The sequence below is a fragment of the Pseudopodoces humilis genome, chromosome 7 (assembly GCF_049639895.1).
Source record: "Pseudopodoces humilis isolate 2021_Gansu_Grassland_sample_001 chromosome 7, ASM4963989v1, whole genome shotgun sequence".
In the NCBI taxonomy this organism is placed as follows: domain Eukaryota; kingdom Metazoa; phylum Chordata; class Aves; order Passeriformes; family Paridae; genus Pseudopodoces; species Pseudopodoces humilis.
In genome coordinates this window covers 19,014,807-19,086,895 of record NC_142206.1, presented here as the reverse complement: position 1 = coordinate 19,086,895, position 72,089 = coordinate 19,014,807, and the positions used below count along the sequence as shown (strand labels likewise).

At 39.0% G+C, this 72,089-nt stretch overlaps 1 protein-coding gene across 3 annotated transcripts; it reads left to right on the top strand.

Moving 5' to 3' along the window:
- The first annotated feature begins 23,962 nt into the window (after window positions 1–23,962).
- On the top strand, window positions 23,963–63,106 carry CPT1A (carnitine palmitoyltransferase 1A). Of its 3 annotated transcripts, none has more exons than XM_005522385.3 (20): window positions 23,963–24,067; window positions 37,172–37,251; window positions 37,393–37,547; window positions 38,549–38,688; window positions 39,092–39,263; window positions 42,352–42,453; window positions 43,162–43,299; window positions 44,214–44,291; window positions 44,958–45,065; window positions 45,906–45,993; window positions 48,299–48,494; window positions 49,023–49,211; window positions 50,214–50,319; window positions 52,060–52,176; window positions 53,044–53,208; window positions 53,944–54,078; window positions 55,134–55,286; window positions 56,357–56,461; window positions 58,367–58,459; window positions 59,956–63,106. In XM_005522385.3, the coding sequence occupies exons 3-20, from the start codon at window positions 37,407–37,409 to the stop codon at window positions 60,040–60,042; spliced, it is 2,313 nt and encodes a 770-aa protein (XP_005522442.1). In that variant the 5' UTR covers window positions 23,963–24,067; window positions 37,172–37,251; window positions 37,393–37,406; the 3' UTR covers window positions 60,043–63,106. The 3 variants fall into 3 exon arrangements, with proteins under 3 accessions (XP_005522442.1, XP_014107534.1, XP_014107535.1); XM_014252059.2 differs by lacking the exon at window positions 23,963–24,067 and adding an exon at window positions 24,546–24,674; XM_014252060.2 differs by lacking the exons at window positions 23,963–24,067; window positions 37,172–37,251; window positions 37,393–37,547; window positions 38,549–38,688; window positions 39,092–39,263 and adding an exon at window positions 40,132–40,177.
- The last annotated feature ends 8,983 nt before the right edge of the window (window positions 63,107–72,089 follow it).

Sequence of the window (72,089 nt, the reverse complement as noted above, 5' to 3'; positions counted from 1 at the left end):
TCTGCTTTTCTTGAGCAGCCTCTAAAGCTGGGCTCCTGTAGAACTAAAACTTAATTTTAAAGCTATTTTTTTCCCCTGGCAGAAGGCCTGTGAGCCTGCACTCCCAGCACTCCCATTCTCCCCCAGAGAAGCCTTCAGACCCTGACATAGCCAGGTGTGTTCAGTCTGCAGGGCTTATAAAGCTGATCCAACGTCAAGCTCATCTGATTTTCCTTTTAAATAAGGAGGTGAATGAAATCTGAGATTCAAACATCCTCAAGGTATGGGTCTCAAAAGTCAGACCCAGAGCTTCTGCCCGCCTCTCGGCTTTGCTACAATGTCACAGTAGCATCTCAGGGTTTAAAACATAGCATGCAGTATATTACATTAATTCTGTATGTGCATACATATGAAGATATTTATAGCATGGGAATGATTCATGAAAGCAACCACAAATTCCTCTGTAAATCTTCAGGAGTTGTAATTAAAGGAATTAGAAGTATTAATTACTTTACAGAAGCCATGTAGGATGCAAGATCCGTATTACAGTTATTCTGTCACAATTTCAAGCCCTTTGAATTAATTTTACTCTGGAAACTCCTCCAGCCTATTTGCATCATTTTGCACTCTGAACTCGCTGTCTAGACAGACGCTCTTCCCTTGACTTGCAGTGCTATCATAAGCCATTTTGAATTTCAATTTCATATAAGCAATGCCTAAAATCAGATGTTCTGGATTCATTTGAAACTTATATAGTGACTAATGGATGACTGGACTAAGAAACTGTGAAATACAGGTCAAGCGTAAGATACTGTGAGATGTGAAAATAACTAAACATTTTCAGATTTCTTTAGACTACTTTCATTCACATCCTTGATGGCCTTTCTGTTGCAATTTACTGTTCTGCAACTGACCCACTCAAGTGATATAATATATATTATTACAGATAATATATTCAAAATTAATTTAGAATCCTTAAAGCTCCTAAAGCAATAATTCCTCAAGTCTTGGATTGCTGTAACTACTTAAGAATAAAAACTGAGAGAAATTACTAGTTACCCTTAAAAAATTAAAAATTCAATAACAAAGCCTGTGTTTTGATTCTAGGGGGGAAAAGTGCTTGTGTCACAAATTATGTTTGTTAGCTGCAGTATATATATCATATGAGGTCTAGATTTTGTACTAGTAACAGTTAAAATATGTTTTTCTGTGGGAGAAAAAAAAAAGACAAAAGTTATTGCAAATATATACCTATTTCTACCCATTTTCCTGGTAACTGCATTGCTGAGGAGAGAAGCCTGCTAAGAAGTTTGGAATTTAATTTGCTAAGTACTTTTTGGCTATAATTGTCTGGCAGGGTTACTTGGAAGCTCTTTGTCCAGTGATGTGTGTTGAGAGTAATACATTTTTCATTTTCTAATCTAACAAAAAAGTATTCCCTACAATGACATTAACATTATTTTAGATTAAATGAGTGAAAGAACTTGCTGGAATTGTATGAAAAATTATATAAACTAATGTAAGTTATCTCTCTGCCATAAAGTGTAGCTAGTTGGCTTTGACTGAGAACTTTCCCATCTAAGAGTCAAGGTATTTCAGTCTAGGAACACATCACTGCTTTTAATTACAGAACTCTAAATTCTCACAGATTGTCTTATTTGACCTTCCAGAATTTTTTTCTTGCAGTTTTATGTGTAAGTTTTTATTTCCAGGTGAAATACTTTCTCTTAAAATATCTCACACAAATTTAAGTACAAAAGGCTGTACAATAGAAAGCAGAAAAAGGCCAAACACAGAGCTTGATGTGCTCTGGAGGAATAAAGAAGGAAGACTGCAGTCAGGAGAAAGCAAAGGAATTAGTTTTGCTTAAAACATGTTTATGTGAATTTTTCATTGCAGTTTTTCTTTCTGGTCAAAAACATTACAGATTCTAATTTTTTCTGGACATCCATCCTCTCAGCATACTGGACTGAGCACAGCGTCTGTGAGTGGTTGCAGTTCTGCTGTGAACAGTACAAACTAGATGCCAAATGTATTTCCTTTTCCCACTTTAATATCAGTGGCTTGCAATTATGCAACATGACCCAGGAACAGTCTGTGGATGCTGCAGGCCTTTGAGGAGAATACTTGTACTTCATCTTACAGAATAGCAGATGCAGGGTTAGCGTTTCAGAAATAAAACTAAAAACATGAAGCATTGCATTTCTGTGTGAGTTTAACAAAAAATGTGGAATCTGTATTCCTGAGCATTGAAAAAATGCAAAATACAGAGACCACTTAGAGACTACAGGAGGAGTATGCAGAAATAGGGCAGGCAGACAACATTCTCACTGCAAGCTTTGGCCTCAATCACACACAGTCCAGGCTCATCTTTGCAAACCTGTCCAATCCCCAGAGGGATGGAAGCTCTGCTCTCTCCTTTGGTTTTCTACTTGAAGTGGCCCACCTGAATGCTCCAAGGGAGGTTTGAGTTCTGACAGGATGTAGAAAGACACAACATATTGTTATTCCTGTAACTTGAAGTAGTGAAGATTGGTCTGCTTTTAAAGAGTAAAGGAGAAGTTTTGTTTGATGGTTATTGTGCATATTGCACTGATAATCGACCTCATTAGTAGCATGTTTAATGATACACTTGAATGAAAACACTTTTAATTTACTATTTTCAACGTTGTCTTGGAAGATTTCTTTTTGTTTAAATGGGGTGAGATTCAAAAACTAAGCAATTGATAGTTCAGTGTAAGTGAAATAGAAGTGCAATTGCTGCTGCAGATAGCCTTTCCTGCTATTCACTCCTGCCAAAGATCAATTAGTGTGCATGCCAAGCTTTGGCAATTCTACCCAGCTCCATTGTGGTGATCTGAATAAAAGAGTTTCAACTAAGCAGGGAATTTCAGAAGGTCATTTCCCTATGCCCTAGCAATGAGAATCTGAGGAGCATTTTATCTGCTCAAATCCCTCAGCAGCTCAAGCCTTCTCTGGCTTGGGGGAGTATTTGACCAAACTGGAGTTTTATGGCTGCTGGAAAAGGATTAAAGGCTTAGGCTTGCAAGTCCTGGAGGATCTCGTGGGAGCTGACACTGCCAGAGGCTCCCAGTAGTGAGCACCTGCTTAGTCACAATGTGCTGGAATTTATCCATCCCTCGCTGGTCCACAACCCACCTTTGAACTGCCCAGTGGGGAGTGGAGACTGGCAAGGCAGAATGAGTAGTAAAGGGTGGCCTGGGTACACAGTGAACAGGGAGGGGCAGGCTGAAGCTGAAACAGGGTTATTGACAGACTGGGAAGACCAGAGGCAAAAGCACTAAGGAAATATATGGGTAAGCTTTATCAAACTGCAGCAGGGCTGTGCAGTGACTGAGACTGCTGTCAATAGGACAGGTGTGAGAGGTGAGCAAGACTAGAGACTGTCACAAGAACTAAACAACCCTGTGTTTAGGTTGGCACTGCTCTGCTGTGGAACTGACCATCATCACTTTCTTCCACACAGTGTTATCATGTCAGAGAGGCCATTCCGAAGGCAATTATTAAATGTAGGAGATAAGGAAGTTATTAAGGGAATTAAAGGACACAGAGCTGTGAAGAAGATCTCATTAAGAAAATTAACTTTTTATAGTCTGTAGAAAGATTGGACACTTGTCAGGAGATAAACTACAACAGCTCATGGATATCTACCTCGTGAATTACATAAGGCCTGTGAGGAGAGACAGTGGTCCAGCAATGCCAGACCTTACTGCAACAAAATCAGTGGACCAAACCATATCTGCACAAACAGGCTTAATTCTACTTTTTCCCAGTTTGTTATGCTACACTCACAACATGAGTTAAGTTCCACAAATGCAGGTTTGTATTTGCAGGCATTTACTTATATTTCATGAATGTAATTACTCCTTTAAAAGGTGATACTGCCCTAAAAACGTAGACAGGTTCCAGCCCTGTGAAGATCTGATTTCCAGCATTAGAGATGATATTTAGTTAGGGAAAGAAGGGAGGGAAGACTGCAGGAGTAGTTTTCAAGGCACAAGGAGCTGAATGAGAAGAGAACTAATCTAACTATAGAGAATGGGAGAGAAACTGTGATATAGATGATGGAAAAATTAAATGCCAAGGGACCACAGGGCAAAGAAACAAAACACATGGATCATAAGAACAGAGACAAACAGACACAATGCAGAGGGTAAGAAAAATACTCCAAAAGTTTAAAAAAACCCTAAAACACTGACGTAGTCTCCCCAGCTCCCAAGTTTTCAGGATAGTTATGAAAGATATGTCAGGAAAGTTATGAAAGAGTGGAAGTCCTGACATAACTTTTATAACTATCCTGAAAACTTGGGAGCTGGGGAGAACGATTGGGTGGGTGGCTATTTTCTTCATGTTTTTTCTATAGGTCATGAGGTACTACATTGGGAAGCATTAAATTCTGCCCAATTTCACTGCTTTTTAAAAGAAATTGTTTAGGTACATTTCCCAGTTAGGTTCCTATACTTTGGAGAAACACAGAAATTTTCTTTCATTTCATAAGAAAAAGGTTTTTTGATCTATTGTACCCTAAACCATTGCGTTTCTCAGATATGCTAGAATTCAGTATGTAATCCAAAATGAACAATTCAATCCTCTCTATTTGTCTAGATTTAATCTGTCCGGTCAACTAAGTTAACAAATTAAAAAGACTCTATTCTGAATTATTTATCAGGCAGCTACCTTCCTTGCCTATTAATCTCATCTACCATTCTTCAATCCATATATGTGGTATATTTAGTTTTTTGAGCCAAAAAAGCTTTCACTGCAATTATTTATGACTCATCTTTGTGCTGTATTGGGGAGTTGCAATTGCTCACATGATATTAATTTTGTTACATGGCAGAATGAGTATAATTTTTATTTGAAAGAATTTTCAGGGTAAATATTCACTTCAAATCCAAGTTCACTTTCTACGGTTTCTACAACTTCTCTAGCATGTAAGTTTAAATTTTCTTCTACTAACCCTTTTGAAGGTGGATTCAAGTAACCTTTGCATTTGGAAGAAGCAGTTCTGGAAAGAGTATAAACATTTGCTGAAGTAGATTAATTTTGAAATGCAAATTATTATTTGTGGCAAAGTTTCTCTAGAACTTTTGCCCACATCTATGCAACCATAGTTTTAATTCTTCAAAGCAGTCTATGACATACAGTTTTACATATACCAGTAACAATTAATGTGCAGTAAGTGCTCTCAGCTGCTCCCTACCTAAACTTCACAATAAGTAAATTGGTTAGAATGAAACATGGTATATAAAAATTTAATTGTATTTTTTGAAAACATCACAGCTGTTTGGTAGTTTTTATGGACACTGGTTTTTATACACTACAAATTAAAGCAACAGTTGTGAATACATCAACAATTTTAGGCTAACCACAGGTGGCTTTCAGGGCTCTGATCTTGCTTTCCAGTGGGCTTGTTTGCAGCATGTTATTCCATACTATCTCCGTTCATTGTTGAGCTCCTTTGCTGTTTAGCCCTAAAAGTCTCATTCCTGAAAATCAGAAGACTATGGCCATGCCTGCAATAGCAGTTGTGTTTTACAGAAAGCATTTGGTTTAAGAACTGGAATTATCAAATTAAGTGCTGCTGCAATAACATTTTAGGCTGGTACCACATTACCCAGGGTTAGTGGGCAATGGCCAGCATGGCTCTTACTGACTGTACACCTGCATCACATCCTGGCTTCATCTCTACTGACCAAATGTTACAAAACTCGGAGAAGTAAGCGGGATATGGGAGGCAAGAGGTAGAGAGAATAGAGGGGCAGGAGGGAATGATACTATGATGTGTTCATCTCTTACCTTTTGTGTCCCTTTCTGTGTGAATTTAAGAACCTAGTGCCATCCTGCGTACCCCATGGTCCTCCGAGTGCCCTTCTTCACATGTACACTTTTGTTCACTCTTCATCCCTCAGATCACTTTCTGTTCAGACCTAGAGCCAGCAACAGCTCTCTGTCCTGGAACCATTTTTGTGGGGAGCAGTCACTGGACATTTTCCATTTTGGAGCTGCATTTGGTTTGATTTGGCGCCAGAGTACATTTAGTTTGCTAGGCAAGTGCATTGCCCCATCTAGTGGTGCTGTGGAACAGGGACAGTAGGAATGTAAAGGCCAGCAAGATCTGACAAATTTTGTCTGGGCACTACCAATTTAGGAGCTGAGCTCTGACGAGAGTAAATATTGTGATAGTGCATTTAGGTGGGAAGGAAAGCACAGAGTCCCAGTGTTGGTCATGCTGTTTATAGGCTGCAAGGGAAGGCAAAATAACAACTTTCTATCCAGGCAAATGTGGTGTAGGAGCAGTCACTGGAGGTTTTCAAGTTTGGAGCTATGCTTGTGGTGTTTTAGAGAGTGTCATTGTACATTTAGTTGGCTGGGAAAGTCCACTGTTTCTGGAGATATTTTCTGAAGTGTCCCACCAACACTGGGATTATATGCCTTCCTTCCCACCTTCATACTCTCATTCTGGAGCCCAGCTCTAAAACTGTAGATGTTCAGTGGCTGCTGTCACAGTAAAGATGACAGGACAGAAAGCTGTTGCTGACCTTCCACTTCCACTTGTAAAACCCCCAACAGCCCCACACCAGGCCACACTCCCTGTGCCCCCACCCTGCCCAGAGCAAATGCTTGACCCAGTTGTCTGGGGCTCTGCTACGGGAAACTGGGGGGTTGATCCAGTAAGGAAACCTTGTCTGACTGTGTGAGTGAAGGGAATCAGGAGGGGCACCCATGGGATCACTGGAGCCACCCTTTATGAAGAGGCCTCATCCCAGCATTTGAAGTATCTGGAGCTGGGAGCGTGATTGCCAGAATGGCTGCTGGGTGGTCAGACAGGAAAGTTTCTGAACAGTAGATTTAGGTGGGAAGGAGAGCACATAACCACAGTGTTTGTGGTGCAATTTATGGGTTGCAGGGCAGAGTGAAGTCCAGCAACAGCCTTCTGTCCTTCAGGCTTTTGTGTAGAAGCCGTTGCTGGATGTTTTCTGGTTTGGAGATGGTGTCTCTCCAGAGTGATCATATGTGATGATTTAGTTGGCAAGGAAAGTGCATAGCCTCCATTATTGGTGTTGCTGTTGACAGTCTACAAGGAAAAGGTGCTGGCAACATCTTTCTGGCCTAGAAACTTTTGTATGTGAGCAGTCTCTGGATGTTTTCAATTTTTGAGCTGGAGTCTGCTGAGAGTAAATAAAGTGATGGTATATTTAGATGGGAAGGAAACCACATATCTCCAGAGTTGCTAATGCAGCTTATAGACTGCCTGGAGAAAGAAGGAGAGTATCAGCTTTCTGTCCTGGCACCCTTTGTGTGCAGTTGTCCATTTTTTGGGAGCAGTTGCTGGACTTCTTCAGTTGCAAGCTGGGCTTTTCCTAGAGTGGAAATAAGAGATGGCACATTTTTTTGGGAAGGAGAGTGCATAGCCTCAGATTTGGTGGTACAGTTTAGAGGGTGCAACGGACAAGTGCAGATGAGCAAGAGCAGGCTGTTTACCTTCCCCCGATGCCATTCCAAAACACCACTAGATGGTGGTATGCATCTGCACAACAATCTAAACGAACCCTGACGCTTTTTCACCGAGCACTAGTGCAGTTCCAAACGTGAAAAAGTCAGGCAAGTGTTCCCACACAAAAGAAGCTAGGATAGAAAGATGTTAGTGGCCTGCAGTTTCCCACTGCAGCCCACAAGCGGCATCACCAACACTGGAGCTAAACATTTTCTTTCCCACCAGCAGTTCATCATTCCAGGTCTGGATATAAGCAGTATCTCCTGATTGAAAGCTGTGGACAGCCACATCCGAAGGAGAGTCCACTGGTTGAGATACCATGCAAAGAGGAAGAAACCCATGAGAGAGATAATAATTTCTTGACATATCATGATCTTTCACATGCATTTGATCACCTTTTGTCGCCGCAGTATCAATTGGATGCAATCTGCCATACAGAATTTCAGAGGGGTTTACTCCCTCTCTCGCACGTGGAGTAATCTGGATTCTCAGTAAAGCAACAGATAACACATCTACCTAAAATATGACAATTTGTCTTGATAATCTGATTCAACCTTTCTACTTTTTCATTAAATTGTTTTCTCCAAGGGGTGTGCAAATGCCCCTTAAATCAAAGGAAATTTGACAATCCCTAAACCACCTCTTCAATGAAACGTGGTCCATTGTCTGAAGATAAACCCTTTGGAATTACAAATATAAGAATTATTTCTTTTATTAAAATTTTTAACAACCTCTCTGGCTCAGCTGGTGCAGCAATGGAAGCCTTCTGCACATCCTGAGAAGGTATCAACCAGAACTAGCAGATCTTTATAACATTTAGACCACACAGAGAAATCTATTTTCTAGTGTTCCCCTGGAGCTATTCCCTCTTTTGCCACTCCTACAGGGGTTTTAGAATTATTTGCATGGCAGATTGATTTTCTAGTCCTTGTGAGAATTTGTTGATTCCAAGTGTGTGATTCACAGGCAGCCAACCATAATACCACAAACCCAGAGTCAAAACTCTTAAAAAGAGTAAATCTGTTTCCATTGTCTTGCTAACTGGGGTATCCCCAAAGCAACACCCAGGCAGATGCACACACAGGCACTGTTGAACTTGTCCATGCTAGAGCCTCACTGGCTTGCTGCTCATTCTGCTTTATCAAGGATTATTCCCAGCTGTACAGTCACTTGAGCTATTGACAATATTCCTCACCTTTAACCCATTCCTCCCAACACAGAGTTATCCACCAAACTGCAGAATTTTTGTCTTTTTTGAATGTCTCAGTATTTCTGCCACTCAACCTTCTTTCATCCACATATTGGCATGGAAATATGTTGTTATTGTTACCTAATCACTGTTCTGGTTCTTTTGCAAATATGTTATCAAATGGAGCAGAGCTGTTTCTTCATCTCTGTGCATCTTTCTTCCCATTGCTGGATTTCTGCTAGTCCACCAGAATGCAAAAGAAAGTATCTTCTAAATCCAAAACAGTCAAATAAGTACTTGCCCATTATTTATTTGGTTTTCATTTGGATTATTGCTCTTAAATTGTGCACCAGCCTATGTTCTTCAGAACGGGCCTTCTTTATTGGGAATATAGAAGTATTAAATTCAGATTGACACTCTAAGCAGCATTCAATACCATGACCAGGATGTCATTCTCAGGTTCCTCCAAGATCTGGTTCATTCATTAACAGGATCAAGCCTTCCATGCTTTTTCCTGTGGGGTCTGCAACTATGCAGAATTTCACAGCTATGTGAGCATTTAACTTGGATAATAAATCACATCTTCTTTATCTATCCCTGCCCCAATGTTATATAGGGTGAGAAGGAAGGAACTAACATTTTCACATCTTTTGGCTCATCCCCTCTGCAACACACCACAACACATCTTGCTGTTTTTACTCCTTCTCCTCCATACATGGCATCAGCATAACTCCTCCCAATTCACACCAGTACCCTGCTTCCCCCCTGTCATCCACCCAGCCACAAATGCCATCACCAAAAGCTGGAGAGCCCTGCTTCCTGCTCTCACACAATAACAGAGCCACCAGCAACACTGCAAACACCTGTCAAACCCAGGATTTCCATTCATACACAAGCAGCTATTATGTTCAGCAAGGACATCACAGGCAGCTGTCCAAGGCACAGAAAGCACATATAGCCCCAGTGTCTGAAGTGCAGTTTGTAGGCTTTACAGAGAAAGGAGTGCTAGCAACAGCTTTCTCTCCAGGTGCTTGTTGGGTTTTTTTTTGGTAGCAGATGCTGGATGTTTTCAGGTTTTGTGCTGTGATCTGCTGAAAGCAAGTAATAGTGTGGTATATTTGGTGGAAAAGAAAGCACACAGCATTGGGTGTGTAGTTTGTGGGCTGCAATGCAAAATTAAAGGCCTGCAACTGCTTTCCTTACAGATACCTTTTGTGTGTTAACAGTCACCAGACATGCTCAGTTTTGGAGCTGCAGTTGTGGTAGGGTAAATTGTGCCATAGTGCACTTAGTTTGTTACTCAGCCGCTTATCCCCATCTAGTGGATTTGTGGATGGGCAACAGGGGCAAGGTAGAAGCCAGCAGCTTTCTGTCCTGGCACTTTTCGTATGGAAGCAGTACTTGAAAGATTTTCATTTTGGAGGTGGGTTCTGTGGAGTGTAAAATAATTTGATGGTTTATTTCCTTTGGAAGGAGAGTGTTTAGCCACAGTGGCAGCGGTGTAGTTAATAAGCTGCAAGGCTAAAGAGAAGGAGAGCAACACTCAGCATTTCCTAAGACAAGGTTGTTGAACAGAAAGCACCAGGAGATAGGGTTGCTTGGGAAGACACACCAGACATGCAGCAAGTAAATTACAACAGCTTGAGACTGGCTCTAGTGGTTTGTGGCATATGCCACAGTCTTGTTCTTCCCTCTTTTAAAGCTTGCCAGGCTTTGTTTGTAACCTGCGGGATTTTTCTGTGTTATAGTTGACTTTGTTCAGTTAAAGTGAATTAAATGTTCCTGGCAACACTTAAGTACTTCCAGGAAGTAGATAACTACCCAGTTCCTGTAGCTCATAAACACACCTTAGTTTAATAAGTCATCAGTTACATGTTATTCTTGCACCATTTTTTGCCTTTGGAGCTGAGTCTGTGTGTCTCACAGCAGCTTTTTCTGTATTTCACACTGTTTTTCTTCTTATCCCTGTATATTGGTGAAAATTACTTCTGAAAAATAACTAATGGTGGCATCTAGCAGAGAAAGGTATTTCAAATACCAGACATGCACCAAAAATACACATTCTTTGAATTGTCTTATTTGTCACTCCTGTTAGTGGGATTTGTGGTCTTGTAAGTTAAAGGCCAGGTTCCACTCTCTAATGTTGCAGAGCCTAAAAGGAGGCTTTAGTTTAAAAATCACTGCTGAAAGTAGTTGTTTGAGCATAGATGTCACTCAGATGGAAGGCCTGCAAATCTTAAAAGTGAGAAGTTAAAATACCATGTTTTGCTTTAATGCTCCATGCATGCATCACCCAGCATGTTAAGGACTTGTTCTCCTCTGCTGCAGACATCAAAATGCAGGTTCATCTCCAAGCACATGAACGCTGACACAAAATGCACGTGTAAACTATTTGAATGCTTTGCTGGATTGGAGCCAGGGACTCAACACCTCACAGTGTGGACTTCTCTTGGGAAGATGGAGGATTTGCAACTGATTTTGGTTCTGTCCTTGATAAGATCCCATCACCACAGTGGAAAGGACCTGCCCCAAGAGCCAGACAGGACTAAGCTTTTTCAAATGTCACCATGATGCAGGTGCAGCAAGTACAATCAACAATTTTGATGGAATGTTTCTGATGATGAAATTATTCTTAAGGCTGTGTGTGCACTATGATCTGTAGCCCACAGGAGCATGGATCTGCTTGAATGTGCTACTTGGCATAGTCAAGGCAGCTGTCAGAGGCAGGATCTCAGCAGGCTACGTTAGCAATCTTGCAGTGTGGGTGTAAATCTTTCTACAGCAGAGTTTCTTCACCCAGCAAGTCAGTGTCTTTCATGGAGTGTCATGTGGAAAGTTCACCCTAAGCTCCCAAGAATTCCCACACTGTGTCTCTTGCTAAGAGAAATAAGTATACTGGGTTGGATTTCAAAGGAGACTCCCTCAAATTGCAGATATTTCTTGGGATGCCCTGTCATTTAAATGAAGATAAAATGAGTCACTGTAACTTTCTTGCTTCATTATGGTAAATATTTTGCTTTAAAGCTGATGTTATGAATCATTTCCTTTTCTAATTAAATGTTTCATTATTTCAGTTGTTATATAGACACAATGCAGATTATAGTCAGGAAACCAAATCTGTAGCTCTAACCCCAACAGCGTAACACTTCACTCACATTGGAAGAAACAGAATTAACTGCACTGTGGTCATCAGCGGGAGCAGGCAGGCAGTATCTGGCCATGAACATTACTTATTTGAGAAAGAATCCATTTCACTTCATTTTAGGTGTCTAAGAATTAATTTCTAAGTGTAAGAGAAGTATGTGGGCTGCTGTCCTAGCCTTGTAGAGTCATTGCAATGCCTGTGGGGCATCTTCCAGCTGCAGGGAAGAGGATGTGTTGTCACTGTTCACAGAAGGATCTGGGATCAGATTTAGTGGATTAAATATCAGAGAGCCACCATGAGGTAAGAAAAACTCTGTCATGATGGCAGGTTGGGGCAAGTGCCTGGATGTTGGAACATTTTCACTAAACTCAGTTCCTCAACCTAAAAAACAACACCTTGGCTTTACCAGGGCTTTACATACCCTCCTTTTCTAAAGTGAGAGGTTTCCTACTTTAGCCCCCTGAATAAACTGTGCTTTCTCCTTCCGAGGCATAAATCATAACCTCCCCATGTACATGAAAACACCAGTGGCCTGATTAACCACTGCAGCCCAAGGTCTGGGGCCATGAGAAAAACCTGTACCACCTTGGACTGCCCCTGAGACCTGTGGCACCAGCAGTGATGCTTTCTCTAGTGATTTTCCCAGCTAAGCACATAGCTTCATTTTCTTTTTCTTTTAATTTGTGTGAACAACTTGATCAGTTGTTAAGCCACTTCCATCATGACTGGTTGGTATGTGGTGAGATTTTGCTGAACAAGATGTGATTGAGCCACACTTGTCCACCTTTTCTGTCAGCAAGCTGAAATGTAAACACCAGCATAGGTGATAGTGTCCTAGCACCAGTATTTACAGAGACAGAAATAAATAAGTTGCTAAACTTCAAACCATGTCTCTTGTCCAGTTCAAGAGTCCATTTTGGGCAAGGGTGCCAAGTGTTTTTGTGCCTGTGGCCTTCTTTTGAAATGACAAGCTGTTTGAGAAAGACTCCCTCTATTTGTCCTCACCACTTGTTTTTAAAGGATGATTCAAAGGTCTCTACTGTCTCTTGACTGCTGCAAGAATCCATGTGAGGGAGAGGCAGGAATGGAGAACATGTCTGAATTTTCCCAGTAAAGTCAGGTATATATTGTATCTGATATTTACCCTACAGCCTCAGTGACATATGCATAACACATGTGCGGCTGCACATGCTGTAATATCCATTACTTAACACGCCTGGGAAGGAGTGTGGCAAGTGACAGCATCCTACACATGAGACTCCAGGTAAAGACAACTTTGGTGGCTAATAGCCTTTCATGCAATGCTGGAATCTCATGACACTGACAGGAGATATTTTCACTGGAAGGCTGCAGGTACAAAGTGAAAGGTCAATCATGAGCTCACTGCTATCAATGTAATCACCAAGTACTAAAGAAAAATTATGAAGGTGTGCACCCTGTGAAAAAAATTGAGATTTTCCAACCTCATCTCTGTTGCAGCATTGTTGTTGTTGTTGTTATTATTATTATTATTTCTTCTGAAAAGTAATGCATATAGCCAGAATCCCCTCCAGACAAAGCTAGTGATAAAAGGGGGTGAGGGAAGCTAGCTGGTATCTCCAAAAAGCCTAATCATATTTGCATCAATATTCATGCTGTTTGTACACTATCACAAGACATCCAGCAAAACTGCACACTTCTATCTCTGGAAGCCATATCCAACTCAAATCCCATGAGAGGGGTGAGAACTGCAGATATCTGTGAGAGGCCACCATTGTGCAGGACTTTCTACCAAGATAAAAATGAACAAACAAGCAAACCCCTTTGGCTTTCAAGGGGCTTTGTAGAAGTACACTCTGAAAAAGTATGAAACCAGAGTAAGTCTGAGTTTAGCTAATTTCTTAAATGCAATAATCCAAAACTATTTAAACACATCTCGTTCTGGGATTTAAGAAGAATATTGACCTCCATGCAGGTAGTCCTATGTTACTGAGAAAATTATGAAATAGCAAAAGATGAGTCAAAATGATAGGACAAAAAAATTAATTCATCATTTCTTTCTTGTCTCCAAACATGAGCTAAAATACCTCCTCAAATATAGAAAGAGTCCAGGAAAAGGTAAAGGTAAGACAATGTAAGGTCAGTGGGTCATCTAGTCAAGTCCTACTTGAAAGCAGCTGCTCAAAGGGCAAGAAGAAAAGTTTCACAATGAGAAAAATATACAGTCTGTGTTGTGTGAGCCCCTCTTTTTGGCAGCTATGTTGCATTAAACCCTGAATCATACACTTTCAGAGGTCCTTATTTATTATTACTTTTAGCAACAGCCACATGACGGCAGTATTACCTATTTTCTACTGAACATGTCGCACAAAGTGTTTGTTAAATAACATATGCATTGATACCTGTACTCTAAAGACCTAGTGTGACACAGTTTTCACCAAGTTTTCAAATCGAGGATCACTTTGAAATCCTGAATTAAATTCAGGATTCATGAAGATAAGTACATTTAGGGACATGGGCCTTTTTAAAATTCTTTCATTCTAGAGAATGTAACTTTCTCCCATGCATCATTTCCAAAGCAATTTTCATGCAATTATTTCTGCAACCAAAATCTGCCTGCATCAAATTCATGATTCAAATTATATTTTCTTCCTAGAAGCCACACAAAATCCATCACTGGCAGAGTCATACTCGCTTTGTTACGAATACTAGACCTGCATAAGATATCCTGAGGAATAGCACCTTATTATTTTCATGAGCTTTGGTAGAATGCACTCTTTCATTCTGTGATGTTTCACAACATTGATTTTCTCCACTATTGTTTATTTTAAGTCATTAAAAAAGTACAGTCTTTGAAGGAGAGACACAACAGATGTCCCTTCTCTGACCAGTTGATTTTCTTTTATATTGCCTTCTATACAGAAAACAACAAACTTCTCAGCCTTTGCTTTTAATAATTCCACATACCCATGCCTCTTTTTATCTTAGCCTTTTTCCCCTTGACCATAAATTGCAGATGTTATTCTAGTCATCCAGAAGTTCATCTGTGTGATTGCTGAATTAATTAGCTTTCCAGGCACAAACGCAAACTAGGCTTGTTCTCACACACAAAGAGAGTGTGAAGCTCCAGCAGGGAAAGCACAGGGATTTGCAATAGTCACTCCATGGCTTGACAGTATTTTGACCAGTGGCCTGGCAGACATGGATTACCTAGGAAGCTGACCTGCCTTCAGGTTCGAAATAGCCCACAGAGTCAAGCATATTGTAATTGTTTACGTCCTGAAAAACTTGTTTGTGAAACATGTTAATGATCTGTGCTTCCAGTCACTTTCACTTATCTGTTCTAAGCTCTTTATGCAGTTACAACACGTGTTTTAGATGCATGTAGGAAGAATTTGTGCTTTGTGTACGACCACAGAACTGAGCAGAATTACAAGGACTAGAACTGTACAGTCACAAACATGAACAAAGTCCACTGGATGCTTAGGGTCACTCCACAGACCAGCCAAATAGAAGTAAAGGACTTGTGCACTTGGTTTACTTTCTGCTGCCCATCTTGCTATGACCTGAACTTAATTTTGGTAAATAATTTAGTCAGTTTGCTTTCTGGAACAGTTTTTTTTTTACTCATTGGGATGGTTTGATAAACACAGGGTCATTAAACGTGACTAAATAACTCAATTTCTCCAGAAATTGAAAAATATTACGGTGCACTTCTTAGCTGTTTACCCATCGAGCCAACCTTTCACCTGCACACATTAAGGTGAAGTGTACCACAAAATTCACTACTTCTGTACCCAACACAAAACACCTTTCCCAGACTTGCTTTGTTTTTCATATATGTAAATACATCAATGTTCTCTGGAAATATTAAATTACAAAAATATAAAGGCAATACATTTTGTCTATTAAGTGAGGAAGGAAGACCAATATGACAAATTGTTTGCTCTGGGAATTGCTGTAGCAGGGCTAATAAATAAAAAAACTGAAAAACTATATAAAAAACTATAGACAACTATAGAGCAAAAAAACCCAATACCCAAAATAACTCTTGAACCAATTCTTTGCCTTTAAACAATTTTGACTTCGTTGGTGTTACTGTCCGTTTCTGACAAGGGGAAAAAATGTAAAAACCCATCTTGCTTGAGTCAGATATTCCATGGCAGATGTAAGGAAGATTTGGGTTTCTAAGTTAAACATTCGTGAGTGGTAACCGAGATCCTGGTTTGGAAGCCACACATTTCTTCCTGGTAATGATGTAAGAGGTTTCAACACGTCATCAGGGACATCAAAGGCAACAGAACACAACAGAAGAGGAGGAATGCTTTCTAATGTCCTGCCCCAGTTTCTGAAGGATTTTTCCCTCTTCTTACCCGTTCAGCACTCTGCTTTGCTTGAGTTGGTAGTACTATAGGAGCTAAAGGAAACACATCACGAATAAATTATGCTTTATTACGGCTGCAAATATAAAAAGATAAGGAAATTCAACAGAAAAGGTACAAAGGTGGATTTTAATCATATGTGTACACTCAGCTTTGACTGAAGATGAGACTTGCTTACACTGCAAATCTACAGGGCCTTGAGATCTGTTGGTTACGCATTATACATTTGAAACAAAGTCTAAGGAATTGAGCTCATATTGCAGCTTATTTGTGGGAATTACTGGTGTGAGCTGAGAGAAACTATAGCACAGAGAGTTTTTACATTAGGATGGGCATTATAATGAAAATGAGCCCTCTTTCAGGACTAAAGTTAGAACACTTTTACCTTTCCTGAAAGAGTGGTTGAGGAACAGTGTTTTTAAACAGTAGTACTGTGGATCTTAGTTTGATTGCTGTGACCATGGTGTTCAATACCAGATATTTTATCTGGATTAGTTTGGAAATAGCTCTGATACTAGATGCCAAGAGAAGCTGGATAGGGTAAGAATTGGTGTGATTCAAATTTCCTGTATTTTCTGGGAGGTATTCTGAAATACAGAGACAAAAAATCAGAAAGCTCTAAGCAGGATGGAAGAGTATGTCCTCACACTGCTGTACTCCACACAAAAGAAGGCATATCTGAGAGAGAAGGAAACTTAGTAAGGAAGATGTGTGGATGTGCTTCAGTCAGGCAGGCAGAGATGAATGATGATGTTTGAAGGGAAACACTGGGCTACAGTGACACAGCAACAGTACGTAACCAACAGTAGTCCTAGTGAGTGTTGCAAGGCTTGGAGGCTTTATTTCATCAAAACTATGAGGAAATAGGAAAAATCTTTTAGTCCACTTCAAATCCTTTAATCCGCTCAGCACGTAGTATTATCCTGTGCATTTCTCCTCCTTATTCCCCATCTGCACAGATGAGGTTTTGTGCAGCCTTCCCATGTCCCATGTCCCATGTCCACTGTTTAACTTGAACTAAAGGAGGAAGTCAGCTGATACTCTGACTGTAAATTAGAGTAGCAAGGGATTGAACTCACTTCCTTCATTTAAAGTTTCATCTCTAAACTGCAGTTCAATCTACTTCAACCTCTGAAACCAATCTGAGAACTACTGTAATTGGTAGCCCAGATACCGAACAAATAGTCAAAAATAATTAATATTATTGTCCTTGCAGGTGGGTAACAAACAGTTCTGCTTCGATCCAAGAGAAGAAAATAGTACGTAAAGTATCTGTGGCCCCATGAGCACAAAAGTTCTGCAATGCAAACGCTTTCAGCTTTGACTGGCATTTGAAACTGATAAGGAAAACTATGCCATCATTTTCAGAGTGACTATTAGTCTGCACTACAAATTTTCTATTGACAGTAGATTATTTTAAATAATCTTTATCTTATTTTAAATATTATAATAATATTATAATTAATAATTATAATAATTAGTAATATTATAATTATAATTATAATTAATAATATTTTATCTTTCCAAAAGTATCTGTCAGATACCAGATCCACCAATCTGAAAACAAAACCGCTAAAAAACTTTCAAAATAATCTCTAAATACACCTCTAGTCTTTGCTAGAAATGATGATGCGTCTTTTCAGGCCACAGAGTTTTCTTTCTCAAAGGTATGCAGAGTTCAGGGAGTGTCACAAACACAACCAACATTAGGTTGCAACATTCACTGTGGCTTTTCTAATATACAGTAACCTTTAGTATTGTATTTTTGACTTGTTCCCTTACCATAGAAAACTTCCAACTACATACTTTCTTTTCAAGCCTTGGCCAGGCCCCATTTTGCTACTATTAACATAACCTTAGGCACATGGTATGAGGAACGTATGTAATACCCTTTAGACCTGGGATGTCATCCATCTTCTTCCATCCAGGATGGTGTCAGAAGATCTGTATTCCTCACTTAATGTGACTGTGAAGAACAAAGTCAGAAGCCATAAATACACAAAGAAACAGATAAGAACTGAAACATCAGGAGAGAAATGAAAACCATGAGATCTAAAAATCTGCGTGTGATACAGATCTGTCACTTGCTGTGGGTGTTCCCACCAAATGGCCTCTTGACCCATTTTTCTGAGTGGAAGATCCTCTATGGACTTTCCCAGCAGGAATCTCTCTTCTGCGTGCTACAGCAGTGCTTTCATTCTGGTCTTATTGGCCAATATGTATTAAATATAACATGGAGAGACAGTGAATTGCTTGGAACATTGAGTATGCAAATGTCACTTAATTTCTTTTGCACTCTTCTGCCAAAGATGCTCAGGCACTTTTAGGAAATCCCAGTGGGGTCAACTCATGGTGAGCTAATTAAAAATTTAAACTTTCCTCAAAAAACTTAGGTACCTGCTTTGCTTATGGACATTTTGGTCAATAGTGTATTAGACCTATACTTGCCCACTTCCCAATGATTGGTTAGCACTTGTGTTCACATGATTCCCCAGTCATCTCCTTGGAGGTATTGTTACAATAGCTGTTCAACATAGTAATACCAGAGACTGAGGACATAACCATGGCCATGGAGAATTATTAGAGAGGATTTAACTTCTAAAGCAATAATGTGTTGCTTAGTGGTTAAAAGGCACTTGAACTTTGCAGACAGATTGCAAAGTCTGTTTAGTCTGACAGACCACTGTACACTTTTTTTATGTGGATTTAAACTCCCGTCAAAAGTTGTGACATGTTTTGAGTGATCATTTTGCCATTCCTTAAAAGCAAAATGCCTGTCTCACTTAAGAAAAGGAATAAACTAAAAGTGTTCTAAAAAGGGTCCTGGTTAGGAGAAGAAGGGCATATTTATTTTCCCAAAACATCTTTCTGTTGCAGTCACAGATGCACACCATATGTTCTATGCCAGATCTATCACAGGGTAGTCTGATAACCCTGTTGACAACTTAGTACAGTGAGGTTAGTTCTGGTTAAAAAAAGCAGTGCAAGACACGGCAAGACACTCTGTTCTGCTTAAAGATCTGTTGAATTGTTACTGCATCTTTATGACAAAGTATTTAAGAATGGAGAGAGACTAAGCCAGCTCAAAGTCTGAGACATTACTGTGCTGGCAGAGCTTGGTGTTACTCCGTAGAACAACAGTGGATGAGATGGTTGATTCATACCAGTGAGGGCTTGGGAGACAGGATTGGTCTGGAACACATAAGAGAAGGAGGATATGGCAAGGCATGGACAATATTTGTGGTATATGAAATCACTAAATTATTTTCACTGGTCAGTAATGTGCACTACACAGTTTTGCAACATTTTGATCCTGACAAAACATCTTGTTCCTTCTGGATACTGGATTTTGTAAAGACCAAAACCACTGGATTTTGTACAGAAGCACCATATATGCTGAGTTGAAAGAGACCCATTAGGATCACCAAATCCAACTCCTGGCCCTGTACAGGAGACCCCAAGAATCCCACCAGGTACCTGAGAGCATTGTCCAAACACATCTTGAACTCTGTCAGGCTTGGTGCTCTGACCACTTCCCTGGGGAGCCTGTTCTAGTGCCCAAACACCTCTGGGTGAAAAACCTTTTCCAAATTCCTAACATAAACTTACCCCACTTCAGCCTAATGCCGTTTCCTCGAGTCCTGTTACCAGTCATGAGAGTGAAGATATCACTGCCTGCCCCTCCTCTTTCCCTCACAAGGAAATTGGAGACTGCAGTGAGGTCTCCCCCTCAGTCCCCTCTTCTCCAGGCTGAACAGACCAAGTGACCTCAGCTGCTCCTCACAGGGCTTTCCCACCAGATCCTTCACCATCCTCATGGCCCTCCTTAGGACACTCTCTAATAGCTTTATGTCATTTTTATATTCTGGCACCCAAAACTGCCCCCAGCACTGGAGGTGAGGCTGCCCCAGCTCAGAGCAGAGTGGGACAATCCCCTCCCTTGCCTGGCTGGTGATGCTGGGCCTGATGCCCCCCAGGACAGGGTTGGCCCTCCTGGCTGCCAGGGCACTGCTGGCTCTGATCCAGCTTCCCATAGTCCAGGACCCCCAGGGCACTTTCTACAGCCTCTCATTTCCTAATGTAAACACATAACCAGGGTTGCCCTGTCCCAGGTGCAGATTCCATGTTGTTAAACTTCATACAGCTGGAGATTGATTGACCATCTCTCTAATTTGTCAATGTCTAATTTGTCAACCTCTCTGCCCTCCAGGGAGTCGGCAGTTCTTCCAATTTGCACAATTATTTGGAGAACAAATAAATTAATACTTTTCCTGTATCATCTCACAAAAGGTAAATGTGGCCATTTAGTGAGACTGCACTCATGTATATGTGTTCATTGTCAGGGCCCTGAGGACATTCTCCCTTCACCTCTCCCAGGCTTTTGGCTGTCAGACCTCTGGGCCTCCTTAGAAAAGGGTGCAGGTGTCTGGTTTTTAAATGAGCTGTTGGGAGAATCTGCTCTGCAGGGTCCCAGTGGGGCTCCCTGCTTAGCTTGGGAGCAGTTTTTAAACGCACAGACTCATGCTCAGTGCCTTCCTGCAGTTGACTTGCACCTGTCAGTTTTCCACCTTGACAGCCTTGGACTTGCCCCATTGCTGAAGACTCGTCTAATGATCTGTTCGACCCAGTTTGCTGCCAGAGGACCTGTCCTGCTCATCTTGTTCAATGCCATGGGAAAATGCCCTTGTCAGGGAGGGTCCTGTCTGCTTTGCCCTCACCCTTGGCTCCTGGCATACCAACATGCATACACGTATCTTTCTATGCAAAGTTACAAAGTTACATTTTTGAGCTGTTCTTCATTTCATTTTCTACCACCTGTGTTGCCACTCAGGCTATCAAGTGACTATGGAACATTGACTTACCTGTGTTTACATTCAGCTATGGACATCCTCATTTTTAGATGCCACAGCAGATAACATGAAAGGAAAAGAAAAACAACCAAAGTGGTCTTGGCCCTGTTAAAATGAAACTGCAGTGGTATTTTCACTAGCAAGCAAATTGGAAAAATATCTGCTTAAGAAACTGATACTGTACACAATAAATTTGTGCTCTGAAGGTGTTGAATAATTCAGTTCCAATGAGCAGACTGATTCTGTTATCTATATTAAACTGCTTGACATAAGCAAGTTGAGTAAATGAAGTACTTTTTAAAAAATACACCGAAACAGAGAAACACAAAATTGCACTGGAGATAGCCACGCTTCCAGACCAGATCCAGGCTTAGAGTGTAATAGTTTGCTATGTCTTAAAAATAGGCAAAAGTAAAATTAATGAAAGGTAGGTACCACTGAGTAAGAAAAGCTGCTACAAAGAAGTCATGCTGCGTGTACAGAAACCAGAAAGTCTTGAATATTTAGGTAAAGAACTACATAACCATTGTGGTAAACTGATATTATTTCAGTCAGACAAGACACACATTGTCATGACCTGTCATTGATTAATTTGATTTATTTGGATTACATGGATCAGAATTAATTAAAAGAAGTCTTACAGAACCAAGCACATGGGGTCTGTGCTGATGATAGTCATAATTTTTTTAAAACTTAAAAATAGGCCAATTAAAGGGAAAAAATTGAGTTAACTTTGCTGAGCAGTGCAAGGTTGCTACAGAAACACAGGCCATGCTGCAGGCATGCAGAAAATTGCAGTTGCAGCCATGGGTGTCAGAATCACCTCGTATCTTATCACCTTCTTAGCTGAAGAAACACAGTTACCAGAGGAGACAGAGCATTTCAGCAGTGCATAGCGCCACAATAAAAGGTACAAAATGTTCTGATCAGGTTTTTCTTACAGAAGTATCAAACTGCCTTCTGTGGGTTAATGGGTGAATAGAGCCTGACCTAGATGTCAGTGTCAGGACCAGTGACAATTACTGGCAGGATTATCTGTGATGTTTACACTTGCCAGCAAAACAGAGCCAAGTCAGGTTTAGCTAAGTTGCACAGCTTTATATAAAGCAATAGTTTTCATGTCTTTACTAGGGTTATCTGCAAGGGGCTTAATCATGTTTTAGCAAGCATCCTGTCTTGATGCTTCCTAATTCAGGACAGCTTACACAATTATTTGGAGTGACATCAACATATGTTCTCAGCTGACTGATATTTTCCTGATTTCATGTGTAGATGAAAACAAGGACCAGAGATGTATACAGGTACTGACAGAATGAATGAAGGCAGATTTGTTCTTTTTTGTTCTTTCCTTTCTATATAAATATCTTGATAGTAAATGCATCTGCAAAATATAATAAATAAATGCCTAAGAAGATATTTTAGGTTGTGCCTAATGAAAACCACATAGATTGTTTTTCCCACCCAATTACCTTCTTGCAACTGTCAGCCTTACCTTGCTATCCACTATTCCTATCCTAGTCAGACATATGTAGATATGTGTGCTGCTGATGGCTGTAGCTGATGGTTTATTCTTTTGTTTTCTTTCTCCCCCTGCTGATATTACTAGATCGAAATGCCTCTGCTTTTCCTTCTCTTCATCTTGCTTTTTTACTAGGCTTTAGGTTTCCTTCTGAAAGAATAACACATTATAATTGCATCATTAGGCATACAACACTAGAAGGGAAAATTCTGACCAGAAGTGGGGTTTTCTTTTCATTGATGCTACGTGGTCTTCAGTGTAAGGGAAAGATTTAGTCTGTAGTGTCCATGCTTCTGGATTTATTCCCGTTTGTGTATTGGGAAGCTTTCAGACACATCCTGAAAATTGTAGCAGGAAGGACTGCATGGCTGGGTGGGTGTGCCCACAAAGGAAAAATGTAGGAATCCCAACTCTTAGCAGTTCGAAAGAGAGGCTCCATACTGACACCACTGTAGGCAGACAGGCCCTTTGGGGCAGAGAACTCTTCCAGCTGTTACCACGCTAAAATCAAAGCTCTTGAAAGTGATAAGTTCATTACAAATTCAAAAACCAGTCATTTTCAAACTGACTGCCATTCTGCCCTGGGATTGGCACCGTTGCATTCTAATGACTTTCATGATCTTGCATTTTTAGAAGAATGTAGCCATTTTTACTGAGATGTACTGAATGTACTTACTTCCCTCAAATCCCAGTATTTGCTGGAGCAGAGTGGGTTGTCTGGTCCTTCCCGGGGGAGGTTGGGGCTATCTTGGCTCCGTGCTGGGGCTTCCACACGGAAGGGGCCAGGACTGAAAGCTCTTGCTGACGCTCACCGGGGCTCTGCCCTTGCGCTCCCTTGTAAGGATATCGCTCATCTAATGCCTCGCGCCAGTCAGAACCCAGGCTCAAAAGAGAAAACTCAAATGAAAGCCCCTCCAGCCAGGGCTCCCGAGCAAAACGAAGCGGGAGGGAGAGCTGTTGCTGTCCTGCGCCTTCGCTTGGAAGCTCCTTCGCACTCCCAACTGCACTTGCTCTAAGATCTGACCCCATTCTCGCCAGAAGAAAAGCTCCCAGCAGAGCCATTGCCTTGGGCTCACAGAGGGGCCGGGGGGTTCGAATCTCAGCGTTCTTTGGCAGTCTCTTCACCACCAAACAGGTGCCCCACGAGCAATCCTCCTCCAAGGAGCACGTTTGTCCCCGCCTCGTTTACAGCCCCGGATCCTCTCCTCGCAGTCCCCGAAGCTTCTTTCCTGCGGACGGCTGCGAGGCCACAGGGACCGTATTTGCCGGTTCCCGTCGCGACCCCAGGACCGCCACCCCCACGGTCACGCTTCCCCGCGGGTCTGGCTCCCTGCATCCTGGCTCCCCGCCGACCGCCCAGCCCAGGCCACCCCACCCCTGCCCGGCACCTCCCCGCCCATCTCCGCTCCGCCTCCGCGGGGCGTGCAGGGGAGCGGCCGCTGTCCCATCGCTGCTTCCCGAGCGGCCGCCGCGGCACGGGGCCCGCTCACCGCCGGTCTCTGCAGGTGAGCGGCTCGGGGCCCGGGCTCCGGGCTCGGGCAGGGGGCGGCGGCGGCGGCCGTGTGCCCGCCGTGTCCGGCTGATTCACCGCGGGCTGCCGCTCCCCTCCCCCTGCGGCCGGGACGCTCCCGCAGCGCGCCGCCGTCCGCCTTCCTTGGGGCTGAGGAAGGGCAGCATCGGGGACGGGCGGACGGGCTCGCTTGGTCCGGTTTTAGCCTAATTATTGTTTCCATTAGGTCGAGCGCGAAGTTCCGCGGTGCTTGTGCGAGCGCGCCGGGCGCTGTTTCCTGAGCGGGGCTCGTCCTTGCCGGAGAAAAGGGTGGCATCGCAGGGAAGGGTGGTGGGCGCGGTGCTGGCGAGTCCTGGAAAGGCGCGGTGTCCTTGGCATCGTGCCGCGATTTGCCCGATTTGAGGGCTAGCGCCTTAGCGCTTCAGATAAGGGCGGGGATGGGGGCAGGGGAGCGGTGTGACACAGGTACACCGGGAGATTCGCTGAATCTGTGCCGCCGCCGAAACAAAGGTGACACTGGTGACCCGCAGCTTCGTGGGCTTGTCGCGTAACCGGGAGGAGTTTCACATCTGTGGAAGTGTGTACGCGGCGTGGCATCGGTGGTGGGTTTTCAAATGCGGAAATGAATTTATTGTGTGTGAGAGACAGAGAGAGAGAGAGAGAGAGATACTAATCTATATGTGCGTGTGTGTGTAAAGCCTATAAAAACCTCAGTCACTACAAACTGCTGGAACTACAAGCACAGGAAACGTAATATCTTGTTCGAGGTGTGACAGGTTTACTGCATGACAATGCTAATTAGACTTCTTGTAAAAAGGTAGATCAAAATTCTTTCAGCATCGCGGAATTACATTTTCTCGCCTCATAATCCCACAGCTTTGGTCTCTGCGCTATGTCCTCTGGTTTAAAACAGAAAACTGAACTCAGAATATTACTTGGGCTGTGCTCCAGTTGTAATGGATGTGTACTAATACTGATGAAACTGTAACAGGAAGCACCTTTTTGGGAAAGAGAAAAGTGCAGAGTAGGACCAAGACAAACGTCTCATTCTTCCTCTTAACCTGGCAGTTTGTCAGCATTTAGAGGACAATCTGCAGTCTAAAGGGAAATTACAGTACAGAAAACTGCTCATTTCCTTTTCACGTGTGTGTAGGGCAGTAGCTTGCTTGTACTGAAAATGGAGATCGAATGCCTTCGTTCTTGTGTCATTATGTTTTCCCGAGTGTCTGACGTGTTCCGTTTCCAGATCTGCTAAGTCCTTTATGCGTTTTCTGACCATTAGGACTGGGTTCTACTTAAAACGAGTGTTGTGGGCTTCCGTAGTAACTAGCAGGTTCTTTTCCTCTCGTAAGCATATGGATATAAACTAGTGATCACCAGTTTACAATAGCCCAGGCGATGTTGTGCCCATCTTTGTTAGCCTAGGAAATCTAACTTCACATGGTTACATAGGTATCGGGCTCTGACGCAGCCGTGATTTAGTTTGAAAGTTAAGTTGATCTGAGTGCTTTTTAAAATTTTACGGTGTTTCAGCCCTCGTTGAAGAGCCTCTTCCAGGAAGAAATCACTATTCCTTATTCAAGAAAAGCGTAACCTTGAACAACTGAGCGCTGAGAACCGGACTAGAAATCGCTCAGCTGCCCGAGCCGAGCTGAGAGACGCGCTTGGCTTCTTTCATTGCTTGCGGTCCTTTTCTCTGGGAACTTTTGTTTGGCAGCGCCTTCCCGGCGCGCGTGGAAAGGCCTGGAGCGGCCGGGGACGCGCGGGCGGCGCGGGGCGGGGCCGCGGCGGCGCGACCTTTCACCCACTTCTCGGGAGCGGTCACGTGAGCGTGCCCGGCCGGGGGCGGGGGCGCGCCCGCAGCTCGGGGACGGCCCCGGCTGCCCGCGGTCCGCGCTGGGAAGCGGGGGGAGGCTGGAGCCGGGGCGGCCGTGGGCAGCGAGAGGCCCCTCTGTCCATCCCCCGGGCAGTGAGCATGGCCCTGTGCCCACCCCCGGGCACCGAGGGTTGCCCTGTGTCCCTCCTCGGGCGCCGAGAGTGGTGAATCCCAAAATCTCAAAAGAAAGGCGACTTAAGCAAATATCCGTACTAAAACGACAAACGAGTAACACCCTCCCAACCCCCGAAAAAAATCCACAAATAAAGCCCCAGCCAGTCAACAAAGCTCCAAGACTATGTATTATTTTTTTTTAACATTCCAAAACTATTCCCTTAACCCTGCAGCATGCTTGTATCATAGTCCTGAACTCCACGTTTGGAAAAACACGATCTGAATGGCTGGACCCTCTTTCTCCAAGTCTGGGTTTACTTTAATGTGAATGTCAATTTAAATATTTTTGCAAATCTTTGGAACGGGTTCTTCAGTCTTACAGCCTGAACCTTATTGAGGTCTTTCAACCTTGTGCAGTAAATGGTCATTTAATACTGATAAAGCAGTTAACTCAGTTTGATTTGTCATCACCACACATTGTTGTCCATCTTCCAGCATCTCCTAAGTCCTAAAATGTGACACCTTTTATGTCTCGTAAAAGTCCTGCCACTCCAAAAACATTTGTTGTCATAGGGAAGATAGTAATTCTTGTTTACTGCAAGAGCACAGAAGCTCATTAAGTTCAAAGGGAGAGAGAAGGGTTCAACTTGTATAATCTAAATATCTGGGTATGTCATTTATAGCAGTTAAAAAGAAATACCCAGGTCTAGAGCCTAGTTTTTATGAGGTGGGGGAGGTTTCTGCATGGTATGATAACTGTGTAGTGTTTTAGCAGACTGTGCTTCTCTCTTAGATTATTCTGGATTTCTAGAAGGTCAGAGGATGTAGCTTGCTGGGATGTGGACAATATAACATGTATTGCAGTGGAGCCTAGAATGATCTAAGAGGCCTAGGAACAATATAATATGTCCTGTATAAGGAGAAAGAAATCCCGAAAAATAATTCAACAGTTGTAAAAGTTTCTGTTTTGATTTTGGAGAGTGTTGGTGGTTTGTGTTCATTGGGGTTTTTGGGGGGTGTTGTTTATTTGTTGAAGTGTACATTTTGGGACCACATTCTACAGGAGCGTGCTAATGAGAAGAGGAGAGAGATCATATGATCCAGAAACTGTAGGGATTAATATTCCTTAGGGTTAGCCTAGTAATTAATTAACAGATTGTTTGCAAATCTCTGTTTTGCCTGTTTCCAGATCAGGTGAGAAGACAATTTACTAACTGTGGCTTTTCTCCTTGAAGTGCTGGTGGAAACAGTCTATTCTCTGAACACCTCTCCGAGAAATCTTGATGGCATCTGTGTTGAGTCCAGTGGGAGTTTGAAGCCTGCAGATGAACACTTGGTTGGATGTCTTAAACTGAATACTTAGCTTAATGTTGGAGGCTGGCCTCTGAAATTAACTTGCATGTCACAGGAGCTGGCAGTCACTGCTGGAACTCTCAGAAGTAACTGAGTGGGGAGCACATGAACTTTCTGTCACTCCACAGTTCCTCACCATCTTGGACATGTTTAGTGTAAACAGTGTCATTCAGTGTAATGGAAAATAGTGTTTCAGAACTGCTGTCTGTGACTATTTCTCCATTGGCATCAGTTTTTCTGAAATGGTTCCAATATGATCCAGCCCCTCTGAGCAGTTGAAAGCTGTGTGTGAATCAAAGCTCACACTGTTTTTCTTGACTTTCTGTTTGAGAGCTACAGCTGAGTGATTGCCATTGCTGTAGTGTAGTGTCTGTTAGGAGCTAGGAGCTGCCTCTTGGTGTGTCCTCATTTATTCAGGGTCTCAGCGGCAGTGAGTTTCTGGGATAGAAGGTTTGTGTGTGCCAAATAAATCTCGAGCCTGCTTTTAAGGAAGACAGCTCTTCAGGTGTGTTTATGTTACATTCATTGGCCTCTTTGTCATTATCTCTTTCCATCCATATAGACCTGTTGCTCCAGTTTACCACGTAGGAAGGGAATAAGAAAATTTGCCCAAGATTCCAAACAAAATATCTGCAGAGGATAATGAATGTAACTCACCCACAGGTGATCTTGGGAAACTGCTGGAGTCAGGACGTAAGCTGTCCACGGTACAGCAAGTTACTGAAGAGTTCTTAGCTGTTTTGATTTCAAACTCTCTCCTGTGGATGAGGTTTGGCTGTGGGTCCTAGTGTTGCTGTAGCTGGGCAGGTACATGTATTCAGTTGTCCACCTTGGCTTGAGCCATAGCATTTGTTCATCTCTTCGTTGCGAGAAATTCTTAAAGACATTTGCAGTTCCAAGAGACCACACCTGTGAGGTGTAGGTGAGGGTGGGAAGGATTGAAGCCAATGATTGGCAATAACCAGATATAAGAACTTGTCCCAACTAAAATGTCATGAGAACACCTGTCAGGTTAATTTTGTTTTCATCAGTACTACGTTAATTCAACTTTTAAAGGAGAGTGACTCCTTGGTTTCTGCTTTATTTGTATGCCATAGTCATTAGGTTCACCTGAAAAGCCTTGGGTGAACTTAATCCTTGTAGCTAATTTTTGCACAGGTATGATTTGGCTTCACTCCTGTCATATTTCTTGTAAAGATTTTATATCAGTAAAACATGATTAGTCATTGTAAGATAGCTGAGTTGGTGGTAAGACTTGAAAGCAGGGAATACTGTGTCATCCTATATGCTGAAGCATGATTAGACATTATTAAAGGTTAGTAGGCAAAGAAGCAATTTAGAAATAGAAATTCTCAAGCGAATAACTGTGTCTGGTTAATCTTTATAGTAAGTTCAGAAATCAACACCTTGTGGAATGTCACATGAGCTAAGTATAAATTCAATGAGCTGCTCTTTTTGAGGTTTCGGTGTCTTAGTACCTTTTTGCGTAAGTGCAGTATATGGGAAGGTGCCATTACCTAAGAGAATATCCAAGAAACAGATATGAAAAAACGGGCAGTCTTTTTGTTCATATGTTTAAATGTTTCAGCTGCATATTTTATACTGTTTACTGAACATTCTATAGAACAAGACCTGAATTTCCTTTAAAAGGCATAGTACTCTAGACAAATTTGCTGTTTGTTTAGATTTCTCTGAAACTGAATGCTTTTTCTGTAGCTTTATTTTTTATTTTGTTTGGCTAAGCATCAAAGGAGCATCAGATGCACACATGTGAAAGCATTTTTGGCATCCTTCTGGCATTCCCTGGTTAGCTGCCTTGCCTTACCGATCCTCTTGCACTAGGGCAGAATTTTGGCATTTGTATGAGTGACTGCCTCCCCACAGCTATCTAACCCCAGAGTGGATGGGACTTTGAATTACTGAGACAGTGCTGGATGCTGCTGTACAGTGTATACTTCAGTGCCTGAAATTATTGTGTTTGTAGCAAACCCCATGAAAAACCTCCATATACTTTACTGAAGGGACATCTGTTTTATTATTGATAATACAGTAATTTTTAATTTGTTAGGAGCAATCAATGTTTTCTTTAGATAGGTTTATATACATGTAACCTTGAATTTCAAGCTAATTTTTTTTATTAGGCATTTCTACGGTTTCCCACCATATCAATGCAAAGTATAGGGAGGGCACTCAAAGTCAGCTACCTGCTGCCTTAAGACTGGCAGACTTTCACTGGGCAAGGTAGTGGTGTTTAAAATACCAATATGCATTTGAAAACCTTGCACTTTGGTGCTTTTCAGCTAAGGCAAGTTACTGAAGTAATGTTGAAAAACTGAGATGAATCATTTTCTAAAGGGTTCATTCTTCAAAGTCCAGCTTCTTTTATCCTCCAAACTACTAGCATATTTTTGTCAGTTGCAGAAAACTTGCTCTTTTCAATATTTGTCTGCTAATACCAATTTGAATTTCAAGGTATGCTGTTAATTTAAAGCAATTGAAGCAGAAGATTTCTTGATCAGGCCTTAGTGATCTGTAAGTTTATTTTTTTGCATCAGATGTCTTATGAAAACTCGTACATTAAATTTCTTAAAGCATCTCTGCAGGTTCGATTGTTCAAGCTCTTAATCCTCCTACGAGCTCTTCGCCGGACTCTCTCCAGTAGTTTAATTTCTCTCATTGGGTAGCCCAGAACTGGGCAGAGTTTTTGAGAAGGGACCTCACCAGCACTGACCAGAAAGGCTGAGTCACTTGCCTCAACCTGGTGGCAACAGTCCTCCTAGTGCCCCTCAGGATTCTGCTAGCATCCTCTGCAGCCTTCGCTGCAAGGGCACTTCCTTGGCTCATGTGCCACTTGCTGAGCTTTGCTTTCCAGCCAGCCAGTCTCTGGTGTGTGTAGGTGTGAGGGGTTAGTCCTACCCACGTGCTGGACTTTGCTCTTCTGGTTGAACTTCACAAGGTTTCAGCCTGCCTGTTGCTCCAGCCTGTCAAGGTCCATCTGGATGGCAGTGAAAACCTTTAATGTATCAGCCACTGCTCCCAGTTTCAGTCCCTGTACTTGTGAGTCCATTGGCAGTTTCAGTTTGGGGTTTTTTTCCCCTCTGGTGGGTAGGTGTTTTTATTGGTTTTATTTTTTTGTATCCACTTCTGGGATGACTGTATGTGTCAATTAAACTGTAGCAGGTGGCAAAGTGTGGAAAAAAGCTAACAGGCTAGGAAGTTATTTGAGGATGTTGGCACTGGCTTTGTTGTGCTTCGCTGTTTATCATTTCATTGCAAGCACACTGTAGGCAAAGTCAGCTGCCAGTCTCATCTGTAAACTTTGTGTAGGTGGTAGTGAAGGCTTGGACCAGCAGGACCATCAATAACAGAAATCCAAGTGAAACATGTAATAATGTGTGAAGAGATTGGATAGACATCTCAGTGTTTGGAATTCTCTTTCTTTTGATCTAGTACCTGATATGAAATCAACAGATTTGAGCATACAAAGTTCTTTAGTGACCTGTATAAAACAAAATACATTTATAGTTTTGGCTTTCTGGGAGATAGAAAATGCAAATTTCCATAGTAATGGCTTATAGAGATGGGGGAAGATACTTGGTCACTGTCTCAGCACAAACACAACACTGCTGTTCAAGTGTTCAAATACTGACGTTAATTTCATTAAGTCTACCCTCAGACTCTTAAAATTCAGTGACCTACCCTAAAGTGTCAAAATACGTTATCATTAAACATACAAAATAAATCTTTTGGGTGTCTTTTTTCTTTTAAAAGCTGTAGCAAGCTCACCTCATGAAGGGAGATCTAATGTGTGGACAGCAAAATACTGGATAAAACTTCTGCAATATTTTCAATATTTAAAGAGGTTTCAGACTTAAAGTCCTTCAGGAGAACTTTTGGGAACTCCAGAATTATTTTCTAGTTCTTTGCGGCTGCTTTTAACATTCACACAGTAACTCTTACTGATTTGCATGTTAATAGAAATAGATTCCCTCCGCCTCGCTTTTCTCTTTTAAATAAACGGGTTTGGGGTCAGACCAAGACTTTGGGGTACTTGCTTGGTTTTACAAAACCATTCTTCATTCAAGGTGTCTGTCTTTAAATGGAAATTTGAATATAGTTTTAAGTATGTTTACTAATTAAAATTTGGTTTAATGTACTTTCATCTGATACTTTTCTCCACTTCCCGTCTTGAAAGCTTCCTTAAACAATGTCATTTTAAATAGTTTAGTATCACACTTTTCTCCTCACCAGTCGCTATTTGAAATCAGAGTGCCATGCTAAAATTTGAAGTTGTAAGTTTATTTTAAGAAACTAATGAAGAATTCTTCAGGGTCAAGTTTTTGCTGTGGTTCGTTGGGGTTTTTGTTTTGTTTTGGGTTGTGCTTTTTTTTTTTACTTCTAAGCTTGCCTGGTAGGAACTTGGCAGGAGTCAGAAGACAAAGCCTTTGTCATAACGTCCTTCTCATTGCTTTATTGGTGCTGCCTTGTAGCTGCCAGAAGTTAGGAGAGCTTCCTGGTAATTTTGAGTTCAGAAATGCCATGATACAGGTAATTCTGATTCCAGAACTGCCATCATACCTGTAATGCTGCAAGCCTTCCCACCATCTACGAACACTCTGGCTTGGGTGCCAAGGACGTCTGTTTGAGAGCTCTGACAGAATCAAACCTGTGTGTGGTGGTACCTGTGCGTGTTCTCAGATAAACCATGTGTACCAGCCATTGCTTTTTGTAGGAATCTGTCAAATTTTGGTTATCCAAGTAGAATAATTGGAGAGAATTGTTTTGTGAGCTTGGTTTGGTTACTGACAGTCATATGCCCTGCATGTTAAAGCTAACCTATAAATAGGTGTCAGAAACCTGTGAGAAGAAGCTCAAACTAAACTGTCAATGTACCTTGAGAGTCATAGAATTAAGTCTTTCAGCAAGATTTTAACTGTTTGGGAATCAAGTTAATGAGACCTCTTCGGTGTCCCTCTTTGTTAACTTTCTTTGCAGGAAAAGGAGCTATCAGTGTGAAAACTGTGTTTAAGTAGTATGCCTCTTTTCGTTAGATGTTTAGAATCCTGACAAGGAGATATGGCAGGGGGTTTTCTATTCAAGAGGAAGAGGAAGGAAATGGGGAAAGAGGTGAATTGCATAAGCCAAGCAATGTATAGGAAACAAGTGACATCCTCTTAAAGCCTAGGATTTGCATTTGTTTTGAGGTATAGGTGGTGAGTTTATTCTTTTTAGCACTATCACTTTATCCATGTAAAGCATACAAAATCTACAGAAAAATAAAAATATTAATACTCAGTAGCATTTCCAGGAGTAACTGCTTCAAGAATTAATACCTTGTTTTGTGCAGTGTACTGTAATGCAATTAGCTTTTGTATCATGGCTTGCTGCTTTTTAAAATGCACATGGCAGTTCTTTCACTGTGCTTCAGAGAACCATTGCCAACCACTGGTAACTTCTTGCATGCCTGACTTAAATGGAAGCATCCTGCACATAGGACCTCTCTTAGCCCCAGATTTTCAAGAGCTGAAGACCTTCTCGCCTTCTGTGATTGTAGGAACATGTATGCCCTAACACTGACTGTTCGGTGTCTGCAACCTGAAATCATAAGGTCTGTGAGTTAAACCTCAGTCTTTGTGGTGTAAATGTCCTGAAACTGCAAAAATAGTAGTGTGAGGATGCTTTTTTGCATTGTAGATGTAGCAGCATAGTTTTGCAGACCATCAGCACATAGGCTTTCTAGTGTGTAATGTGTTTTCTTGACTTGAAACTGACATCCAGCCTAGCAGTGCTTGTTTATAACAATGAGGAAAAAAATGTGCTTAGTTTAGTTTGGCTCAAGCAGAGGTACGAAAAAGGAAGAGGAGAAACATCTGCAACTGTTACAGCATGTTTGCATTTAAATAAAACCAGATAGGAGCAAGGAACAGGCGGCTTTCTTCTTTAAATAAAAGGAAAAAAACTCACAAACAGTCAATAAACCAAATTTTAAGGGACAACTGTGTGTTTTTTTCAAGATACATTAACAGAAGAGAACACTGAAAGGAATGAAAATAGCCATTTCAGATTATAGAAATGATTGTGCTGAGGTTTTGTTTTTTCCCCTCTTTGAGTAAGACTCTGCCAAGCTGCTAGGAAAGTCAAAAGCTGTTGTTTATGGCTCTCTGTTGGGAACGAGGTTAATTAGTATATGCTGTGCAGAAATATGCTGCAGACCCAATCGCCCGCAGTTAGAAGACGCTATTGTTGCAGTGCTGCTGAAGTGATTGATGTGGGTGCTGCCTTAGGAACGGTGGCAAGTCAAGTTTAAAAATCCAAGGCTCCGCCTGTGCCCTTTCCCCTACTTTGCTGGCGAGCACGTGGCAGCGCAGGAATGCAGCGAGGGGAAGTGCACCGCGGCTTATGATTAAATTGGCCTTTAAGGAGGAAAACAAGTGTTCAAAGAAGCGGACTTCGGGAAGCCTTTGGTATTCCGCCATCATAATTCAGGGCGGTTTTAAAGGCTTATGGTTTTCTTGAGTAAAGGAAAAGAATATGAAAAGAAACAAGCCGTTTTATTGTTTCACGTCTTAATGTCAAGCAGCACAGCCCTGGAACTGGACTGTATTTGTTTTCAGGGCTCACTTGCTTGATTCAAGATTAATTCTTGCTGGATTAATTTTTTTATTATTATTTTTTTTTTTTTGTTTGGGAATAAGGAATATTTTCCTTAATGAAGCTTATTTATTTTTATGAGAATGCTAAATTTTAATTCATTAAAATGTCAGGTTGACTGTTAATGCTTGATGCTATTTATAATATTTTTCTGCCTTGGATAGTAAAAAAAGCATGTCCTTAAAAATCAAAGGGTGCTTGAAATTCTTTCCATTCAGAGACAAAGAGGAGGTTAATTACAAATTTCCAGGCTGAGAAGTCACAGGGGAGTTGAAGGGTAATGGAAACTAGCTGATCTTGTACTTAAGACACTGGCTTTGCAGAATACAAAATTCCGTGAGTGAACTGAGCAGAACCTGTTAGCCCTCCTTGAGACAAAACTAGGTGCCTGATTCTCTGTATGCAAATACGGTTGAGTTCTTGATGTGTGTTTTTTGGGGTTATACCATCCCAGTCTTAATAGTGCCACTAAACATATGATAAATTCTTCACTTTGAACTCTTTTGCAAACCCTGTTGAGTTCAGGTTATACCCTGTGTTACTGCTGCCTCTGCCTGTTTTATTGCTGTCTTGTCAGCTGGTGATGAACGACTTAAATGAATGAATGGACAGCTGACTTTGACTTCCTCATGCTTGTCTGCAGCAGAGCCCTTATAAGTAGTTGTTAGTGACAAGAGTCACTTAGTACTACAAATTGCAGTTGTTACTCAGCCACACAGGGCTTGTGCTAAAGCTTTTGAAACTGGTTTTCAATTTGGTTTGCGTTCTTATTTGTTCTTTTTTGTTATTCTAATCAGACACTACACACACATAAATCAATTGCATATTATCTGTAGGATACTGTGAGCTTTAGGTGCCTTGATTCACCCAGTGAAACCTGAGCAGTGGCTGATGGATTTACGAGATCTATGAATTACCATTAGGAACTAGTAGTAGTTGTATTGCAGAGGTGGATCACTGTGGGCTGGTCCAGGAGCAGGCACATTAAATACTGCAAAGAATCCATGCCTGTTGGTCAGCAACCTTAATAGATGACGTACAGCAGCACTTACCTCATTCATCTCTGCTGAGTATTCCTTCTCTTTCTATATTGTGTATTTATTTCCTGAGCTGATTTCCAAGTGCCTGGCTGTCTACTCATAGACCTTGGCACCCATTCTTTGTGTTTCGGATGATTTTGATTAAGTAGAGTATTTACAGACTAGAGGAGCAGCGCTCTGGTCATAATAAACTGCTTTTGAAGTGCCCACCTAAATTGCACTGGTTAGTCCTTCCATGGTGTTCCACAGGGGATGGCAGTCTACCAGAATTGAATTACTAGCTTTGGGTTTGCAAACAAAATGTAAATTTTAGCTTTTAGGACTTAAAAAGAGTAAAGTAGTTGTATTTCTTTTTTAATTTTACTTACACAGAAATGCCAGTACAACCTTAAAACACTTGGTATTGATAATGTGTTTTGTACCAGTGAAAATTTCCATCTAAAACTTGCCCTTGAATCCTGACCTGCAGATGGGCTAATAAATTCCACTACCATTTAGTCATACTTCTAGGAGGATATTGTTTTTAAGGCTATGCATGAAAGTTTTGGTAAGCTAATAAATAAAGTTGGGCAAGTGACCGACTGGAATCATGATGGTCTCCTCAGGAATACATAGTTTTGACCATTTCAATGTTATATGTAGAGTCTGTCTGCAAAAATCTACTTTCTAACTATAAGTGCTCAAAAAGCATTAGTCTGAATCAATATTTAGTAGGAGTAACTTCCAGGGTGTTTATGTACAAATGCTGGTTACAGAAACTAAGAAAAGCTATGGAATTACCAACAAGTTTAACAAGGATAGGTGCCAGATCCTGCATTTGTGTTGGGACAGCCCTGGATGTGTGTACAGACTGGGGAAGGAGATGCTGGAAAGCAGAGCCACACAAGGGGCCCCGAGGGTCCTGGACTATGGGAAGCTGGATCTGAGCCAGCAGTGCCTTGGCAGCCAGGAGGGCCAACCCTGTCCTGGGGGGCATCAGGCCCAGCATCACCAGACAGGCAAGGGAGGGGATTGTCCCACTCTGCTCTGAGCTGGGGCAGCCTCACCTCCAGTGCTGGGGACAGTTTTGGGTGCCAGAATATGATAAAACATAAAACTCTTAGAGTCCAGAGGAGAGCTGTGAGGATGGTGAAGGGTCTGGGGGAAGAGATGATACAAGGAGCAGCTGAGGTCACTCATTCTGCTGAGCCTGGAGAAGAGACTGAGGAGAGACCTCATTGCAGCTACAACTTCCTCGTGAAGGGAAGAGGAGGGGCAGGCACGGATCTCTTCTCTCTGGTAACAGTGACAGGACCCCAGGGAATGGCCTGAAGCTCTGTTGGGGAAGTTTTGGTTGGATATTTGGAAAAGGATTTTCATTCAGAGGATGGTTGAGCACTGGAAGTGGGTCCCAAAGGATGTGGTTGCAGCCCCGGGCCTGACAGAGTTGGAGAGGTGTTTGCACAACACTCTCAGGCACATGGTGGGATTCTTGGGGCTGCATTGGGTTTACATTTCTGTTTTAACTTCCAGTGGTTTTTGCTTGAGTCTTTTATGGCTGCCTGGTATAATTGTCTTCTGTCCATATTGGCATGGTTGTTGATATTTGTTTAGGCAGTTAAACTGAGCTGCAATTCCGTGAAATTTCATCATAATTTCTGATTTTTTTGGGAAGGTAATTTTTCTGACAGTTGTGATTTGTTTTCCTCAAGTCTGCATAGTTTTGATTTTTGCAGTTATTTGCCAGTCACAGCACAGAGCCACAGGGACTATAGTTTCTTATTGCATTGAGTAATCATCCTGAAATTAGAATATGAAAAAAAATTTGGGAGAAGATATGGCCAGAAGCCATATTGTTTTTCTAGCTGAGGTGAAAACTTTAGATACCTTTTGTTTCAAATAAAGCATTTTCTGAATCTTCTTTGAAATGTAAGATGCTCTGTACCTGTAATATGCTTTTTCTAAATGCTTTGGCTTTCTCTTTCTGTTCTGCTCTGATTTTTTTATGTATTGAATGTACAGGTGATATGCAGCTGTGATGCTGCCAAAATGCCCAAGTTACATAAGTGTTTTGTTTCCATTGCAGCTGTTTTGGTTAAAAGAAGTGCCTTAAATTAACTGCCAGGACACTCAGACTAAAGTGCAAGCAGAGCCTGTAAGCAAAAGGCAAGTACTATATGTAAGGTTTTTATACTTAGACGTCTTTGCCAAAATTATGGTGTAGAAAATATCTTGCTAGAAATGGACTAGCTCCTAGTTCCTTTGGACAATAAGGAAATACTATTTTTAAACTTTGTTTTTTGGCAGAACTCTCTCTGAAAATGGCGGAAGCTCATCAGGCAGTAGCTTTTCAATTTACCGTAACTCCAGATGGGATTGACCTGCGTATGAGCCATGAGGCACTCAAACAGATTTACCTATCTGGTGTCTATTCGTGGAAAAAGAAGTTCATCAGGTTCAAGGTATGCTAAACTGGTCCAGTCTACCAAACTTCAGGGTTATTTAATGTTTTATGAATTTACTGAAGTTTCTTCAGGGACAACTGATTTTTTTTTTTCTTTCTTACGGTAAATAAAGTTCCTCATTGTGAAAGATTTATGGGGGTTTTATTTAAGACAAGGGGTAGTGAGGAAGTTGGCACAGGGTGATACTGTAAAGTCTGAAAGGGTACATATTATTCTATGGAAGCAAGATGAAGCAGATGTAGAAATTTACTGACTTCATTCTCTTCATGATGTACCATGTAATTATGTAATCTTTTAGCAGAAGTCAAAAGTATGACTAGTTGTGATCTTTAGTGTCATATGTCTTAGAGGTAGAAGGTTGCACTCTTTATTATAGCTAAGTAGTATTGTTTCTGATGGCCAATAGATTGCCATGAATTTACGGTTCTGTTCATGGGATTATAATTGTAAATATCTGTTTCGTGAATAGCAAACTACATAAGCTACAGGATATCTTCAACATCTGTTTCAAAAATGTAAACATATTAACAGAAATCTTATTAAAATTTTCTTAAAAAGCCATGAGAAGAACTGTTTAAATTATATAAAATTGTTAATTCTGGTTTTCAGTGTCTTGTTCAGTAAGATATTTTTGCCATATATTCATGTAGGAGGGTCTAACTCAGTGTAAATTGAAATTACTGAAGTGTCATTTGTTTTAGGGCTGTTAGTTAGTTTCAGTATTTTTAGTAAGACTTGGAGATCACAGGATCAATGATGTCTACAAGAGAATGTAAAAGTTCCTTTCATTGTTGATGTAATTGTTACAGTTTTCTGTAGTAACTTAGGTAAATCTGTTCCCTAGTTCTGAGATAATCACATGTAAGAAAACATTGGATAATCTTAACTACTTCTATGTAACTAAATGACTTAAATGTGTTGATTTTTGTTTCTTTCCATGGTAATATGAAGTCAATCACTTTGGTATAAAAAAATTATGTCGAGGCTTTTCTTTCCAGAATGGAATTATCACCGGCGTTTATCCTGCTAGCCCATCTAGCTGGCTTATTGTAGTTGTGGGTGTGATGTCAACCATGTATGCCAAAATTGATCCTTCATTAGGAATAATAGCCAGGATCAACCGAACACTTGATACAACGTAAGTAGACTGAAAGGTGACTGTTACTCTGAAAGGAAATCAGTTTTATTGCAGGTACTCTTAAAACTATTCCTGTTGAAATATATCAGTTTTGGAACACTACATTTGTGACATGATAAGCCAGATAAACGGATGTATGAGGGTATTAAATAGGGAGGTTGTTGTCCCAGTATTGCTACATAATTTTCTGGGTATTTGGGAAGCACATTTGGGAATTTTTATGGCCTTTGATGTTGCTGCATGAAAAGGTTTTTGGAAAGAAATTTTTGAGAGCAGGATAAGCAGGCATAAAACTTGTCTAAGTCCTGTCCCTGCTACTATTAGGCTTAGGTTTGCAATACCAGCTTCTCTTTGGAATCTAAATGGACACTAACTGGCATATGCTGGCTTTTGTTTTAAATAGTGGCTATATGTCAAACCAAACACAGAATATTGTGAGTGGAGTACTTTTTGGCACAGGGCTTTGGGTTGCCCTTATCGTCACAATGCGCTACTCCCTGAAAATGCTGCTCTCCTACCATGGTTGGATGTTCTCTGAACATGGCAAACTTTCTGCTGGCACCAAGTTTTGGATGGTAAGGATATGTTGGTTTCATTTCATCTTCTGACTGATTAGTCAGTCTGACTGATTCAAAGCCTTAAAATAAAATTTTGTAGTTTTATTCTTTTCTTGTATTTTTTTGTGTCATGGGACAGGAGGCTGTTAGGTAGCTACTTCTACTGTCACCCTTCTGTTGCTGTAATGAAATTATTCATCATGGCCTGCTAGAAGGAAAAGTAAACACTCCAAGAATAACTTCAGATGTGCCAATGCCTTGGTCCTGTGTGACTCAATACCTGCCTTTTCTCTATGTGCAAGTACAGCTTAAAGAACTTTGGCTGCAGCACCAAAGAATCTTATCCTCAGAGAAAGTGTTCCCCTAATTCTTTGTTGTAATATTAGGATTTCTAGTCATCCATTATAAAATTATTCTTCTGCTTGAAGAAAATATTGTTGAATGTCTTTTCAACTGATTCATTGGTATGCCTCCAAAATGAGTTGGGGAAGAAGTATAAGGTGTAGGTAGCATGTTATGTAGCTTTCATATAAGGGTAAAGTGAGATTGTGGTGCTTTGGAAAAGGATTCTTAAAGGATATGATAGGTATAAAGTGAGGAAATGTAGGTGTCAGTGCTGCAAGAGATGAAGTGGAGTTTTGCTACTTGAACTTGGTTGTTTCATCTCACTTCTGCCTGTATTGTGGTAGAAATAGCTTATTTTCTGTACCGTGATAAAATTAGTCTCTGTGGCCTCAAAAATTAGCGTGTTAAACTAAGTGCAGGTCATGATTTACTGTAGGAGATATTCAAGGACAAGTATCCAGGATGGTGTACACTTTAAATAGAGTTTAATGTTTGTCTGTTACAAATGAAATTTCTAATTGATGGTTTCTCCTGGAAGCGGTATCAGCCTCATGGCTCAAATTGGTACAGTCCAGAGGCTCTGAATGGTAAGGCTTTCTGTCAGTTGCTTGGAGCTGTAGCTGCCTTGGTTTTCAGCATGTCCTACCAGATAGATACTTCAAAGCTCTTAATATTGCCTTACCAACCTTAAAACAGTATGAACTGTAATGCTACTTACCATGCTTTGTTGCATATTGTATTTATCAATTTTTGTCCATCATATATGTTGCATATGTATTTTGTTGTGCATTGTATATGTTTTAAAAATGCAGAATACTGAAGATGTATGTATGTCCAACAATGTCTCATCTATACTTACTATGAAGGTCTATTTAACTAGACCCAGCAAAAGAGAAGTCTGGCTTCACTAGTGAAACCGCTCCAACTACTTTAGCTTTCTAGATTTTTATAATACTGTTTTCTCTTCAAATGATCATGCAGATCAAAAACCTGAACTCTAATTTCAGTCACAGTACAAAGTGATTTTTCAGCCTGGTTGGAAGTCTAGTGACACTTCTAATCAGCATAGTTCACCTTGTAAAGTCAAATTTCCTGTATCAGTGTTAGGGGAGAAATCCAAATATTAGTTACCGTTTTAAAAAATTAATTTAAAAAGTGGTAATCGTGTGTGAACAGATGCAACATATGTTAGAATGACATTATTTGCTGTGTCTGCATATGAAATCAGAAATGTAATGAAATGTGTGTTTCTGTCAGAGCACTTTGTTGGTCTCAAGGTATTATAAATTCTCTATTACAAGTTTTTTAAGAGATAAATGCTGTGAAATGTGTTTGCTGGTTTTTGTCAGTTGAGCAGTCACTCTCTTAAAATACTTTTAGCCTTTTCTGGCTTAAGAGTTTTGGAATAAAATTGTCTCCAAGTATGAAATTAGATTTCCAGATGAAAAACTGAGCTTTTTCTTTCCCACTTGTTTCCAAAATTTTCTTGTCCTGAAGCACAGCTGGATTTCATTTGGCAGATCTCTGTGGTGCATCCCATGTACACCCGATGGCTCTGATACACATCCATTTGCAGGGAGATCTTTATTGCTAGTAATACTTTTCAATTCTTAGCTGTTTTGTGCTGCCTAAAATTATCTCCTCTAGCTGTGCTGAGCCGGGAAGCTGAGAGGGAGCAAAAGCTCTACATTCTGACAGTTTTGTTAGGAGAAGTTTTCAGAATTTAGTGGTGAAATGACGTTCTCTGTTTTATTCTATCTTGTCTGTCGGCTTATATATACTATCCTGTGTATTGGACCAAGATTACACTGTGACAGTAAAAGTTCCACCAGATTGTTGGTATAACACTTCACTTCACTTTCATGCTGAAATAGGGTGGCAATGTCAAAATCCTTTCATGAGTAGCCTAGAAGTTGCATGGTCTAGAATTTCAGCTTAGTTTGTGCTGCAATTGAAAAGTAATAGTGGACAGAAAAGCTGCTTTTGTTTTCACTCTCCTGTGGAAACAGGAGATTCTGTAATATCTGAAGCTAAGTTCTCTCTGGCTGTTTTGTTTCGTTGCTGGGGTTTTTTTGTAACACAAGCACTGAGTATAACACTGGCATGCTTGCACAATTTGGTATGTTCCAATCATGCAGTAGACAACCTGAGATTGATTCATGCTTGAATTAACTCCATATAACATCAGTTCTGTTATTGATGTTGAGCTGTAACTTTGGAAAACATTAAACCATGATACAAAAGCGTAATTATTATTTTGAAAGATTACTGTGGTTATCTAGAAACGTTACCTGAGTCACAGGCTTGATAATGATTGTGTTTTGAAGCACAATTTAGATACGTTTCTCATATCTACTGTGTAATATAGTAAAAGGTTAGGCAGTAGACGTGGCCTTTTTAATCCTTCCAGAGGGGAATATATGAAGAAAAGAAGTGTAAGTAACTGTATTTATATTGAGATTGAGGTGTGCCCTACATAAGCAGCAATATTGTCTGTGACAGGTTGATGACTGGGAAGTCAGGAATGACCATGCCTCTCTTGCTCTTCCCCTGACATGTTGTTTAACCTTTAGGAAGTTAGTTTCTCCCAAGGCCTTTTTTTACTGGTGGAACAGTGATAAATATGGTAGCTTCCTAAATGTAGTACAGTATAATTTACCAGTGAGAAGGACTGTGAGGTACATTACATATTTACTCTGTCATTTTTCTTTCGTTGAACCTAATAATTTGGTGTGTATATTCTGTTTTTGCTCTTCTTCAGGCCCTTGTAAAACTTTTCTCAGGGCGTAAGCCCATGTTATACAGTTTCCAGACATCTTTACCACGATTGCCAGTTCCAGCTGTTAAAGACACAGTTAACAGGGTATGTACATTCACCAATTTATTTTCTTCAATAATGTAGAATCCATACCTAGATGCCTTTTGGGGTGTTTTTTGCCATGCCTCATGAAAAACTGCGTAGTGATATTAATATGGTGTAACAGATTCAAACTTCTGCATGGAAATTAAAATAAAGGCTGTGACAAACCAGTGAAACTGGTGACAATTTGAAGCCAGTGCGATTCACATAGGATGACATGATGCCTATCGTTGTAAGGCTGTGCCACAGAGTGTGATTTCCAGGGTTTTTGAAGCACACCACTTTTGTTATCCTCCCCAGTTGTACAGCATTACTAAATGTGTGTGTTATAACACAAAACCTTGTATTGAAGTGTGTAAATATGGCAGTATGTCACAGAAACTGAAGGTTTGATTTTTAGAGGAGAAAAAAAAAAATCAGTCTGCTGCTAAAGAAGCAGCATGTCTTACTCTTTGGAGTGGAAAATTTTCAGAGAAGTTACCTCTTCCACTTGTGCTTTGCTGACAAATGTCTTAAAATAATATTTTATCTTTTGAAGTTTGCAGCAGAAGTTTAGAAGAGCATATACTCTTATCTTAAAAACATGGTATTTACAGCGTTATGGATTGATACTGGATAATCTTTTTTTACTGTTAAAGTGCTTTATATAGGACTGGTGAGAAGCTATGTATTAGTTCCTGTACTGATGCTGATTCTTTTCTTGTGTTCTAGTATCTGGAGTCAGTTCGACCACTTATGGATGATGAACAGTTCAAAAGAATGGAGGGTCTTGCCAAAGATTTTGCATTTAATTTGGGGCCAAGGCTTCAGTGGTATTTGAAGCTAAAATCCTGGTGGGCCACTAATTATGTGAGTAGATAAATAGGAGGCTCAGTTGTTCAAATTACATTATTTGTTCTCTGGTGCTTTTTTTTTTTGCTTAAATTCCATTATTTCTTAAATGTAAAAGAAGGAAATTGAAACTGCTTAATATTTTTTTTAACTACATGAGACTTTCTCAATAAATAATTTGTGTGAGTAAATAATAATAATAATAAATAAGTAAATAATTTGTGTGATTTGGTAAACAGTGTGGTGAGCAAAGGTGAATTAAACTTGAAAAAAATGAATCCTTATTTTGCATTTTGTTATTCTGGAGAATTTTGCTCTTAAAATTGTTTTTGGGGGTTGTTTATTTGCTTGTTGAGCTTTATAACTCAATAATGGGCTTGGCTACCCAGGTAGTTTAGAAGAGTGATTTAGAACAATTTTTTAATATAGAGCAGCTAAGGAATATATAAGAAAAACAAAGAACTGTATCAATTGAGTTGTTGGTCTATCTTTTCTTTTTTTTCTTTTTTTTTTCCTTACAAAAAAAAAATCCAATCCTCAATGTCATAGTGAGAACTATAATGTTAATTCCTTCTTGGTATGTTATTTAACATAACATACCTGTACCCCGGTAGCCTCATCTGTCCTGATAAAGGCTGTAAAGCATTCAGGAGACCTGATGCATTTTAAATATTTTGTGGAGCTCATGATTTCTTTGAAACCTTATCAGAGAGATATAGCTGAATTTAATTTGGTTCTCTCACCCTTTTTTCCCTGAAGTCTGATAGAAATTAGCGGGGCGGGGGTTATTGTCTTTTTTAAGTAGGGAGGCAAACCTGCAGTTTCCTTCCCACTTCTGTATGGAATGTTGTCTTGTGGAGCTATTAACACAGAAGACATAAACTGTGGAAATGATGAGATTTTACTGCTCTTGTTTTTCCTTCCTGCTGCAGGTTAGTGATTGGTGGGAAGAATATATCTACCTTAGAGGACGTGGACCAATCATGGTTAACAGTAACTATTTTGCAATGGTAGGTAAATCCTATAAACACCTTATATGCCAAGCACTGTAATGTTTATGGCAGGCATCTTACTTCATGGTGTCTTTCTGCTTAGAAATCCATTGTCACTGAGCATGTAACCTTTGATTGTCTTCTTGTATAACCTGCAGCAGGTGTCTCCAGGAGCCTTCAAGTATGCCACATGCTTGAAGTACTTCAAGTGCACCTGTCTTAACAACCCTAGCACAGCTGCCACTTTGGCAAACTCATGCAGCAATGACTTAAACAGTTTTGTCCCTACTGTAAAAAGCAATCTTCCAAAGCTCCATGTAAAACTGCATGGGTAGCACAGCTGAAGGAGGCGTGTGCTCATATTAGCAAATGTACGTACAGGAAGTAAAATTGTAAAAGGCTGAAAAATAAAAAGGAAAAAATAAAGGAATATGATGGTCTTGGGTCAAGTTTTATGTAGCACTGTCTTTTCTACTCAAATGATTAATAATGATTAAGGAGATTGTGACTGCTGAAGAAAAGTTTCATCAGCTCACTGCACTTGTGCACTTACTAAATTTCAAAGCCTTTTCTACATTGTCCAGAATAAACTTTAAAGAACGTGGATGAGAAGTTCTATCAGGTTTATCTTTCTTTTAATGTAGCCTAGTAATCATTAACTTATGATTCTTATTTGTGTTATAGGACTTCCTTTCTTTATGTCCCACAACCCTGCAGGCAGCTAGAGCTGGTAATGTTATCCATGCCATCCTGCTCTATCGGAAAAAACTGGACAGACAAGAAATCAAGCCAGTATGTATATCAGCTTAAATGGCTTTTGATCCTTTTCCAGCACAATCTGTAAGAAGCTTGCCAGTTTTCAGAATGGGAGAGAAGAGGAATGTCTTATTGTTCTGAATTTTTGTGGTCCAAGTCATCTTGGCTATCACTTGAATTGTATATGGGCAGAAACTACGAACTGTCAAAAATACAGAATGGTATGGATACAATACAGGATGCTTGGGATAAAGGTCTGGAGGCCACTTGACACCAAGACTGAGCCAGTGGGAGATTATAATGATGATATAAATTCTGTGTTGCACTAATTTCTAGGTAGCAAAGATAGGCAAATCCCATTTGAGTTTCTGTACTATGCAATAGCTGTGTATTGTAGTAAACAAATACTGTGGAAACAATTAAGTAGGATTATTTTGAGATCACTGAAGGGATGTGATGAATAGTATGAAACTACAAGTCTGAGAAGTGTGAACTTTTGTTCCTACACAGCCATAAATAGCTTAAAAGAATGAATTAAGGGGTAATGCATGCTGCATGTGCACATTTTGCATCTAGACCATCCATGGAGAACTCTTTGGATTTTAGGTGCTAGCTAGCTTCAGTCTTCCCTCTTGAATGGTGAGCTTTTGGTAGAAGGGGAAAAAAAGGTATTTCTGGAATGTGCATGGGACATTCCATATGTAATTCAAGGAAAGACCATGAACAGGGAGGAAAAAAACTCAACGCTGCATTAATGTGTTATAAATCTTACTATTTTGAAGCCTTTGTTTAGCCAGATCTTGGGGGTTTTTCTTTACCTTTTAATTTTCTAGTTGTATACACAAAATTAGATTTTAATGTACATTTGCTTCACAGATTCTTCTGATGGGATCTACTGTTCCACTCTGCTCAGCTCAGTGGGAAAGGATGTTTAATACTTCCCGTATCCCAGGAGAGGAATCAGGTAAGCAAGGCAGCCAAGGAGAATAAACACCTTGATGGGATTCAGGGCTCAGTGTCTTTTCTACTAGAAATCTGGTTTTCCAGATAAAGATCTGACTGGCACAAGTGTACATCAATACTGTGTTCCAAGACTCAGGATGTAATGGATTGTAATGTAATGTAATGTAGAGTGCCTAGATACTTTTTGTTTTAGGGAGATTTTGAAGCTTTTTTAGTGGTTTTCCTCCGTTACTTAATTTAAAAAAACAACTTCAAGTTAATATCTGCCCTGTTTTTTAATTTATAAATACCCTCTATTTTTCCAAGCCCGAGATAATTTTTTAGGTCTTAATATTAAAAGTGGTATTTTTTTATTGCCTTTTTTATTTTTCCTAAGCTTTGTCACTGTAAATAGAGTCAGATTGCATCTGGAAGAACTTACCCTTTGTAATCAGCAGGTGGAAGAAAACATTGCTATTCATTTCCTTACTCTTTGAGAACTTCACAGCAGATTTTAGTGGAGATTTGTGCTGTTGTGTTTTTCTACAAAAGCTTAAGCTGTATCTAGGCTTCTCTGATCATGTCATATGCTGATGTCAAGCCTCTTAGAACTGATTTACATGTTTACCCAACAGTCCATCATTGTGGCAGCATCACAGTGAAATACAAGCAGGAGTTATTGTTTAGTCACCTCCATTGGGAATGCACGTATGGGCTGCCACTTGAAGACACAATGTTTTTTTTTACTTTCTACGAGGCCTGTAACTCACTCTAATGTTTCAAACTGCCTTCAAACTTGTTACTCCCACTGAACTACAGAGTTCAAAACACAAGAGTTTGTGAACAGACACAAGGATCTTGCCCATTCTTCCCTGCTGGAGGGCTGGTATTTGCTGTAAGGAGATGGATAAGGGGGAGAAGTGGCATTAGGTAGTGGATAAAGCAGTAGGTGCATGTGTTAGATAAAGACTTTGCTCTCAGTTCTGCTGCTGGCCTTTGCTAGATTGTTGAGGAATTTTTTTCCAGCTGTGCCTCAGATGGCTTTATCTGTGAAGTGAAGGAAGGGACATCCCTGGTGTCGTTACTTTGTGTCATAACCAGAAGCTTAAATAGACAAGCAGCTTTTTGAATCTCTATTGGACAGCTTTAGTCTGTGAGCTACTATTACTTACAATACTGCAGTACTTCAAGTACTGAGAGTCCAACCCTTGCCTCTTCCATTATTGTCAATAAAATAAAAGATATAAACAGTTTTCAGTTAGCTTCAGATTTGGTTTTCTTTCAGTCTAAAATGAGTTTTGCCCAGAAGTGTAGAAGTGACTCATTCTAACTAGCACCTGTATACATCCTGTATATCTTAGTGGTTCTCCTCAGTTTCTCCTGTTTAAAGTCTCTCAAATTAAACTACAGTCAATATAATAGTTAACTGTATTTTCCTCCTAAGCTCTTCACATTTCCTATTAGGCTTTTTACATCTTTCTTTGTTGCTGTTTTTCTGAATGAAAAGCAATGGTATCACTGTATATGTCTAAGTGAGTTCCAAAAACATTTTTCACACATTCTTATGAGCAGCTTGACTCCCTGTCCCCTGATTTCAATTACTTTATGTATATTACAGTTCCTAAAGAAAAAAAGGAAAAAAATTGTCTTCATATTAATTGGTGTTAAAATCTTGATGAGCATTGTATCCTGTCACTTGACCAGTTGTTAAATAGTCATGATTGTTGAGAAGACATGCTATGGAGTGAACAACTTCGTCTGTGGTTTGATACAGTGCTTTCATGACTAAATTTAGGCTTATCCCAGTTAAGCCATGTAGATAGCAAAATGAGGAAAAAAATGTGGCTTAGTTTTCTGCTTCACATAACATTATACATTTTGGCCATATATGGAATATTCACTCTGCGTCTGCCAGGACAAATGTAAACAAAAGCCGATGGTATAAATCTGAGTTTCTTTAGACTCTCCATGAGTTGTCTAGCACCTGAATGCGAGCGATTTAAAAGTACCTTCCCTGATACTCATCTAGCATGTTCTTTGCTAACTGCTTCACCACACTACACAACTAGTGCTCATTTTTCAGACATAGAAATACAGATTTCGTTGCTTAATAGTGGCCTCCAGTGCCACCAGTGAACTGGTGGTGCTATATATGCAAATGATTGTCAGATCTGGGTATTTGACTGTTTCATGCGGGAATCTTCATGATGAAATAACATGGGGTACTGAAATAACTCGTAGTGCATGCAATGGGCATCTGATGTTATTTAGTGCATTAGTGTTTTGAGACTTCCGCTTTGTGTTCACGTAAGTGATTACAATTCTAGATACCCTCCAGCATGTGAAAGACAGCAAACACATTGTTGTGTATCACAAGGGCCGTTACTTCAAAGTGTGGCTGTACCATGATGGCAGATTGTTGAGACCCCGAGAAATTGAACAGCAAATACAGAGAATTCTTGATGATGATTCAGAACCTCAGCCTGGTGAAGAGAAGCTTGCGGCTCTTACTGCAGGAGACAGGTATGGTGGTTATTACTTTTTAAATAAGCTTAGTATTTAGAAATCATTGAATATTTGCTTTTGAATTTTAAAATAATCTGCAGTTGTTTATACCTTGGTCACTGATTTTGTATATGGATGATGTGTAACAGTGCTTCAGTTGCTTGTAATTGTGTGTAGTTAAAAAAATTTTGCAGTGGCAGTCGTTTATGTGGATTATTATTTTTACTGTTGTCTTCTTCCTTATAATAGATACTTTCTTTTGTTTTAAATGTAGATGATCTATGCTGTAGCTATTGCACGTGCAGAAATGTTGAATTTCTGAGGATGAAGTTTTGCACATGTGTGTTGATGAGTTGAATTGGTTCTTAGGATTCCACTATACAAGTATTCTCCGAGCTTTTCACAGCTCTCATAGTTTAAATGCAAGGAAAGTAGTTGTGTCAAATTCCGCAAGAGTAGGAGGAATGTCTCACAGTGATTTTAAAGGTAATCATACCTTGTCAAATTTATGTAATCCGGCTATAAACCAAATTTTCTTTTTTACAGAGTACCATGGGCTAAGGCTCGTCAGGCTTATTTTAGCCATGGAAAGAACAAACAGTCCTTAGATGCTGTTGAAAAAGCAGCGTTTTTTGTGACATTGGACGACGTCGAGCAGGGGTACAAGACAGAAGACCCAGTGAGGTCACTGGATGCATATGCAAAATCATTGATACATGGCAGATGTTACGACAGGTGCAGTATTGACACTGTGGAAAATGCCTTCCTTTTTTTTAGAATTTGGCTAATACATATGAATTAATGATGACTTTTAAATTTATAAATTCCACAGAATCACAGAAGGGTTTGGGTTAGAACAGACCTTCATCTCCAACCCCCTTTGCAACAGAAAGGGACAACTTACACTACATCAGATTGCTCAAAGCCCAGTCCAACCTGACCTTGAACATTTGCAATGACAAGGCATCCACAACTTCTCTGGACAATCTGTTCCAGTGTCTCACCAGCCCAGTGTAATAAATATTCCTCCATTATAACACATCTAAATTTATCCTCTTTCAGTTTATGTCTGTTGCCTTGTGTCCTGTCACTGTTAGCCATGATAAAAAGTCTTTCTCAGCTTTTCTTATAAGCCCTCTTTATATATTGAAAGGCTGCAAGAAGGTGTTCCCAGAGCCTTCTCCAGACTGAACAACAAGCCCAGCTCTCACCCTTTCTTCACAGGGGAAGTATTCCAGGACTCTTGCTATTTTTATGACTCTCCTCTGACCCAGTCTAACAGTTCCATGTCCTTCTTATGCTGAGAACCCCAGAGCTGGACACAGCTCTCTAGGCGGGATCTTACCAGAGTGGAGTAAGGAGGAAGAATCCCCTCCCTCACCCTTCTAGCCGGGCTGCTTCTTAAGCAGCCCAGGACATGACTGGCTTTCTGGGCTGCAAGTGCACCTTGCCAGCTCATGATGAATTTTTCATCCCCAAGTCCTTCTCTGCAAAGAAGATGAATCCATTCATCCATCAGTCTGTTGATACTGGGCATCGTCTTGACCCAGATGCAGGGCCGTGTAGTTAGCCTTGTTGAACTTCATGAAGTTCAAGTTTTTGTCTGTTAATTTAAATGTTCTTAAATGAAAAAGTTCTAGTGCATTTGAATGTCAGTTTTAGAGAGAGGGGAAGTTACAATACAAAAATGCTTTTGAAATGTACAAAACCATAAAGAAATCTCGATTTCTTTTGTAGGTGGTTTGATAAGACATTCACTCTTATAATATTCAGAAATGGCAAAATGGGTCTGAATGCAGAGCACTCCTGGGCAGATGCTCCTATTGTTGGACACCTGTGGGAGGTAGGTGTTTGGTACAAAGAGCTAATGCAGAAGATAATGTGATACAATCTTGAAGCAGCCCTGAAGGCCAGCAGCTACTTTCAATCCCTTGCAGTCACATTGCTGATGAGTGAGTAGCAGCTGTGCAATTTGAAAAAGATCCCAAACCCTTGCTTAAGAAGCTGCTGTTTTTTGAAACAGCATTTTTGTGAGGTTAGATGTCTTCACAGAGAAGTCATACAGCTCCCCATCTAACACTATTTTAATGTTTTAAATCCTCAGATTCTTGCCTCTTTGATATGACATTGTATTTTTTGCATGTACGTATTCCTAAAGCTCTTAAGCTTTCTTATGCTGTAAAACCCCATGCTTACTTTCAAAATTTGAAAAATTGTACGCAGCTTAACTTTTCTAAGCATTGTTTGCTAAGATGCAGACTGATATGCTGTTGACGTTATAGCTTGTATTTATTTGCAATGAATGCAGTAAATTCACTTTGTCATGTCTGTTCATCATGTGCTTAGTTTACTTCTTGAAATCTTATTTGATTTTTTTCCTTTTTTGTTTTGAAGCTTAAACCTACGAACAGTTACATGACTCAAATCAATTAAAACTATTTCAAAAGCATTAGTTAATTTTGATTTTGTATGTATTTGTGCAAATGGTATTGAGTCTAACTGGTCCCCCCGAGTAATTTCTAAGTTTTATTATGGAAGTGTTTCCATGTGTATGAGAAAAAAAAAAAAAAAAAAAGCCTCATTGCATTCTCCACCCAGGGAAGAAAAAAGGCCAAACTGATTTGAAAGTGACATGACAATGCAGTGTAGACTATCTCAATGAAAGAGGGATGCTTTTTTTTGCTTTAATGAATTACATGCTTAATTCATATATCTGTACTTAATATTAGTTGATACATTTTCTGCTAAGAGTTAAGATGACTGAAACAAGATTTAATTTTTTAGCAAGTTATCTGTTAGCTCTTTACAGATTGTCTGTTTTTAGAATAGAATGGACTAAAGTTTATTTCATAGTTGTCATGTTCTGACCACTAAGTAAAATGAGAAAATGCAATTAAAATATGAGATTAGAAATAAATCATCAGGCTTTTTCTTTCCAAATTGAGCAAATTTAAATATTTTGATAATTCTTCATGTTTGTACGTGGGCTCGTTGTTCTGGATAATATTTTTTAGCATTGAGGATGGATGCTTCATATCTTGTAAGACTGGGCCTTTTATGTCTGTTCAAGAAGTGTTGTTCATCTTGGAAACATTCTTCTTTCCCACCTAAGAGCTCTAGTGCACATGTAAAATAAGCTGCAATTTTTAAAGGGATACAAATCTTAAAAGTAATTGAGTTCTTGCAAGGATTTGCAAGATTTTTACTCTGAAATAAATTATTCCTTGATAAGTAAGTTTTGACAAGTAATAAACTTGAAGAAATTCTCTAGAATCTAAATTGAACGAAGATTGTGAAGTCCAAGTTAAACGTAAGCTTAGTTTCTTACTTCTACTTAGTTTGAGGTGGGTTTTTTATTAAGTAAGTAGTATCTAACAAAATGCACCAGTGTAATTGAATAAGTGTTTGGTGCACATTCTTCTTGTAAAACTGGGGGCTTCACTTGCAGTTGTGGTTTGGAAATGGATTGTACATTTTATTTGGCTATGTAGTGAAAATAGATTATATTTCTTTCACAATGAAATCCTAATTCCATGGCAATAAGTCATGTGTTGCAATTCTGAAGAAGTATCATTCTTTGCAGAATGTGATGGCAACTGAGTATCTTGAACTGGGCTATTCAGCAGATGGACATTGCAAAGGAGATACCAACCCAAATATTCCTATTCCTACCAAACTTCAATGGGAAATTCCAGAAGAAGTAAGTACATAAGATTTAGTGGTATGAGGCAGAAACTTCTCTTTTCTCCAGTGGTCAAATAATTAATATAATTATTGATAACCCTATAAATCAGCTTTAAATTCCTTTGCGTGCTCTAGGTTGTGTACTTCATGTGTATCCATTACTCAGTTTACTTAGAAAGTCAGGGGGTTTTAAAATCAATCTTTAAAAATTCTGACTGGGAAATGACAATATTTTACTAGAAGCTTTCTTGGTTGGCAGTATGTCAAAAATAAGTGGCCACCTCTTTTGAATAGTGGCTGTATTAAAATAAACTTTTACTTGCTGTGGTTTCATTATTGTTGTCAAAACAAATACTCTTGTCTAATAGTTCCTTTAGAATAGCGCTTTTTTTGTGTTCATAGCTCTGTATACATGCCTAAAAAGATTTGATTTTCTAAGGTTTTTTTTTCCTCAGTTTCTAGAAAAACTGGCACCACCTTTTTAGATTTTAATTTTGAATAAAAAGCTAATGGTTAGTGATGTGTTTAATTAAACATGTATGGGAGCGTGGAAGCCACAGTATTATTGCCATTCTGTAACTGTAGGCCATTCTTTTATATTCACCTGATCTGAACAGTTTTAATGCTGGTGGGTTTTATAAAAGGGTTTTCTTCTGATGTGTACTGGCTTAAAATGTTTTTATTAGCTTTTTGAATTTTAACTTTTGAGCAAAGATATCTTCTTTCTCTAAAGAGAAATTATTTAGGTAATGATGTTTCTGGCATGCATAAAGGCATTTCCTGTTTATCAGTTAAAAATACTTGCAGTTTTTCAGTAGTTTTCTCAAATGCCATGAATGCATGTTTGTATAATACAGGTGTTTGGTTTGTTTTTTTTTTTAAGTGCCAAGAAGTGATTGAGAAGTCTCTGAGCACTGCTGTCGCTCTAGCAGATGATGTGGACTTTCATTCATTTTATTTTGATACTTTTGGGAAAGGACTAATAAAGAAAGTGAAGACCAGCCCTGACGCCTTTGTGCAGCTCGCGCTGCAGCTTGCTCACTATCGGGTAAGAACAGACTGCTGCTGGCTTACAGAACCTCAGTAAGCTGGGTGTAATGGGTGTAATGGGTTTGTGGCTGAAACATGTGACTGTGTAATCTTGCATTGCTTGTACAAGGTTGTTAAAGACATTCGATGCAAATTGATAGCAAACCCTAAGCAGATCACTAGCTGGAAATCAATTCTACAATGGTTCACATATTGGTACATTTCTAAATTTTTTCTCTTCTGCTTAGTTGGTCTGTCCCTAAGGATTTTGTACTAGAAGTAAGATAGGAAGCTTCTAGTAGCTGTGTTTATAATCTAAACAGTGTTAAACTTACCTTTTAGATTAGAGTCACGCATGATGCAGTAGTCATGGATGATCCCTAAGAGGATTAACAGAAATATCTATTTGTATTTTCTTCTGTTAGCTCACCTTTCCTGTAATGTGCTGTCAGAAAAGACCAGTGTAGCAACATTCAGCTTCTCTTATAAACTGAAGAAGATTGATTATGAAATGCAGAGAGTAGTCCTTGCTAGTTTGGTTGTTCTGTTAGTGTTTATCAAATCCTGCTGCTAATCTTATTTTTGCCTTTATTATCTTCAGGTAAGTGGGCTAATGGTGAGCTACTGAAAACTTAAACCTTGAGTTTAATTTGTGGAGTGATTCATAGCCTGTGTGCTTAGCTTGGACTGTTGATTAACAAAGAGGGGCCAAGTCTGTCTAAACCTTAAAGTTCTTATTTTTCCCTTTTCCAAGGATATGGGAAAGTTTTCTTTAACATATGAAGCGTCCATGACACGCTTGTTCCGAGAAGGCAGGACCGAAACGGTTCGTTCGTGCACTGTTGAGTCCTGTCGTTTTGTTCAAGCCATGGAAGACCCAACAGAAAGTGTAAGTTCATGGAGTTGGTGCCTTATACAATCAGGAGAGTGGGTTTGGTTTGGGTATTAGGAAGAAATCCTTCTCTGTGTGGGTGGTGATGCACTGGAACAGGTTTCCCAGAGAAGTTGTGGATGCCCCATCGCTGGCAGTGTTCAAAGCCAGGCCAAATGGAGCTCTGAGCAACCTGTTCTAGTAGATGTCCTTGCCCATGGCAGGGAGGTTGGAATGAGATGATCTAGAAGGTCCCTTCCAACCCAGCCAGCCTATGATTCACTCATAATTCATAAGGCACATGAGTTACCACTGGACAACCATGTAAATCCCCAAATAGTTTTTAAGTATTTAGAGTGATGCTTTTTTTCTGAGGAAGGAAGAGCTGCATAAGGTAATTACCCACATTTTCTGTCAATAAAGCAGAAATTCTGGGCCATACCAAAAAAGAAAGGCAGAACTTAACTAAATATACTCTTATTTGCCTGTTTCTGAACTCAGGAAACTGTGATTACTTGTGAAATTTTTGTGATTTGTAAAACTCGAGCGTAGATTTGTAGAACAACTAATTTCCAGTTAAGCTTTCCTTTTTGACAGGGAAGCAAGAGTAATTCACAGGAAGGAAGTAGTTGGTCTTATATGTTGATTTTGATGACCAGCGTTAATGGACCTCTGTACCTTTGGTGTTGGCAGTTTGTCTTCTAAAATAGCTCTGGCAGTTAGAGCTTTTTTTAAATCATGTTGAGGTTTGCTCCCTATAATTCTTTTAAGACCAGTATCAATAGAAACTATAAATAATGTAGTATTGTGTTTGATTGTAGGGTTAGATAACATTTAAAATACAAATTAGTTTTCATTATGCAGTTTACAGCAGGTAATAGCTGACACTTGCTAATACCTAAAGTTAAATACCTGAGGTTGAAAAGCTGGAGGATACTATTTGAGGTCACTTGTCTTGTACTTGACCTTTAAGTGCTCAAGGCTTGAGAGTCATTGCTGTAACTTAGTTTTTGCACCTCATCCTTAATGCAGTTCACTTAACTGAGTTTTGTTTATCTTTTTTTATTTGTTAGACTGAAAATACACTGAAGTTCTTTCGGCAGGCAGCTGACAAACATCAGCACTTGTATCGCCTTGCCATGACTGGGGCTGGCATTGACCGCCACCTCTTCTGCCTTTATGTCGTGTCCAAGTACCTCGCTGTAGATTCTCCTTTCCTCAAGGAAGTAGGTGGCTTTTATTGATAACTCTTCATTACCATAAGTAGTCCTTGGGTTAGTTAGTGTTTTGTGGTATCTGCTCTTGTACAACTCTGATTTTCCTAAGAAAAAAGGTAAAATTTCAGCCGGTTAAGATCTGCTGATAAATTGTTAAGTTAGTTTCATTTTCCTTTATGTATGCATTTATTGATAGACCTAGAAGAATGCTTTCAATGGACTTGTTAGCAAAATACTTGTTACTTAGAATTCCAAGAAATATATAGTCAGTATTGAAAGCAAAACTTTTGCTTGTGGGTTTTGCATATTTTCAAGGAAGTACAACAGAAGCTGTGTGATTTCTCTTTGAATTTTCTTGTGAAACTGGCCAATTCAATTACTTTTAAGTTACTAAGAGTTAAAGGAGCTGGATATGATATTAATATCATTGTTTCTTACTTTGACAAATTACTAATTAAACTGGATTTTAAAGCTGGGTTTTATAAAAATAATTACGCTGCACTTGTTCATTTTTTCAGATTAATAAAAAAAATGTGTTCCACCTTGCCTCAAAATTAAGCTCTCGCATTTTTCTGCTTGATTACCTAAATGTGGCTAAGTCAAGAATGAAACAACTTTCTACAGTCTCCACAAATTTTCAACATGTGTTGTTAGAGATTGTGCAAGTTTCTAACTTGATGTAGGATCTTCCTGGGATTTGAATATGGCTAATAATGGTCTTGTTAAAACAAGACCTTTTGTGTATAAGTTACATGGCTTAGACCAGAGAATATTGTTTGAAGTAGCATTTCTATTGAAATTCTATTTTATTCTCTTTGAGGAATTAACTTCTTCATATGTTAATGGTTTCCGTATCAGGACAAGTTTAACTGTTTCATTTAAGCTTCTTAATTTTTCATTCCATTGAAATGGGAGTTATCCTTAATATTGCTTTATAAAGTGTTTTCTAACAATTTATAAAGCAATATTACACTTGTTATAGCACTTGTTATCTTGTTATCTTGACTAGTTTTTGAGAAAGTTGCATGTTCTTAAACAGTGTTTTCTATTTGTTTGCATCTCTTTCATATCTAATAAAGGTTTTGTCAGAACCTTGGAGGCTGTCAACAAGTCAGACACCACAGCAGTACATTGATCTGAAGAAGAACCCGGAAATGTTAGCCTCTGGTGGAGGGTTTGGGCCGGTATGTTTCCTAAAAACAAGTACCCACTAAAAAGAGTTTTATTTTCAAGACACCTGTCAAAAAATTTCAGATCTGTCATCCCTCATTGTTGCATATCAAAGGTGCAGTTCATGCTTTTAATTGCATGTGTTTAATACTTTCCTGTGATGTGGCTGTGCTCTGAAAAATCTACAAGATTATCCCACTACAAGAATAGATTATTATTATTAAGGAAATATACAGTTATGAAATGTGGTACAGGGCTACATGGCAAAAGGATCTGATGAAATTTGGGTTCTTATCACATTGCCTGTGCCCAGATCTTCTGTACATCAGGCTGATATTACAGTAATAGTCACCTTATTACTTAAACTAGATTTTAAGGTTGGGATTTGTAAAAGTATTTACACTTGACTTGTTCTTTATATTTCCTGCTTGATTGATAAATGTGTTCATACATTCCTCCAGATTAAGCTGCTTACATTGTTCTGCTTGCCCCTCCTAAGTGTGAAAAATGGCCAGGTCAAAAATACAGCCGTGTTCTATGACTTCTGTAGACTTCCAAGAAACCAGTGTATTGTTAGAGGTTTGACAAGCTGCTTACTTGCTGCCATATTTTATTGATATTTAATCTTGGCCACTGATAAGAATATTGGTGTCAACAAGACCTCTTAAGCAGCCTTTATGGGGCTCTTATACTAGATTAATCTGTTTTCAGAAAATGTTTCTATTGAAGGAACAATGAGAGGCATCACAGGACTGCTCTTTGCCCCCCAGAAGTTAGGGTAACAAGTCCAGTGTATTTTAGCTGGTTTGTCAAGCTGGAAGATGGGGGGTGGAAGGTGGGGTGTGTTAAATTGTTGTTGTTTATTTACTCATGTTTCTGATACAGCCTTCAGTAGTTTTTGAAGTTGAAATGAATTTGACTTGCAGTATCAAGGAGGCCTAGCTATGGCCATACTGCTCATTCTTGAGAAACTGGCTTCCTCAAGCAGATTATGAAGTCAGCATTCCAAATGCCCAAAAGGCAATAGAAAAGGGTTTTAGCTGCAAGAATTTATAGCACTCTTTTCCTTTTTTTTTTTGTTTTGTGTGGGTTTTTTTTTGTTTGTTTGTTTGTTTTGTTTACAAAAATTGTGCTTTGGTTTGCTTAATTAGCCCAGAGATTCAGTACATCAGCTTTCCATGCATGTGGTTTTTTGTTGGTTTTGAAGGGGCTTTTTAAGCATTTATTAGAGTTTATCTCTGTAGCAGTGGGAAGAGTTGAGAAGACTGTTTGAGAAGACTTAACAGCAGTGGTGACAAAGAGATGGAAGGTTGTGGTCCTTTGAGTTAGGAAAGACATAGAGAGGGGTGACATCAGGATGATCTGTGTTTACCAGGCTTAGTTTGAATATAACATCAGACTGAAATTTGGGACAGTCATTGCTACTAATGTTGAAATTGGACCAGACCTCTGCTCGTGGTACAGGTGTTCAGAATCACATGTTTGCTGTAGAGTCAGAAGCAAATACAAGGCTTTTACACTGTGCTTGTTTACATCTGCAGAATGATCCCAGGAGACTGATTGTTTAGGTATACAAATTAACTATTTTATTCCTTGCTGCTTAAACACCAAAGCTGTGTAGCTGCTTAGAACCAGGCCTTGATAAGGGAAGCTGTTTGAATAAGTATTTTATTTTAAACTATTAAAGCTGGGAAATATTACAAATATTCAGCAAATGGTTATTCCATGCACTTCAGATGAACTATTCCTTAAGTGGAGCCAATATTCAGAAAATATGTATTAAATGTAGAAGCTGAAGTTTTACTTGAGGAAATTGCAACTGATTTTAAAAACTGTAGCAACTTCTTAATTGTGGATAAGTTGACTGAGAATGAAGGAGAAAGAAGTTTAAAATGTTTTTCTCTTCCTTCTTCCCCTAGGTGGCTGATGATGGTTATGGTGTTTCTTACATAATCTTGGGTGAAAATTTCATTCATTTCCATATCTCCAGCAAAATATCTTGTTCTGAGACGGTAAGAGTCAGTCCTTTCCTATAGTTTAATAAATCTGTTCTGCTGGGTGCTTATAGAGTTGTTCTACTCATTGTCTAAAATATATAGTAGAACTTGCAACCTACTGTTATAAGGTGTATTTTTCTTTCTCAATATATGGTGTTTTGCTGGAGTTTTTTTGTCTCCAGTTGTATAAATTTAATTGTTTCACGAACCAAGGGTACCATATTCCATTTCACTTACACTTTCAAGCATAAAGAAAACATTTGGCCCAGGATCATCTTTACGCATGTGTAGTTCCCTGCAACTCATGTGAAATGACCACATGTGTCCCCTAAACAGAAAGATGGGCATATCTTGGTTTTTCTTATTACAGTTTTGATTGGTTTGTCTCAGGCTACAGCTGTAAAGACAAAATAAAATGTATGCTATCTATTTAAGCCTTCCTGGTTTAAATAATACTGAACTAAGCTGACCCATAAATTACAATCCGTGCTTAAGAAACATAACTAATCAAAAATTTATTAAAATAACACCCATTATTAGAGTATAGTAGATGTCATATGTTGAATATCCTGCTGTTGTGGAGGTCTGCTTTGAGTTCAATTAATCCTTGCCCTTTATATTGTTATGGCCTTCCTAAATATACCGAGTTCGTTCAGGATTACATAGCTGACCTAGTTTTCCTCTTTTGACCTTGTCCAGGAGATCATGGTGCTTGTAGTTAATCTTTAAAGATTAGGAAATACAACTTTGTTTTTTTAATAGTTGAAATTGTTCTTAAGATGCCTGTTAGCTTGTACTTTAAATTTCGCTCTGTTCTTTTTACTTATTAGTCGAGTCAAAAGTCCATACAGAAAAGGCAGTATTTTATGTGTGTGGCCTTGATATTGATAGGGTCATTGTAGTAGATCCCTGTAATGCAGCTAATAATTTACGTTTGGAATCTGAATTTCTTTCTTGTACCATTCACCTAGTACTTAGAATAAACAGAACAAGTGTCTGTTTTGTTTACACTTAGAAAGTTGTTATTTTCATTTTCAATACTTTTTTCAATGGCAAATGATTCACCATTTCTGATAGGAACTCGAATAAAAATAATTTTTCTGCTCTTTCAATATTTCTTGGTCATTACTCATACACTCACTGAACATTCCCTTGTTTTATGAAAATGAGCTTTTGCAAAATTTTGTTGGAAAAGCAGTATCAAAACCCAGCAATTTTAGAGCAGCAGAAAGCTATGCATGCATCTGATTTTAAAAGGATATGGTCTCATCTGTGACTGTAAGAAAGTAAATGCATAATGAAGAACTCATTGGTCAGTGACAGCATGAACCTGCATTAATCTGTATAGTGTTAAAATTTATGTTATAAAAATCCCCATTCTATGGTAAAATACATGCTTGAATTCCATAAGCTCCAAAACTACAAAATATTACAAAGTTTTTCCTTTTGCCTGAAAAACAACTGTTGATGGACAGTACAAGTATTTGGTTTTTGTTTGTTTGTTTTTAAAGGATTCTCATCGTTTTGGAAAGAACATCCAGAAAGCAATGGTTGACATCATGGGTTTATTTAACCTTAGTAAAAACTGTACAAAGTGATCTGCTTTCTTGGTGCCAAGCAAACTCCTCGTGGTGGGATGAGAACTCTTCTGCACAGGGAACAAGAGCAAGGTTTGTCGAAGAGTAGCTGGAGAAGAAACTGAGTCATCACCTTCTTGATCACCTATTAAAGCCTTAGCAGTATATTAAATGTGTCTTTTTTTGTTGTGGTTTTTGGAGGTTTTTTTTGTCAGTAGTATGGAAGAGCTTATTTCTACAAAGGATGACTTTTAAAATTTTCTGTGTTTCTAGGGAGGAAGCATAGTATCATTGCATGAAGTCATGTATATTCTAACTTCTGCAGTTTTCTCTTAATTTGCATACACTTTCTCTCTCTCTTTTTTTTTTTTTTTACTTTAAATTAATTTACTTGTTTCCAGAATCAAAGGGATAAAACACACCGGCTTAAATACTAGAAAAAGTTAGATTTGCTATGTATTAATAGCAGAATATTCTTCAATGTATCTGCTGCTTTATGTAAATGAGTGACAAACTTGTGGCCATTTGCCTTCCTTGGTTTCTTTTTAGAGGTAAATTGTGTAAAATATACCAAAAGATCCCTGCTGTAACCTACCTTAACACACTAAGTTGTAGAAATTTTATGGTTTTTGCAAAGAAGGAAAAAAAAAAAAAGAAACCCAACCACTGGATAGTACAAAGTGTCCCCTCATTAGAAAGTATCACATTTTTCTTACTGCTTACAAGACTGTTCATGACGTTGATTTTATTTCTGTATAAATAAATGGACCTGTGTGCTTGTTCATGCAAGTGCCTTAGAAAAACAAAGATCCTTAGCCCAGGAGAAAGGCACATGCTGGCAGTTGTTTCAGTGGTAAGAGGTAAAGCTGTAGTAATGCAGACCGGGTTTTCAAATTACAAAATAGGATGAAGTGGCATAAGCAGATGTGAATATGTTGCCAATAGTGCAGTCAGGTTTGAAGCTCTAATGAAATGCTCTAAAGTTCTAATGAATTGCTTAAATAGCAAAGGTCGGTCCTTGGGAAGGGCAGGACTTTGTTTGGAATTAACAGATATTCACACGTTTGCTTTGGTGAATGGAATTGGTGTCACTCGGGTTTCTGGGTGCTGGGAAATGTTAATTGAGTTGGATGCAGCGTGGTGGAAAGTCTGCAAAGCAAGGCTGCCTGTGTAGGCTGATGGATTGCAGTTTGCCTGCTTTCAGCCTGGAAGGACCACTACTGCACTGCCAGCCATCTACATGAGAAGGGCAAACTGCTGAAGCCATGGGAAATAGCTCCAGAGTGAGAAAATCATGGCCTTCTCAACCCCCTCCTGGGAGATGCTCTTGCTCAAGCAGTTTCTAGAGGATACCAGTAGGGAGGGGAAAGCTTTTGCACTCGAAAAGGAACATGATGTTTCCAAGTGCAGAAATAAAATGGCTGCTACCAAATGGAGTAATTTTTGCATGATGCTTCTCTGCCCTGGGCTTTATAGGTGTGGTACCTTTCTTACATCCTGCAGTGCAGTAAAGTGTACTCGTTAGCACAACCATTTTTTTTGTTATGATTATTTTATATAAGGTACATGATGGTTACTAATACAGTGCATGATGCTCCCGAGCTCTGCTGAGTTTGAAAGACCCTTGGGGTGGATATAAAGCTTCTCATTAGACTTCAAAAGTTTCTGGCCAGTATTTCTAACTTTCTCTTTGTGTTTATTTTTACTCTGATTTTTAGCTATTAAAACACCCCTGTGTATGTATGCTTGGAGTGGGAACCCTCAAAAATCCAAGATGCATACTTAAGCGACTGCTTGCTTACATAAATGTGGGAATCCTCACAGGAACTGATTAAAGACACTCATTATTTGATTAGGGTACAATGTGTGGGAAAGGACACTTTGAAATAAGCCTTACTGCATCTGGCAGGCCTGGCACTTATCAAGCTACTGCAACAAATTTGTAGTGATCTATTTTTGGAGATGCAGAAATAATGCACTGGGGTTTCTGGGGGTTGTTTTTGGTGTTGGTTTTGTTTTGTTTTTTTTTAATTGACCACTGACCAGTCTGTGTTTAAATTAACATAAGGGCATATTAACTTGCAGGATTTTCTTTAAAAAAAAGGTTTAGATTTGACTCTCAGGTCTTAAGTGTTTCTAGTCTGATTTTAATTAGTGCAATTTTGCATTCTTGGAGAGTAAGTATGATTGGCACAGAAAGCTGTTTTTTATTGTAAATGTTTAAAATGTTTTGTGGTGTTAAATGTATCTTCTTAAATTTTGGAATAGATGTAGTTCCTAAACAGATGATATTTTATTTCTTTTTCTTTAAGATGTCAGCAGCATGTAAATAAGATATGCTTTTTGGATGTAAATCTTAGAAATCCACATGAATGTAGGTTATTAATAAATAATTTAAATCTTGATGTTCAATATTGTGTACATACAGTAAAACTGCTTGGGTTTTTCTTTTTTTTTGCTCAAAGCCATAGGAATGTAACTGAAATTACCTAGATTTGAATGAACCTTCTAGTACAGTGTATTTTATTGTAAAGTTAAATGTTCATATTCCAGTAAAACCACTAATTTGATACTAAAACCTTGAATCATTGATTCTCAATTAGTGATTCAGGAGACCAAACTTTTAGGGATGAGGAGGTGGCTAAAAGTCAGGTTGGATGATAATAATTTTTTTCTTTTTATTAAATAGCAGCGTGGAATGGGTGGAATATACCTCGAATCAGCATTTTGCAAATTCATTTTTTCAGCTATTTCATGGCAGAAGTTAGGAAAGCATGAAGTCCATTTACAGGGTACCATTGTTCAGGATTAATACCGTTTCCACCTGAATATTCTTTTGAGGCTTGAGACTTTTGAGGGACTAGGGAAGTATCTGTGCCTGACCTTGAAAATCGTGGTTCTAATTCAGCCTTTGTACCAATTGTTTTCTCATGTAAAATGTATTAATTTAAGGTAGCAGATTTTTTTTAATCTTGTTTAGTTGCTTTACATCTGTTGTCAGTTATTTACATCCAACACTTTGTCTCTATTTTCTACTTCCTTCTGTGACTTGAAAAAGTGAAATAAAATTTCACAATTACCACTACTTAGAAGAATGTTTAATATCTTTTGTATCTTCTTCCCAGCTGCCTTGCTGTAAGTCTCTTGAAATTCAGGACTTGTGAAACCATTGCTGTTAAATCCACTTAGGAACAGTAGCAGTGAACAATTCAGTTTGTTTTAGCAGTGATTTAAACATGTCTTCTAGTTAATAGGGAATGTGTTAATGAACAATTAAAACTAAAAGGAATTAAATCTCCCAAAAGAAGCTGAAGGTATGTATTCACCCTTTGCTGCCATCAAACAGTGTTCACTTTCCTTTTTTCTGTAGTGATGTCACACAAAAATTTCAGTTTCTGACTTGAGGCATTCTCTCTCCAGAAGGAACAGTCATACAGATAATGAGAATGTGATCAGGTGGAACAGTTGCTTCCTTGGAAGTTGAAGATAATGAAAGTTTGTTAGTCTCTGGACCAGGAGCTAAAAATGAGATTTAGAAAAATCTTTCTGACCAGATCACTTCCTCATATCCTTACAGTTCATCACACTATTTATGAATGTTTGCTTCCTTTGCCCTTTTTCTTGAAGGTATTAGAGCGAAATTCTGATCAGGTTAAAAATAATTGTATTAAAACTGATTGCTTGTTTCTATGTTGCTTGCTTACCTTCCTAAACTGTTCTCTATATAAGGAGGAAGCACAGCACACAGAGGTGGAGAGCAAATTCTCAAGTTCAAACAATTTAAATTCTGATTTGAAACTAGAAAACCCAGATGTAGTTGATTTCTGTCTTCGTTCTATTTTCTGTTTATTTTTGAAAACACAAATGTAGGTATTAAGTGTGATGCTATTTTAGTTGCAAATGCATCTGAACCAGAACGGTATACTGAACAGAAAAAACAGAAATAATATTCAAAATATGTGACAGTATCCGGTAATGCTGAATGGGCCACAGCATTTACATGCCTTGTTATGTCATGAAAATGCATATAGCTTCCCATTTTAACATCACTAAGTCATGTTTTTTGTTTGGTCATTTGGCTTTTTAAGAATGAATCATTAAATACATAAAATAGAACTAAAAATTGCTTTTCTTCAGGTGTTCATATCATTCCTATCTCCAGGTGCAGTTAAGAATGAGTGATTTTGTTTTGAAGACGTCAAACACCCAAACTGTTTCTCCCAGCAAGTCTTTTAGAAAAGAATATTTCTTTCACAAGAATGTAATGCTGTAGTGACATCAAAATCTTTTATTGATGCTGCAAGGGAGTTATTGGTTAAACCACTCATCTTTTTTATAAACAAGACATGCATTAGTTTATGTACTAGAATTCCCTCAGTGATATCTGTTACCTCAGACTCATGCTTCTGTGTATGATTAAACAGTAAGTATGCAGGCTAAGTTTTATGCTAATTGGAAAAATCTATACAATTGTCTAAAATGGGCTTTAATTCTAAGTGCCAGAGGCTAAGAGGTACTTTCAAACACTGTCCTATCTGATCTGTTCACAAAAGAGAGGCAAAGAAAAGTGTTCCCTGTAGATTTCCTACATTGTGGAGCAAGGCAAAATAGCATCTGGAATTCCTGCCTGTTTCTGGTCCTCAAGGCTCAAGTCTAATTGGCTCCTGTCTTTCCCTTGCACATTCTGATTCCAGTTCAGGACAGTTAAGAAGGAGTCTTCTCCTAAGGCCACCTGAACTGCTAAGTGGGACTGCACCAAATAACCCTGGGCAGCTGATTAATTAGTACTGGAGGTTTTTGCCATGTGCAGTGTATGCAAGGGAACAGGGCTGGGGAATCAAATCTGCTTCTAACATCAGCATTCCCTGCCTATGCAGAAATGTTCTTTACAACTTAATGATTCTCTTAAAATTATTGAGTTTTTCAAATATAAATTCCGATGTATGTGCAAGACTAGTTACAGAAATTTGGGCTTTTCATGAAAGATGTTTCTGAAAGGTATTGTATTTTTGTCAACAGGATTTTTCAGGTTGTCTTTTCAGGGTTCAAAGTGTGTACTGAGAGTGGCAAGGCTTAGTCTAGAAGTGTGACTTTTGGGAAGATGACACTCTAATCACAGAGTCGTAGAACATGCTGAGTTGGAAGGGACCCATCAGGATCATCAAGTTCAACTCCTGCCCCCTGTACAAGACACTCCAAGAATCCCACCCTGTGTCTAGAGAGCAGTGTCCAAACACTTCTTGAGCTTTGTCAGGCTTGGTGCTGTGACCACTTCCCTGGGGAACCTGTTCCAGTGCCCAAACACCTCTAGGTGAAAAAACTTTTTCTAATACTCAGCTTAAACCTCACTGACACAACTTCAATTCCCTTGGGTCCTGACACTGGTCACGAGAGAGAAGATATCGGTACCTGCCTCTCCTCTTCCCTTCATGAGGAAGTTGTAACTGCAGTGAGGTCTACCCTCAGTCCCCTCTTCTCCAGGCTGAACAGACCAAGTGACCTCAGCTGCTCCTCACAGGGCTTTCCCACCAGATCCTTCACCATCCTAGTGCCCCTCCTTTAGACACTCTCTAATAGCTTTATGTCATTTTTATATTCTGGCACCCAAAACTGTCCCCAGCACTGGAGGTGAGGCTGCCCCAGCTCAGAGCAGAGTGGGACAATCCCCTCCCTTGCCTGTCTGGTGATGCTGGGCTTGATGCCCCCCAGGACAGGGTTGGCCCTCCTGGCTGCTGGCTCAGATTTAATTTCTGTTAGAGTTGCTGGATTGGCAAAGGAGGTGAAAGATTGGTTTCCAGCAAGTGGCACCACATCTGTGATGGGATGCCACAGCACACAGTTGTTCATTTTGGAGCAATCTGATTTATGGTACAGCTGAATTTGTAGTCCAGTTTCAGATGACTACTTCTGACTTAGACTAAATCCCAAATATCCTCAGTCAATTTATATAATTAAAGATTAAGTCTTTTTTTCACATACTTGATTGTGACTGTTGCCCAACTTCTTCAGGGCCATTTAGAAATAAGAGGATGCTTCCTGGTGTTGAAAACACTGAATGCCATTGTTACTGTGGAGTATGTTACTTTTCATTGTCATTCTTTAGGAATATTTTTACTTGAAATGCAAGCAAAAATCATTCTGCCATTGCCAGTTAAATTAACCATTTACAGTGTTACACTTGAATACAATCCTTGCTTTAAAAAACATGATTTATGCAGAAAAATTATAACATCAATTGTGTTTGTTTGGGATTTAAAGTAGGTTTTAAAGCACGCCTGTTAAGATTTACAACTTTATATTCCAGGCTGAGGTAAGAGTGGCAGTCAGTATTGTTACTGAGACAGCAATTCTTCATAGTACAAATGTTTACAAGTCTGACTAGGAGTTATTAGCATTGCCTAGTGTGGCAGAGGAACAGAGGAATCCAGATGTTCACACAGAAATCATTCCAACCCTGTGGCAATTATATGGTGTAACTGATAGCAAAATTATATGCTAGAGAAAATTGACTAATTTGTACCATGCTAGCATGGAAGGTCACACCTAGTAAGTGCCATATCAATAATAATAATAAGAATTCCTTGAACTCACAATCTAAATTTTATCTAGCTATGCTGCTATATATATATATATATATATATATAATATATATATATATATATATATATAGTGCTATTTTATATATATAAAACATGTTACTTTCTATTTAATAGCTGGAAACAAACAACAAAAAAAAAACCTATGTGAAGATTGCTTTATCCAAAGGAAAACTCTAGATTTATCAATCACAACTGAGTAAATGAACTGTTACAATGGCATGTTAAGGAGCTGCAGTTTTAGATCTCAATAAGCCCTTCCAAAAATTAAGGGTGAAAATCAGTGCACAATGATAGTTTGTTTGAGAGATTCCACTCCGTGATTATGAAGCTTTATAGGATAGGTGGTACTCTTAGGGAAACCTTAATATGCTTGGAATTATAGTTTATTACTATAATTAATACTATATAATGAATAATACTATATAATTAATACTATAATTAATTAAAACTAATCATTAGTTATTCATTCCAGGTTATCTGTCAATTGGATGTAGGTACCCAATTACCCAAATGTTAATATAAACAGTTGTGGCACACAGAAGCTAAAATTAGTTCATCTAATTCCTAACTATCAAGACCAAAATAATTATCTTCCATCAGGTACGTTTTTATCTTCAATAAAAACAAAAATTGTCTCTAGGTAATTTGAAAATATATAGATACAGATTTATATATTTGCCAGATAATATACTGTCAGGTAGTATATCATAGATTGTTAATTTGCAACTGCTTGTGTTTGTGTTCTCAAGCAACAATGGGGCAGAGGAGACAAAGGTAATGGAGACACCACCACTTATTATTTTATTTTTTAACTAAAAAAAATCTAGGCACTCCAGGAACATAAGAATGATGTATATGTGAAAATTATTGGAAGTTTCAATATAGATTAGTTTCCATATAAATCACATTTAGCAGAAGCCCCCGAATACTTTTGCATTTACCCCCGTTTGCCACCAAGGGACACTGTTTCTCTATAAATGAGGAGAAGCCTTGCAGGCTATGGGATTTTCCTTAGTCTTGAGATTCAGAATGTCTCAGTAATATTTAGATAATAAAGTGAACTTGAAATGCCATGAAGTTGTTAAAAAAAACCCTGGGTTTTGAGGTCCTAGAGTTAGTGCTATTTAAATGGAGTAGCTCAGTTTCATTTAAGCAGCAACAAAATATTTGAGTTTCAGTTTTAATGTGCAAAAGTATTGCATTACCTAAATAGAACTTCCTCAAAATATTTATGCATGCTTTATTTAATTATTTATTGTTATAATTTTATATGGTCTTTTATTTTGATAGAAGTTGAAACACAAAGCCTTTTCATATTAAGCACCATACAAGCACAGATGTTGCTCTGAAGAGCAGCAGGTGCAGAGTGTGGACATCTCTCAGCAAATGCTCCAGGTGTGGAGTCTGTTTCCTTTTATTTGTCAGAAGCCATCAGAAGGGTAAAACAGACTCGTGCAAGTTAAAAGGTCATGTTTCTCTTTAAAATTCAAATTGTCATTTATTTGCTGTAATGCTAGGGAAGAAAAATCCGAGGGAGAGCAGGCTGGAATATGTTCTTTAGTTTTCATTTGCTTGAGCTTTTTCCTGTTCTACTCATCTTCACAGCAAGTACAAGAATTAAGATAAGGAACTGAAAGCTTATCAGGATTATTCTCCTCAGGTTTTGAGTTCTCCTTTGGTTACGGTTTTTTTTTTCTTCTTTCCTCAGATGGGAAGGAATTAAATACAAGTTCAAGATTCATCTTGCAATCTCACTGTGTTAAGTACAACACACATTCCTTTACCTCTTTTTAAAATGGGTTCTTAAGGCTGTGTTATTGGAAAGTAACAATTGTGTGTATTTTTTAAGTAGTTTAACTGGCACTCAGTATTCTTTCTGCATATAATGGTTTCTAGTTTCAACATTTGCTAGAAGTAACACCAGAATTAAAAATACAGGTTTTGGTAAGAAAAATACATTTATTCTCTTGCAAACCTTTAAATTTGGTATTATATAGATTATGCTGTTTCTGAGAACCCTTTTAAGACTGTTGGGGTGAACAAAAGCACATTGACTTTTACCAAAAAAAGGAGAATGTTTTCTTCTGTTAGGATATTTTACACATTTTTCTTTTAATTCAGGTTTCTTAGTATCAATGCAATAGCGCAGTTCATTTGCCCCAAAAACATTTCATTATCTTACTTAATTGAGATGTTTCTAAATCTAATTAGTATGTGTTTAGCCTTTATTTTTAACACTAGTGATTTCCTTTAATTTTTAAATAAGAGGCAGACTCGCTAGGTAGCAGCAATTAAAAAAAAAAGATAAAAACGGTACTTACTGTTTCAAAACTAATTTCCTTGTATTTCTATATATGTCTCTTCTCTTTTTTTTTTTTTCAACCTGTATAGCTTATCTTTTGTTTTAGGGGCTACAAAGTCCAAGAAACCACTTAACTGCACAACATCTCAGTGCCTTAAATTGTAAGTAAAAATTTATCAACATTTAAGAGTTACTAATTGCAGTGTGTAGATGAAATGACAAACATACAAAACATGTGCTCTAAGAAGAACAGTATGTTTGCATTTAAAGTTATTCATCTGATATTGAGACAGAAAAATCCACAGCTGATGTAGATTTTTGTCAAAGAAGCTCAGAATTTCTTACAGGGTTGAAGATGACTGCATATAATCCATAGCATGAAAAATAAGAAGTGAATCTGGAACCATGTTTGGAAAATCCTATGCAGAATGCGAATGCTGTATACTAAAACGAAATTTGCTGATGCTTTTGTACATGAATAATATGCACAATCATTAGATTTGATTCTTTGAGAGGCTAGGTATATTTTACAAAATGTACATTTGACAGAGAAGCTCTCTGTCTAGATTTGGATGTGATTAAATTACGCAGAAACAAACCTTTTTCTTTAGTAGAAACTGAACAAGCTGCCTAAAAGCAGAACTTAAATTTCAAAACTTAAACCAGTTATAATATTTTTGTTATTTTGCATGATTAATCATAAATACCATGATTGCTTTCCCAATGGAGATTTTTGCAACAACTGCAACTGCAGTAATTGTTACAGCAACTAAGTTCATGAAATGGAGTGATTAAAAGCCAGTAAGGTAAAAAAATGGAAAAAAAAAAAAAGTACAGTACACACTGGTATCAGCTTCATGTATATATTAAAAAAAAGTGTTTTTTCCATTAGTTACAGTATTTGAAGTACATTATTTTTAGCCTAAACAAAGCTGAGTATTGCCTCTGTGTTATTTTTACATAAAGAAATGTGAGGATGTCATTCATTCCCTTTATAGAATATTGGATTAAAATTAGTCATACATTAACTGAATTATCGTTTTTATTCTTTCAAGGAAGCATTCTACCCCAAATTTAATTTCAGAAAGTTTTTTACTTGAATGAAAAGATACAGTATCCCAAAGTCAGAGAGTAATTAAAGGACGTGAGGCAGAATCTGACTGTTGCATGCAGATGGAGTCAGAGGCTTTTTGTTTAACCTTTCCCTCTCTGCACCCATTCAGCAGAATTGATGAAGTTTAATTATGTAGTGAGAGCACAGTTTTACATGTGATAAAGTAGGAAAAACTCAGAAGCAATCTGTTAGAAGCAGCAGGTACCCAGTGTAGAACAGAAATCCACTTCCTAAAATTCCCAGTGCAATTGAGTTTCAGTAGGATCATTATCAGTAAAGAAGAAATTAGGGTTAGGACCAGTGACATAAACATGGATCAAATGTAGAAATGAGGAGTATAAATTTAAAATAAAATTTTAAATTACTGGGAGAAGTATAAAAAGATAAATACATTACAAGATGAACTTAGAATTCTTGAAAAACTGAATTTTGTGTAATACGCTCTCATCATCAGATGCATCCTTATTTGAGAACACACAGCAGGGAACAATGCCATAATATAAAGTGTCAAGCTATTAAGTTCAAAAGACAGATGAGCTCAAATGATGATGGGATGAAAAGTAGGAATTTTGACTAGTAAAGAAGTAGGAAAATAATAAAGAGGGGAAAAATCATGGAAAATTTAAAAGAAATAATACAGAGAATTAAAACCCAAACAACTCAGTGAGATATTTACATAAAAGTTGAAAGCTGCTATTGGCCCTCCCTGTTAGTTAGGTTTGAAGTTAGTCTCTGCTTGATTAGACCAGATGACATCAAATTTAGTCAACTATACTTAATATTCTTAGGGATTAAATATTTCCCTTTCAATGTAGAAATTATAAAAAATTGTAGCACATTCTGACAGGAAATACTGGAAAGTATATTTTTAGTAGAGGAAGGAAGATGTTTGTAGTATTTTATAAAATGCTGGGACATCTCCATCTGGTTTACTGTGTACAGTTCTGGTCATCTGTGCTCATGAGAAAGAAACTTGATTTGGAACAGACACAGTCCTCAAAGTCTCCTGGGACAAATGAAAGAATGGAATATGTGTCTTTAATGGAGAGAATAGAGGAGTTTGATTTAGTCTAGGCAGATTAAGTCTGAGAAGATACATGCTTCCTCTTCATAACTAAATTCAGGGAATCGGTGTTGAAGAGGACTAGAAGTCGTTAAAGGATACATATCATTTAAATCTAGAATATAAAGGAAGGAAGTTTTCTTAACTGTTCAAAGAGTAAGGTTCTGAAATGTTCTTCCAGAGAGGATAGTGTGAGCTAGGTGCCTAAACTTTTTAAAAATGGAACTTGAAAAATTGTGCAATTAAAACAGATTTCCTGGAGACAATAAATCCGTGGTACAAAGTTTGGGTGTCTATATATATTGGCATATTCAAGGGATTGTGAAATGAAAGACAGCAGATGATACCATTCTTCCTTGCCTGAATCTCATACTTCAGGACTTTTATTAACCACCCATGGCACCCAAAAAAATACTTGACCTCACTGATAGTCATTTGAGAACCACTGGGCACTGAACACTAACAGATGCTGAGGCAAAATGCAGGCAGTGTGTATTCACCTTCCTGGAGATGGACTGAATAGTCCTGTTTAAACGCTAAACTTGAATGGGTCACTCTTTTGGATCATGAAGGGATTTTCAACTATAAATATAGGGATTTCTTTTTTTTAATTATTCTCTTTGAGAGAATTGAGATCAACATGAATGTTCTGCCAATTTAAAGGCTTACTTGATGTCGATGCTCTAACTTTCTGATTCTTTCTGTGGCATGGTACTGGTTTTAATCTCTTGATTCATATGTGAAATAGAAAAGTGCTGGGGAGTGTTTGAGGAATGTGAAGGTAGTGTTCTGTGGTTTGTTTCAAGTTGGACAGAGATGTTGTTTATGGTCAGTAAGGGTCTGGGTTTGAGGATGCAGCCCTGTGTGCCTGAATTCCACACCAATGAACTGCAGGGTACCGGAGCAAGCAGAGCAGAGGAGATCTGGTTGTTGTAATAAGATCAGTCTACACTCTGCTTGTTGCCATATGAGTCCACAGTGATGAGGGAA

Coding starts and splice junctions, on each gene's coding strand:
- CPT1A (XM_005522385.3), top strand. CDS start 37,407: ATGGCGGAAGCTCATCAGGCAGTAGCTTTTCAATTTACCGTAACTCCA. Junction 45,066..45,905: donor ACAGACAAGAAATCAAGCCA/GTATGTATATCA, acceptor TTTGCTTCACAG/ATTCTTCTGATGGGATCTAC. Junction 45,994..48,298: donor TATCCCAGGAGAGGAATCAG/GTAAGCAAGGCA, acceptor TTACAATTCTAG/ATACCCTCCAGCATGTGAAA.